Below are 69,169 nucleotides of genomic sequence, written 5' to 3' on the forward strand. Positions count from 1 at the left end.
AATGGCAGGTCTCCTATCACGTTGTGATCTCCTGATCGGTTCATTAGGCACTGCAAGACCAGTACTGGGTGCTGCAGGGGACTACTGAGGCTCATTGTTAGGTACATCATTAGGAATTTCAGAGACCTCAACAGGGGGTGCACTGGTGTTAGTTTCTCATGAAGGTGCAATCACCTAGGGCACAGGGATGTAGGGCTCTTGGATCAGCGGTATAGGAACATAAACCTACTTTTCCTCAAGATCAACTTCTCTGGGCTCTAGATCCCCGTTCTTAAGAAATACAGCGTGTCTTATTTCAACAAACTTAGTGATCCTATCTGGACAGTAAAAACGATACCCCTTCGATCTCTCGTGATACCCGATAAAGTGACAACTAACTATCTTAAGATCTAATTTTCTAATATGTTGATTAAAAACTTTAACTTCAGCTACACAACCCCACACACGCAGATACTTCAAAGAGGGCTTTCTCCCAATCCATAATTTGTAAGTTGTTTTTAAAACTGATTTACTGGGAACCTGATTAAGAACGTGTGAGGCTGTCTTAAGTGCCTCCATCCATAGTCTAACTAGTAAACTATAATAGCTTAGCATACTTCGCATCATGTCCATAAGTGTGCGGTTGCGTCGCTCGGCTACCCCGTTTGCTAAGGTTCAACAGGTGTAGAATATTGAGCTACTATGTCATTTTCCTGAAGAAATCTGGCAAAGGGAACATGGATTTGCCCATATAGGGCATTTCTCTCATAATACTCTCCCCCACAATCCGATCTCACTACTTTAATCTTTAGGTTGTGCTGATTTTCTACTTCAACCTTAAATATCTTGAATTTGTCGAGAGACTCAGATTGATCTTTAATGGGGTACATATAACCGTAATGACATAAATCATCAGTGAATGAAATGAATGAATCAAAATCATCCTCCGATTTCACAGGAAAAGGACCGCAGATGTCCATGTAAATTAATTCTAATAATCCTGTGCTCCGAGTGACCCTCTACTTTATTTGCTTAATGTATTTTCCTTTAATGCAATTTATGTAGTGGTTAGAGTCGAAGAAGTCTAAGGGTTGAAGAATCTCTTCCCATCAGTGAAGGTAATGAATAAATCAAAATCATCCACCGATGTCACAGGAAAAGGATCGCAGATGTTTGTGTGAATTAATTCTAATAATCCTATGCTCCGAGTGACCACCTTCTTTATTTGCTTAACGTATTTGCCTTTAATGCAATCTATGCATTAGTGAGAGTCGGAGAATCCTAAGGGTTGGAGAATCATTTTCTTAATGAGACGCTTCATTCGCCCCCTCAAAATATGGCCTAAACGACAATGCCACAGTTTTGAACAAGTCTCATTAATTGTACTTCTCTTTCTCTTATAGCTTACATCACAGACATTGATAGACACAAATGATTCATTAAGAGGAAACATGTAAAGTTTGTCTTGTCGGATGGCAAGACCAATAATATCTAAATTAAACTTAAGAATGCACTTATTGTCTCCAAAATTATAATAAAAATAATCATCATCTAACATCGAAATGAAATGAGATTCCTCCTCATGAAAAGGACATAAACTATATTATTCAGTCTAAGAGTGAAGCCATTATCAAGAACTAATGGAAGGGATCCGACAGCCTTGACTTCAGCCCTGTTGGCCACTCTAAGACTTTGCTCCTCTTTCCTAAAGTTCTCGTGGTAAGGAATCCTGTAAGGAGTTGTTAACATGCATAGTGACACCTAAGTCAATCCACCATGAATTAAGGGAGAAATCAGCATAAAGAGATTCATCAATGAATGTTATTAAATCATTACCCTTCTTTGTGAGCCACTTCAGGAAATCAACACAGTCTTTCTGGTGGTGGTCCTTCTTGTGGCACAAGTGGCATATGTCATCCTTAGATTTTTTGAGAGACGGGAGCAGAAAAAGCAAGTGCCTTGGGTGCCCTCTGTGCTGTCTTGTTATGCTTAGTGATGAAATACAACTTTTTCTTAGAGTTGTAATCTCCTTGAAATTTTCTTTTGTTTCTGGGGCTGCTAACTTGATTAACAAAATCTTTCTTTTTAGCCCTCAGTCTCTCTTCCTCTTGGACACACATCACGATCAAGTCGCTCACAGTCCATTTCGCCTTCTAAGTATTATAGTTAATCTTAAATGGAGAAAATTCAGGAGGGAGAGAGGTCATAATGAAATGGATAAGAAAACCAATAGAGATTTCCATTTCCATGCCCTTGAGTTTGGCAGTCATATCTGTCATCATCACGATGTGTTCTCTTATGCCGTCAGACCCAAAGTTGTACTTAATGTTGAGCAGCTTCTGAATCAATGTACTGGCATAAACCTTGGAGGTGTCTTTGAATTGCTCATCCACAGATGCCAAGTACGTTTTAGCCTTTTTTGAGGTTGGGATTGCTCCCCTTATAGCTTCTGAGATCGAATTCCTCATAATCATTAGTGACATGCGGTTGGACCGCTCCATAAAGTGCATCATATGTTTTCTTTAGATCATCATAATTCTCTACATCAATGGCGGGAGCAGTGGGAGCGTCAACCCTGAGTGCATAGTCAAGGTCCAAAACTCCAAGAACAACGGTCACCTTAGCTTTCCAAGCGGGAAAATTATTCCTCGTAAGTTGCTCTATACCGTCAATTGTGGTGGTAACAGAGGAAGCATTAAGAGCTGAAGAGAAAAATAGGGCCGAATTAGAAATTTATCATAAAGAAATAATTACACGAAAATAACCCTACGTTGGTATGATTAAAATCATGCTAAAAATAAAACTCCAATCCACATCATCGTTGGGCAGAAAACGAAATAGAATTTGAATTAACACATAAAATAGCATATAATCACAGTCAACTTTGGTCAGAAAGTAATTATAAACCCACATAAAATTCAGCGTAATATTCTCTGGAAAAAAATCTTCCCATTGATTCCAATTCATCGAGAGAATTAATCCTAATTTTGTGCATTATCCTTATTAATTTTGGGCCCTAATCTAGTGCATAAATGAATTAAAGCATTATATAACCATTGGAAATTCTAAAAAATGAAAAATCCCAAAGACTTAAAAGAAAATGATCCAACCGGCCTATTCAGCCGCTCGGCGATCCAACCGGCCTATTCAGCCGCTCGGCCCACGCGACACACGCGCGCACACTGGCCCATAGCACGGCGCAGGCCTGGCCACCCGAGCCCGCATGATCCTGGCCGCTCATCTCAATCCAATGGCTGTCCGGCGGTTTCGCCCGGGATAAAACGCCGCCGGTCGAAATCCCTAACCCTAATCCCCATCCCTTTCAATCTCCTCTAAGAAAAACGCGCGGCTGAGAGAGGAGCAATAGCAGCGGCCATGCGAGTGAGAGCTCCGGCGAGGCAATCCCATCGGAGATAGAGACAGAGAGGAGAGTGCAAGAGATGAGTAGAGCATGAGGCGGCGCCGCCATGGGCCGACTTGCCAGAGCACGCGTGCGACAATGGTTGTGTGCGGCTTCGTCGAGCTGGTCTTTGGTGGTCTCGTGAAAACACCGTGCGCACGCGGCGGAGGGGTAACATGCACCGCCGAAACTGCGATGCACGCATGGAGACGGCCGGGCCGAAGGATCCACGCGCGATCCACACCGAGAAGACGAATCCGCTGGTGGGAAGGATTCCGACGGGTCTCCATCGCAACATAAGGTACTCCCTTCTACTTTTGTTCTATGGTTCATGGGTTGGGGATTGAGGGATTTGAGGATTTTCTTTAGGATTTGCATTAGACTTTTCCCAATTCCCCTCCTTCTTAATGCTACCCGAGCTCAATTCGGCACGAAACATGTCGATTTGCCCCCAAACCGACCCTAAAAACACACAAGAACACACATATATGCATAAAATACATCTAATCCAAGCCTTAAAACCCCTAATTCATGAACATATGATCTAATCCGACACTAATTGGGGCTAAGTGAGATCAAAATTAGTCAAACCGAGACATAAACACTCTAATTCATGATCATGAGCATTAATCCGAGTCTAATTTTCATCAATTAAACCTAAACTTGAACATTAGTGGGTTGGAACAATCGGGTCCAAAAGAAAAACACTTAAATTAGGTACAATTATAGCTAATTGATCGCCAATTAACATAATTAAGCCTAATTATTTATGAATCGGGGTCATCCGAACATGATTAAGCCTAATTGGGATCTGATTATAGCTAATTAGGCTGCGATACCAATGTTGAACTTAATTATACCTTAATTAACATGATCATTAGCTCTAATATCAAGTACCACCTTAAGCAGAAGCATATACACATACCAGGGTTCGGATATGCCATCTAAAGTTGATCGGTGAGGAGGTGTAGTCGTAGCTGGCGTGGTAAAGCACCTCGGTAAAGTCACGGCAGCAGCGGCGGCCTTCACTCCAGTGATATATTAGGTGTGCGTTAACTACGTGATTGATCAATTTTTCACGAGCCCCGATGTTCTCTTTATATTATGGTGTTGTGTGAAACGAAACCACAACCAAAATTAATTACGTCTCCGATCAGACGTTAAGATAGAGACGCCTACCTTATCTCCCGGTCCCGTTCTATCAGACAAGGTTACCACTAGCCGAGACCGACGCGGGAGTGGACAGCGCCGAGTAGGGCCGGTCCTGGCCCCTGGGGCGCAGCTGCAGCTGCTGCAAGCAGCAGGCGAAGCAGGAAAAGGAGACGTCCCAACACCCACAACTCTGCCACTCCTGTCGCCTCTCGGCGACCTCCCTGGGTGCGGCGAGGCACCATCCGTCGCTACGGCCACCACACGACCGCGTGCATGTCCTTAACCGACGAGGAGCGCTCCCTGCTTTCGCCGTTTCGCGCGTGCGATAGCTTGGTGCGAGGATTCTCTGGAAACTCGACTTGCTTTCCTGCGACCGCTTTTGGGTTTGGGCCGTCCAGTTCGTCGGGCCCACGCTCGCACGCGCGCTGGATCCCACCACTGCAAAGCAAGTTCCCTGATCGCTACGAGCAAGGTCACACACCTGGGCAGCGCAATACACTGTGACATGTGGGCGCAGCGCTTCCGGAATCCCACGCTGCCGGTGAGTCAGGGTACCGCCGAACCGGTGAAGCCTCGCCACGTTTCGTGGACGGTGCCCGCCACTGGCGGAGATTTCTTTCCTTCTCTTTCGGAAGCCAACTACCGGAGATGGGCAGAGGCCAGCACTTGGCACGGTTGCAGTCGCGCGACCGATTTGGTGTGCCGGCCCGCACAAGTGGGTCAAATCGATGTGGCCAGCGGTGATAGGTCGAATCGTGTGCAGATATGGCCGGTCAGTGAAATCAAAAGTATCCTGCCTCTTCTCCATCTTTTTTAGGCTTAATACTAAAGCTGGGCTACAGGCTACAGCCCATGAAGTTTTAAGTAATCTCAACTGGACGGCCCGTTAATGAGCGGCCCAAGCTTATCAGGTATTCCTGTATACGGTCCATACATTGATTCAGTTTTTTTTTTTTTTTTTTTTTTTTGCATTCAGGGTTTCCGGAATGGAATTAAAGGAGTTAGTAACTGAGCAACTAGACCATGCACATAGGAATCAAGTGGCAAGAACAAGGCACGCTTTCTATTGTAGTATGTTTTGGTTAGCATGCGCAGCCATACACATAGGAAGTTTATGGTGTTTTTAGTTGGAGGATAAAGTTCGATAGGATATGATCATCTATGTTTTGTTAGATGGAACAATTTAATTTATTGTTTGGTTGAACACATTGGATAGGGCTGGCTAAACTTTTGTTGAACTCGCTTGTCATATATTTAGTTTTTATCAAAATATAATTATGTGAGATCTTATTTTGTTGATTTAATTGCAATGAATATAATGTTACAGTCGGATCGTAAATCAGATAAATAGTTTATGAGATAATATTATTTAAAATGTGCTAACAAAAAATATATTTACTCTAACCAGGCAGAATATACTATATCAGTAAAGTTAAAGCTCGTCCAGAACGTGGATGGCTACGTCCAGTAGTTTTTAACTGATAGACTCATACAACATCTGATAATAATATTCCTTCTTAGATGATCATCCCATACAACTTGTCCTCCAACCAAACGTTTCAAAAAACTTGATGATCATCTTTCATCTAGGAATATACCTTCAACCAAACACACACTTAGCTAGTATTTCTGATCCCAATTTGCTGATAAAAAATGTATACCATAGGACTCAAGCATAAGAAACAAAGTACTAGTGGTTGTATATAACGATCCCTCTCGCTGACTCACTCGCAGTCTCAAATACGCTTGTTGTTGATGCACAAAGATACATGGATTTGAGTGACACATACCATAAACATTGATTGGCAACCAGTAGATTTGAGTGACACATACCATAAACATTGATTGGCAACCAGTAGCAGTAGCATTGGTACTTCAAACTATCATGCATGAATGCATGCAGACAGGAATAACAGATCAGTAGCTACAGAGAGTGAGAGCCATCACATCAAACGGAATAGCCAAGACACACACACTCTGACGATCACAACTATACAATGTCTCTGCTACTCCTTTTGCATCAGCTCAGAATCCCAAGCGTTTGTCGGCACCCTTTTGGACTCCTCATGTCTGGGGCATATCCGCAGGTAGGAAAGCGCCTCTCCAACGCCCTCGAGCACATGGCAACACCCTTCTCGCTTTCGTGGCGCCCGCACATTTTGTTCCCTGCGGCGTCATCTTGGAAAGATCCATGGGGATTCAGTAGCAAAAAGAGAATTTCCCACGAAAGGTTCAAATGCCCTAGCCAAGTTGCTTGTCCACATGCGTTTTTATCCTCTGGTTCCACTAAAACAATGCACTGATCCATCCTTGCTGTTGCTGCCAAATACTATAAAAGACCGTGCATGATATAGCCTTCAGCTTCAGTCCTCTCTGCATGAAACAGGATGACAAAGAGAACTGCACCTTGAGAAAAAGCTGAAACGGCTTAGCCAAGCTGCTTGTCACCTTGTCCTTGTATCTTCAATAATGAACCCGTTTTAGTTAGTGCCTGATCATCATGGGGACTAAAATAATGACGCGAGGTTAGCCCTATCTCCTTCGCCACACGTACTATCCATGAGATTCTTCGACCGACAAAGTTGGTCGCCTTTCCATGTAAGCAAAATCAATTGCCTTTTCTTGGAGTAGTAGCTCATGCAGAGCATATATGCAGGCAGTGCTCAAGTCCAAGGAGGAACCGGCAGGGCCCAACTTTTGCCGCGTTCGACAGGCCGGGACATTTGAGGTGCTCTACATGCATCGCACAAGCTCTTGTTGTCGAGTGATTTTTGTGTTCTTTAATTGCAACCTAATCTGTGGTCGATCTGCCTTTTTGGTCGCCGGATTTGACCACTGATTTGAAGATAGATACATACATGCACAGCTCGCTCTGGAGTCTGGACCATACGTAATTGTTACGTGTGGTAGCCCCAGAAGCATACACTACTGGCTACTTCAGCTCAGGATCGACACGTGTGAAGTTGCTAGTAATTGATAGGAAAGCTTCGACAAGTAACCAACAACATCATCTTTTTCAGATGATCGCGACGTAACTAATATTCATTCTCTGGGCTCAACGACGTCTAGTGGGCGCATTGCTGAAATTTCATGTGTCGTTTGCTGACAAAAGTTGTTGCCTGATCTAAGTGAGTATTGCAGAATAATCAGTGGATAACGGTCTGTTTGTTTTAGCTGTAAATTTTGATAAATACTCCCTCCGATTGTAAATGTAGGTCGTTTTAGATTTGTGTATAAGGATTAAGAAAGTAGATTAAATGACCTTGTTGTCCTTCATTTATTCTGCATTAGAAAAGATAACTCATTAATTTATGAGAATAGTAGTATTTATTAAATAAGGACAAGACGTTATCAAAAGAGAAAAAAATACATAGAAGTTCGAGAATAACTTATATTTAGATAATAGTTGATGAGGCTAAAACGACCTATATTTGCAACCAGAGTGAGTAGTTTTTAGATTTCGAATAGTGAAAAGCTAAGGATTATTTAGCAATCTGGATTCTAGTGGATTGGATTGCTATCTGTGTATGTCAAAAGTTTGAAATGTCCTCAAAAACTAGATTGCCACATCATCTCCGGACCCAATGGTCAGTGACCCGGAGCAGGGAGAGCTCGGTCGTGTCTCGTACAACCTCGCTAGCAGCGAGCGACGCTCTAGCTTACTCGAGCGATGGCCTAGGTAGCTGCAGAGGACCCTAGTGGTCCTCCCGGGTGCTTGCGCTGGGGCACGGGGTGTGTGGTGCGACTCGGTGACATGTGGGCGGCGGCAGTGGCCACGGAGCCTGATGCAGTGGCCGGCCGGCAACAGAAAAGGAAAAAGGGGTGCGACTCGAGAATCTGTGGGGTAAAAGGGTGCTCACCGAGCTTCCGGTTGAGGCAGAGTGGGTTTGAGGAGTCCCAATGATGGTGAGGTGCTTTGATGGAAATGGCGTGACGACGATGACGGTTCTCCGGTGATGGATTCCTACGATTGACCAAGGGGATAGGTTTTGAGGGCAAGGGAGATGGTGTAGGTGCGAGGGATTGGCTGGAGCCGATGAAGATTATACGCCATTCTTCGTCGAGGCAGTGGTGGCTACTCGTTCTTGCTTGGCTCGATCTGGTCAGCAATGGGTCGGAGCGTGATGGCGCCGGTGAAGAACAAAGCGCAGAGCTTGACGGGTTCGTGGCGGAAGGACTTTGCCAGTGGCTATTCCGGTAGCAACTTGGCCAACGATTCCAGAGGCACATCGGCGTGTATGTGTCTCCGACGGGGAGAGAGACAGGGAAAAAACGGTTCGCTATTGACATTATAGTGGCATTGGTGTGTAAATACATAAAAAATCATGCCCACGTCTATTTGCCTAGATTCCACAATATGTAAAAGCTGCTCTCCAACTATTATGAGATTGTGACAATCTAGCAAGCGGATTGTGGAATTTGAACCTCAAAAATTACTTATTTGTTTCAACTATAGATTGTGGAAAGCAGCTTTTATAGGTGTAAGTGGAAACAAACAAGCACCTTTTGAGGTCTGGATTCCACGATCTGCTTGCTAGATTGTCACAATCCCACAATCCGGTGGAAAGTGGCTTTTATAGATTGTGGAATCTGAGAAAACCAACTTGGGAATGAATTTTTGATGTATTTACCCACTAGTATCATTACAACCTCAACAGCGAACTATTTTTTTCTCGTTGCTCTCCCCGGCTCATCTCCCTCTCTCTCTCTCTCTCTCTCTCTCTCTCTCTCTCTTGCCCCACCGAAGACGCATTCGCGCCGACATGCCTCCATGCCTGTCATCCCTCCCCTTTGCCTGAGGAGGAAGACAGGCTCGCTGTGTCTCTCTCCTCGTCCTGCACATTGCAGCCATGTGCACCGCCGCCGTACGCACCACCGCCATGCGCGTAATTGAACCCCTTCCTCTTTGACGCCACTTCCCCTCTTTGCTCTCCCTTTCCCCCTCCTGATGCGCCAAAGCCAACGGAGCCCGCTCTCTAGCTTCTAGGGATCACGGTGGAGCTCTTCGTGGTCTTGGATCAGGCATATAGCTTTGCCGGACTTGAAGATCCCGCCGCCACCGAGCTTTGCTGATCTCTACCAAGGGCCTCACCGTCGACACACTGCACCAGCCCTTCTCCACATCAAGATCTACTTTCGGTGAGCTTCACATCAGTATGTAGATGCTCATGCGCGCGCACGGTTGGCTCTATCCCGTCGCTGGCGCGGGTTTCACCGCGAGGCCCAAGCGCCGCCGTGCGGCTTCGCCACCGTCTGTCGTGCTCCAATCGGGCCGTGTGGTCGAGAATCCCCTGGTTGGACTCGCTGTTGAGCGCTGATGCTATGGGTGCCACTGGTTGGCCGAGCCGCCGCTGGAGAGGTCCTTCTGCCACGGCCGGGCTCTCCCCTGCTCTATGTCACCGACTGGTGGGCCTGAAGGTGACGTGACAATCTAGCTTTTAAAGGCATTTCAGACTTGTAACGTGCACAAACAGCAATTCAACACACCTAGAATCCAGGTTGTCAAACAAACCTCAACTTTTGGATTCTTAGCTTTCTACAATCCAGAATCCAAAAATTACTTTTCAGAATACACAGCTGAAACAAATAGGTCCTATAATAGAGGTAAGTAAGTTATGCAAGGCATAAGCCAAAACCCCCTAATTAATGGATAACTAAAGGTTCGACTATTATTAGTGAAAATGTGTCTGATGAGCATGTCAAAGTTAAGAAAAACGAGAGAAACAGAGTATGAACAACTTACAAGTTACAACAGTCTTTGCCCGAGGCAAGCAGTTACGACCCTTTAAGTTTCAACATGTAGGTTCAGCATGACATTGACATCATACGACCACGAGTGCAAATTAAGCCACATTAATCTAAGAATTATAGCCGCCCTAGCTACCATAATTTAGAATAAATTTAGTTGCATGGTTTTCCTAATCTAGCAAGTTATTTCTTAGAAGCACCAGTACAACTCATAGATACATGTATATACTTATATCACTGCATGCACATATTCACATAGTATTTACTGAAAATAGAAGATGTGGAGCTTGAAAATTGATAATGTCATGTTAAACACCTTGCTTATACTAACTGCTGCATTTGTATCCCAGCACTAGATTGGCTATTGAAGCATTTAACTCCAGGTCCACTACTTGATATAATATATCTGCCAAAGTAACGTGATCCATCCTGCCAATTAGCTGTAGGGGCTGACAAAAATCGGTTTGCGTTTTTTTCTGAAAATGACAACTACACATAAAGAAAACTCGTCAATGCTAATAGTAGGATGATGCCTTAGGACGAGAAATTTCTGAGATTACACATGGTGGGCTGAGGGGCAAAAGGACATCATCAAACACCCGATGTTGGGTTCAATAGATAGGTTATCTCCTAAACCAGGCTCGAGCCCGGAGTTAGGGGCTATTTAAGTAGGACTTCAGCTTTAGATTTGCACTAGAGATTTATAGTGGAGTAGATCCATCAGTGGAATCATGGCAAAAATAGGTAATATATTACATACATTAAAGGGCAAAGATTTGGAGCAATTCCAGAGTTAAGTTATCGTAGCTACTGTTCATGCGGGGTCTCACATATGTACCCATATATATATATATATATATATATATATATATATACATATATATGTATGTATGTGTGCGCATACATTTTTTTTTTTTTGCGATATTCCAGAAGATAGCGAAAGTAATAATAGTTATATTGATAAATTGGTTGAAATAATCTAAAATACATAGGAAAATATGTAAAACTAAAAAAATGAAACAAATTTAGTTAAGTTCGTATTACTGTTGTCGACATGTTAAAATTATGTACATGCATGAAAGTACCACTGTTTTTCTTATAATTAAATGAATATCTTAAATATTGATAAATTCATAAATAAATATTGAGATATTCAAAATCAGTGAATCCAATTTTTTAGTCTCCTTTTGTCATGCTCTATCCAATAAAAATGGGTGCGGCATAGACGGGCCAATATGTATGGTATTCCCTAAAGTAGGTGGATTGGTTGGTTTCTACGCCTGGTGTGAACACTGAAGAGGGTACTACACCACGGGGAGAGATCCACATTTGGAGCATGTTTTGACTGCTCCACAGAATTGCACAGGAAGTGGGGAGATTCATGGATTGAGCTGCTCTAAAAAGATCATGGAGTCACCCCATTTAGTAGGGTTCCATCCAGATCCATCGTGGATCCTGAATATTTAGCCTTGCCAATCGTCTATATTCTCCTCTTTTACGGTCAAAATAGGGATATTATGCTCTTTTTACAGTCGATGGATGTGAGTTGTTGGATGCGCATTGAACAGCTCACAACCATCTTCTACCTCTAGTTGCCTTCTCCTTCTCTTTCTTTATCTCTTGACAATGTTTCTCTCTCCCGCGCTCGTCCCCACCCCACGTGCCTCCTCCCTGTCTCCGACGCTGAACCCACACTAGCTGTCGTGCTAACCAGGCTCTTCGCTTGCCCCCTTGACCTGGCCCATCGGCTATCTTCCGCCACCCACGACAAGCATCATCCCTGCCACCCCGCCTAGTGCCCACCTCCTCCGCCTAGCTGACTTGCCTCCCAGGACGCCTGTCGGAGGGTGAACTCCTAAAGCAGAGATCCGGAGGGACCCCCTTTGAGATTCGGCTGGGGGGATAATTCTGAATCTGTTTTGCGGGTGAAATAAATGGGCGTAAATGCGATGGCAGGGGGAATGGAATGATCGGATGCAGAATGCAGTAAATACACTGGAGGTTTTTAGACAGGTTCGGGCCGCACTAAGCGTAATACCCTACTCCTGTGTGGATGCTATAAATGCACTGATAATGTCTCTCAGGGGTGTTGCTGGTTACAAGAATGTTTGTCTATCCTAGAGGTTCCGGCTCCTTATTCTTTGGTGGTCTCAGCTTCTGTACTTGTACTGGACCTCTGTCTTGGATCTTCCTCCGAGATCCAGAGAGCCAGTTTCCGTGTCCACCGGCATCTCTTAAATACTCACCGGCGGTAGAGTGCCCCGAAAGGGAGGGCACGAGTTCCAAGACGCCATAAATAGAAAAGCAGCCATCATGGGTTGCTGCGCGAAGTGACGGGAGGTTGAAAACGCGCCCTCGCCCGGTCTCGGTCGTCATGATAGCGTTCTGCAACGGGCGTCGCGGAGAGGGCCCACCGGGCAGCCACCGAGCAGCCCGGCGTGCTCGTTCGGTCTTGTACGCCTAACACAGCAGGGTGGCAGGCAGGGTGCCTTGGGCCTCGCGATGCTATCTCGAGGCGCGCCGGATGACGCGGGATGGGACCCGTGCATTAAACGTCCCCACGCCCTCATACCAGAATGTGGCAGGGACTAACACCGAGCGTGGCCAGAGCAGTTGGAAGTGACAGGCCACGTGCCCTCTTAAATGCGACATCAGGCCTTTCACTGGCTGACACCTCACCGCTGGACCTCTGTGGGGGCCACCGGTGAAGGACTTCTTAGGCCGTCGGAGAACCGAGTCCTCGGAGGTCACTGTTCACAGCCCCGAGCACTCTCTCCCGGATATGGCTTTTCTTGGTCCTCGGGGAACCGAGTGCTCGGGGCCCATTGTTCATGGTCTCGAGCACTCTCTCCCGGAATTCACTGTTCAGGTTCTCGGGGAACCGAGTGCTCGGGGGCCGCTATTCTCGGCCCTGAGCGCTCGCTCCTGAAACTATCTTCCTTGGGTCCTCGGGGGACTTGGGTGCTCAGGGGCCACTGTTCATGGCCCCGAGCACTTTCTTCCCGACACTTGGTCTTCGCGGATCATCGGGGGACTCGAGTACTCGGGGACCACTGTTCATGGCCCCGAGCACCCTCTCCTGGGACTTAGTCTTCTCGTACTTCGCGGAGATGATCCCCGCGGGAGGGCGCCACGTGGCAAACTGCTGGCCTGGCCTTGGGACTCGGGGACCCTTGGTTCCTGATTCACCGACAACGCCCCTCCCTCTATGCCCGGCAATGGTGAAATTGCACAAACCCCAGCCATAACCTTACTGGCGAGTGAAATGCGTCGTTGACTATAAGCATTGTAGTTTTTGGTCAATTGTGTGATAGGAAATGCATTAAGAAATTACTCCTTCCATCAAAAATACAAGACATATTTTATTTTAAAGAGTCAAACTTTATATAGACAAACAATTATCTAATTATAAATATGTTTACTATATAAAAATTATACATTTAGATTCATATTTTAAAATTATTTCACATTATATTAGTTTGTAGCTATAAATGATGTATATTGCGAGAAAACAATAGTCAAAATTTTATTTTAAAGACTTTGCCATAATAAAATACGACTTCTACTCTTGGACGGAGGGATTATATTGCACTAGGATAGATGGTGTATGAACACTGAAGAGGGTACTACACCACGGGATGCCTCCTAGGCTGCTATCAACAGAGATAAACGTTATTTCGTGGTCACGCCGCATACATGCGGTATCATGCATGTGTGGTCCAATTAGTCATATATGTCTGATTAATCCGCAGATCAAATCAAGTGTGCGTTGCCGCATCCGCATAAACAACGCCCAGATGCAACGATTTCATCAAACAGGGGAATAAAACGCTTGCGCGGCAGCTTTTGGTTGTTACGACGCATCACGCACGTACGTACCCTAGCGAGAGGAGATAACCTAAAATAAGAAACTGACATGTGGTCCCTGAACCGTCCGTAGACGAAGGGCAAACGCACCCTATTGGCAATAATAGTCTCATGACTCATCCCATGCACATGCACATGCACACATACAGAGGTCACGAGAAACCGCATGCATGGGTAGCAGTTACCACACACACGCAGGCACCATGCTTGACGCAGGCATGCGGCCATGCAGGGTACTCTTCTGTTTGGAGCATTTAACACGTCCGTGCCAGCGTGCGTGTGCCGGTCGAGACGCGCGGGGATCAGGGGGATTCATCGATCGCACGTATGGCGCTAGCCGCAAGGGACCTGTGCATGCGCGCGTCGGCGTCGGGCACAGTTGGAGACCATCAGACCAATAACCGCGCGCGCGCGCGTACGATCGAACCGAACCATCCTTTACTGCGACAACTTAAGTGCAGACCCGAACGCGCGCACGTAAGCCAGGGCCCGCCGGACCGGGGCCGGGGTACTCTGCAACCGAGCGTCTCGGTCACGAGATCGTAAGTACGTGGCGCCGGCCGGCGGGCCGGTCACGTAAGCTCCGTGCATGGGATCATCGTGTTTCTACGTTTTTGCCCCCCGCGCGCGCGCATCGATCGCTGTTCGTGGCAGACTCCTAGCTATTCCAATCGGCCTGTCCTACACACACGGGCTACGCTTTGAACGGGTGATTGATAGTCACCAGGGAATGGCCGTACGTACGCGCGAGGCAGTTAACGTGCGCACCGGCCTTCTCATCATCTCGTGGGCCGGAAACCAAAGTGTGTATGTCCTGTAGAAAATACTACTGGCACTTTCGGGTGCGGTGCAGGTCGGTATGGGCGTACAGAGGAGAATCATCTGCTGCATGACGCGGTTGGCAGTCCGTACCATTGCAAACGTTGGGAACTGTACATTCGATCCGCGGTTGGACACGGCTCCGATCAAGTTTCCGAATTATATTACGTGTTGATTGTTTTATTCAGACAATTGCGCATAGATATATGCACTTTCTATGGGTCAGCGAGTTCATCCAAAAGTTTAAGCTAGAGGAGGGCATCGATTGTACTTGTATACATGTGTCAACTGTATAGCATATGGTAGTTGTGTCGCTACAAATAAACATTAGATTAGCAAATGTATCTCGAAAATTTCTCTAAGGTGTGAGCAGAAGGCCACAATTAGTCTAACCCTGCCGAATTACAGAGATTTTGAACCATCAAACGTATCCTTCTTTTGTCATTGTCAAATGGAAAAGGTGAGAGGAGTATTTGTTGACAATATATAATAAGTTGTCCTTTTCTTGCCTTTTCAATAAAATGTGTGTACAATTTCCTAACATTTATGCTCTGGTATTTTGTTTGAATTGGTTTTTGCTTGCTAATAACAAGAGTATTCTAGTTTGAGTAGAAATGTACTTTTTTAGAGGGAAATAAGAAAATGAATTATCCGGAGCGAAATTAGCTACTAGTATTAGTATATTGTTATTCAATATGAACACAACTGCATCTATCAATGCGGTTGAGTCCACATATGGAGTATCTAACCTGACCTGCAAAATTATTTGGTTCAAGTAGTTTTCAGTGTTTGGGCGTGTAAGTGTCAATCCAAACAAAGAGTCATTTTCCACTCCAACACTGAAGATATTAGATAGAATGCCCCCCTAGTTACTATACTTGCTCTTGTCTCATGTAGGACCCAACCCAAACTGACCTAATCATTTCAGCATGATATGGCCCGTGATCTCTCTCTCTCTCTCTCTCTCTCTCTCTCTCTCTCTCTCTCACTCATGAACTCATTAGCTTGAATTTCAATAATACATATTCAAATTTTCGTAAGTTAACAATTTCATCTAAATTTCAGTTCCCAATTACTCAATGATTTTAGTGAAGAAATTTAGAGAGAGAAAAAAATGCTCCAATAGTTCAACAATTTACTGGCATCAGATTTAAAATGCAAGAATTTTACAACAAGTTACCAGCCTTTGGAAATTCCTTTGGAGATCATCCAATCATCTACGGGTTTTCTAGTTGGTAATTGCCATTAACATGATAGTTATTTAACAGGTGAAGTTAAATTATTGTTCATACTGTGGCGTGTTGTAGTAGTTAATTTAGACAAAGTATATAGCTGGCCGTCCAGAACAATCCAACAGACCACCACAAATTTCCGTCTATAATTAGTGACCTTGTGCCTATAACCTTCTTCCTCCCCCTCCCCCAGCTTCTCCTTCCCCTTCTCGCTTTCCCGATTACTCTAGTTCATCTTCTCTGAAGCTCTTCCTATACAGAAGCTAGCACAAAGCTCTGCCTGATGCAGGTTCATCACTCATGAATTCAAGCTAGCTTAGCTGGTAATTACTAGTTTGTTCATCGTCTTAGTTATTAATTTCTTCCCGTTACACGTAATAGTACCCTTAGATCTCGATTCATGGTACACAAATAGAAGAAGACTTGATTTCTTGCCGTTTCTTGAAACTCCAGATCATTTCTAGCTAAATACAAATCATCTACAGTTCCATAGATCTCTGCTCCTCCACTGAAATAATCCTTGTACTTGATGGTCTTCTCCATTCTCCCTTGGTTCTTCTCTCCCTTTGATTCCCAAAGTTCTTATGTCATAGGGAACCACGTGTAGGTGTAGCTCCAAGCAAGTGCACAACCCTCTATATATGCTTAGTACAAGCACCAAATCCGCACCTCAAACTGCTCAACGTGTACTACCTCTGCATCCTTGCTCTTTTCTAATCGTCGCAGCTGCCTCGCCGATTTGTTTCCTTCTACCTCGCCACCTGCCTCGGCCCCCTACATGATGCAGTTCACGCATACTGCGCCACCTCCACCGCCTCTCCACCCTAATAATGGCCATGGACTAGGGTTAGGACTGTTCCTTGACGTCGGCGCGCTGAGGGCACGGCCGTGGCCGGGGAGCTTCTCGACGCCGTCGTCCAAGATCTCCCTCGGCAACCTCAACAGCACCAGCTGCATGGAGCAGCTGCTGGTGCACTGCGCCAACGCCATCGAGGCCAACGACGCCACGCTGACGCAGCAGATCCTGTGGGTGCTCAACAACATCGCGCCACCGGATGGGGACTCCAACCAGCGGCTCACGGCGGCGTTCCTCTGCGCGCTCGTCGCGCGCGCGTCCAGGACCGGGGCGTGCAAGGCGGTCACCGCGGCTGTCGCGGCCGCGGTTGAGTCGGCCGCGCTCCACGTGCACTGCTTCACGGCCGTCGAGCTCGCCAGCTTCATCGACCTCACGCCGTGGCACCGGTTCGGGTACACGGCCGCCAACGCCGCCATCCTGGACGCCGTGGAGGGCTTCCCCGTCGTGCACGTCGTCGACCTCGGCACGACCCACTGCATGCAGATCCCAACGCTCATCGATATGCTCGCGGGCCGCGCTGAGGGCCCCCCGATCCTCCGGCTTACCGTCGCCGACGTCGCGTCCAACGCGCCGCCGCCCGCCCTCGACATGTCCTACGAGGAGCTCGGCGAGAAGCTCGTCAATTTTGCGCGATCCCGCAACATGTCCATGGACTTCCGGGTGGTGCCCACCTCGCCTGCTGACGCGTTCACGTCCCTGATCGACCAGCTCAGGGTGCAGCAGCTAGTCTCGGATGGGAGCGAGGCGCTCGTCGTGAACTGCCACATGCTACTGCATACCGTCCCGGACGAGACGGCGGGGTCGGTCAGCCTGGCGCAGCCGGTTTCGCTCCGGACCATGCTCCTCAAGTCCCTCCGGATGCTCGACCCGAGCCTGGTCGTGGTGGTGGAGGAGGACGCCGACTTCACGGCGGGCGACGTGGTGGGTAGGCTGCGCGCGGCGTTCAACTTCCTGTGGATCCCGTACGACGCAGTGGACACGTTCCTGCCCAAGGGGAGCGAGCAGCGGCGGTGGTACGAGGCGGAGGTGGGGTGGAAGGTGGAAAACGTGCTGGCGCAGGAGGGCGTGGAGAGGGTGGAGCGGCAGGAGGACAGGGGGAGGTGGGGTCAAAGGATGCGCAGCGCGGGGTTCCGTGCGGTGGCGTTCGGCGAGGAGGCGGCAGGGGAGGTGAAGGCGATGCTGAACGAGCACGCGGCGGGGTGGGGGATGAAGCGGGAGGAGGACGACCTCGTGCTCACCTGGAAAGGACACAACGTCGTATTCGCGTCGGCGTGGTCGCCATCGTGAATGTATTGATCAGGTGGTCATCGGGTGTGGCATATGCAGTTCAGAAAATCAGAAGGTGAGTAGGTGCAGGTCTATGTGTGCTTGCATGAATATGGGATTTAGAGTTTGTGTTTGTGCATGATATGAAAGATGATCTTGTTAAACTGGGTTGACTAGCTAGCCGATTCATTACTTAGTTGATTGATCATTGCAATGACAATCTCTCTCTCTCTCTCTCTCTCTCTCTCTCTCTCTCTCTCTCTCTCTCTCTCTCTCTCTCTCTCTCTCTCTCTCTCTCTCTCTCTCTCTCTCTCTCTCTCTCTCACACACACACACACACACACACACACACATGTTAACCGGCGTTATTTTACTTACTACAAAAACTGTGAAATTCATCTTTAAGGTGCAAATGTACAAGCTTTATATGAAAAACTCCGTGTGTTTGATAGAGAAACAACGCATCAAGGAAAAAACATATGACGGCAACTTGATAAGAGGAAATTGTTTATATTTCCATAGAAGAAAAATAAAAATGTTTAGGATTGTTTAGTGGGAACACACATAAGGGTTAATTGGTACCACGTTTATACTGGAATCATTTTCAAATATTTAAAGTCCGATATAATTTCTACATTTAGCAGGAATTAAACATATGGAGCTAGATTTTTTTTAAATAATCAATGCAGCAACATATATTAAATTTTTTCTGACACCCTTCAGGATTTCCAACCACAATAAAATATAAATGCACATAATTGTTTAGTTAACATAAGATCGGGTAATGCTTTAATCATCCATAAATTTGGCATAATATCAACCAAATTAAGCAAACAACTTCGTATCGGTTGCACAACAAATCAGTTTTCTTCTATCTCTGCGCTTCTTTTGATTCTTTTGAGGTCCCAAGCTAATTCATTGCTTCGTGGGGCCTTTGTTTCGTACGTTTCAACGTAGCATGGCCCATAACCAACCTGGAACGGGGAGGGATGGGGTGCATTGTATGTGAGCCGGCCGTCTGATTAAAATCGTAGGTTAAGGGAATTAACTCCCTCATTTTGTCTGTGTGTGTCATGTGGTAGCTAGTGTGAACACTTCGAAGAATTTTTTTGGGGGGGAAGGAAATACTAGGAGTGTGCATAAGTAAGAAGTGTTTCATTTCTAATTTTGAATTGCTCTTCCAAATACTGCTTCTTTTGCTATATGTGTGAATATATTCGAGGGAATTTTGCGTGTGGCTTTGTATCAGTGTATGAGACTACAGATTGAGGTGGTGAACTAGTGATAGATAGCTTGCAACTTGTCAAGGGTGTGGCAAATTGCTGGAGGAAATTATCATCGTTAAACTCATATCACCCGTTCAAATGATGCTACGTCTACTATAAGTGCGAATAAACTTAATGAAAAATTCGTGTATGCCTTTGTGTATGCCACCGGGGATCGAGCTAGTGACTGACAGCAACTGATATGTGGATGGTGTGGCAAACCGCTGGAAGAGATTTTCATTATGAATACTAAATTGCTTGTTCAAATACTGCTACTTTTGCTATATGCACAAAAGTTTCATGGAAATTATCTCTATGCCTTTGTGTATGCCACTAGGGATCGAGCTGGTGACAAGCAGCCAAGAATTTGTGGATGTCAGCAAACCGCTGGATATTATCATTACGAATTTTGAATTGCTCGTTCAAATATTGCTATTTTGTGTATATTGTCTCGCGTCAATTTTATATTGATCATGTGATTGAAGGCCGGTGTAGGCATGAGGCCGACTTGGGAGGAAGACGAAGCAGAGGTGGCGGTAGAAGAAGTTTGGACTGTGGCAGAGATGGTGTTTATCATGATTGAATGGATCTAGGCTCTTATTATCATGAAAATTTTGTTACTGACAAATACATTGATCCATTCTGGATCATGTTCTATTTATAATCGAGCATCGGTACAAACAATAGAATCCAAAATAATTGAACGTAACAACTCACGCACGCTACTAACGCCGGAGATGCGATCACTATGCACGCGCCACGATCACGCACGCCACAAGCGGTAATGTGCAACTAACTGAACCTGCTAATTCTAACAATTGACACGCACTAGAGAATCTCCAGCGACGGAACTGAAGGAGCCAGTGACGGCCGTTACCTGGCTAGAACGCGTCGAGTCCTCAACTGCGCGAGCGAGTTGGAGATCTGACGATGGAAACCGGTGGCTGGCAGGTTCCGATGCCTTACGTGGCTGCGTGAACCGAAGCTGACGGCACCCCGTCCCTCGCGTGCCCAAGTTTGCCGCTGGCGCAGTGGCGCTCACGGGACGGTAGTTGCGGGCCGCCCGCACGTAGTGACATTGCCAGCTTGCGGGCTGTTGGACTTGGGCCGTTGGGAGGCTGAGACGGTGGATTGGAAACGAAAGGCCGACTGAGGTCCGAGGGCTCCACCATGTTAACAGTGCCAAACTGAGGCGCGGTGAGGGCTGAGCCGCAAGAGAGTAAGGGGCCAGGCCGCTGAGTTTTCTTATTTTTATATTTTCTAACATAAATATTTATTTAAATATACTACAAATAAAAAAATAAAAATAAACGTTTACCTTCCTCTCACAGAGCGGTTAGTCGGTTAGCCCATGTGCATAAACAGTAACCCATAGGAACAGTACTATGTGACTTCAGTTTTCACCCTATTTTCCCTATATAAAATCATATTCTTCTGTTACTCCAAAAATCCTAAAAACTTTTGTACGTATTTAATAATCTATATGGAACTCATTTTAATTGAATTCACCAAAAAGATTGTGTAGAATTTAAATTAAAATTTCCCAAAAAGCTAATTTTATAACATATAAGAAATGTTAGGGCCTCAAGTAAATTTCTAATAAACTAGAAAATTCACTAATATTTTTCTTATATGATGTGATATTTTCTAAAATTATTTTCAATCCAAAGTTATATAGTGAAAAAGTATGTTTCTTTATAATACTATATTTTTTCACCATAAATAAAAATACATATAAATATAGCATTATAAAGGAACAGACTTTTTAACCATATAACTTAGGGCTAGAAATAGTTTTAGAAATTATCATATCATATAAGAAGAATATTAGTGAATTTTTTTAGCTTTTTATAAATTTATTTGAGGCCCTAACAATTGTTAGAAGTTATAAAAATAATCTTTTTAGAAAATTTTAATTTAAATTTTACACAGTCTTTTTAGATGAATTCAATTAAAATGGTTACACATGGATTATAAAATATGTGTAAAACGTTATAGGATTTTTTTTAGTAACAAAAGATCACTGTTTTAAACAGAGAAGACGAGAGAGAAAATTAAAGCCACGAGTACTATTCCCACGGGTTATTGTGCATACACAGCATTCGAAAAGGAGGTGCCTGCCCCGTGCCATGGGAAGACGGTAAGGGCCTATGGTATAAGTGGAGCTATTTACCATCTTTTTAGAGGTGGTAAGAGTCTAACCACCTTATAAAAAGACGGTATTTATTTTTGTAAATTTTTTCATTTAGGATATAATTAAATAAATATTTATTTTAGAAAATATTAAAAAAAAACTCCGAGCCGCAAGCGCGCGGGAGGCGGGACTCCTTTAGGCTGTGGCATCTGCTAGCCCACCGATGCTGATGCCTGAGACTGCAGCCTAGTGGGCTGCGACAGACGATTGGCATCCTAAGACAGGCCCACGGGCGCATGTTGTTCTCAAAGTTGGGCCGGACGCCGACAATTGACAAAAGGAAGTCTTTGCGGTACTGTGTTACAGCGTCGTGAAGTTATTGGTCGAATTTTTTTCAAACCTATCGTTTATTGGAAAGGTGATAAGTGCCTGTAGTCTATTCTGTAATTTTTAAAAATAGACACCTATTTTTACATTTTTTTTATTTTCGAAATCTAAAAATAAAAAGCTCGTCATTGGTCTCTTGCCCATGGACCCGGGCCCCACACAAGAACAACGTGCAGGTTAATTAGTCACGGTAGACATGCTTGCAAGCTCGGTCCTGAAAGTCCAAACAACCTGTGTACTTTTACTGCCACACTCGCATGTCGCGCACAAGCAGGCTCATCGTGCTGTAAGCTAAAGGACAGGCACGTTGTACACTTGTACTGCTGCACATCCGCAGCGGATCACAGAACTTCCTTTTGCTCCTTGGAAGCGTGCCGGTGTCCTGATGTGAATCAATCCCGTGGCAGGAAATGGATGCTGTATTCGAAATCTTGCTGGCAGCTTTGTTCCGGTGGTTCACTGTTTCACACTACTGCTGCGAGGGAGCCAGTACCAGGCTACTAGCTGACCAGGGGCCATTTCCTTGCAAGAACGTTTCAGCTTTCAAGGGTGAAAATACTAGCAGCCCCAATCACGCGTGGCTTGTGACTTTTTGAGACTGTATAATTCACAGAGGCAGAGTACTGACAGTACTTTAAAGACTAGGTTGCCTTTGGGGATGACGAGATCCAAACATTTCGTGAGAGTATTAGCACTGTTTAAATAGATTAGTCTGCCTAGTCCTCGGGACTAGGTTCGTTTCATAACTAGATCATGACTAAGTTCTTTTTTTTTTTTGCGAAATCTCATATTAAGAGAGGAGCAGAAAAGTTTTTTAAGTTTATAACGTGGCTGTTGGCTCAGATAGGTAGCATTAACTCCTAAACATCACCTAAAAGTGGGAAAAAACACGTAAAGACTATGGAAGGAAGAGGATATTTCTCCTTTTATTTACGTCTTTCAAAATAATATCAGTCAGCTCATCCTGTTGCCTTTTCAAATTTTGAAATACACGGCGATTGTGTTCTTTATAAATATGTTTCATATAGTATAGATCCATAGACCGTTTCTTTTGGCATCGTTAATGTCTTTTTTTTACCATATTCCGCTAGGTTGATGAGATCTTGAGGTGTGATACACTATTGTGGATCGATATGGAAAGTGGATAGCACTTTTTCTCTCATGGTGGAGGCGAAAGTACAGATTGGACGTAGATGTAGTGCAATCTGTGGATGATTTGGCAAAGGGAGCATTAGGGCTAGTGCGGCCGGCCACTTTTGACAAGATTGTTTGTTGTGAAGACTTTGTTCAAGAGAAGAGTCTAGGCAAAAAAAAAAAAAAAAAAAAAAAAAAAACTTGCACTTATTCTCTACTTATGGATTCCAAATAAAATTTGGATCGAATGACGCAAAAGAGCCCCTAAATTGGGTCAAATAAGATGACTGGACAAGTATACATTCTTTGTAGTCCATCTTCAAGTGATGTCATCTAGAATATCTGGAGATAAGTAAATCTTGTTAGGATTTTAGTGAAAGCATCACTAGGATTATCAAACTAAGCATAAGATCAACATATAAGACACGATATTTTTAACAAGGTTTGATCAAGTTATCTATATCCTCAGAACATGACTATTGACGTTTCTTCCCAACTATTTTAATCTTTTTCTCTTGTTTACAACGGTGGTGCCTTCCATTTAAAAACTCGGAATTATGAGTTCGACTACAACTCTAATCCTATTTCACTCGATTACAACTCAAATCTATCTATAACGTATTATGTGCACGTATTTCAACAAATCTGGTGTAGCTGCTATCGAAGATGTACCAACTCATTAATGTGAGAAGATGTTGTAATCCGATGTTTAAGAATTCACATCCAACTCTCGTCAATAAGTTGTTTTTTCATCTAACAAGGTTAAACAAAGAAGGGGCAATAGTCTTAGTCGCCGCATCATTTAACCACCTGTCATACCATTGGTGGAGGCTTCAAATAGGCTTCGATATGTGACGTCGCAAAGTTAATGCAGTCCCAACTAGTCTTGGATGCGATCATGGAGACATGCCGTACCTACAATTCATACCAGGACTAGGTTCATTTCATAGAGACATGCCGTACCTACCATCGCGTATGGAGTACTAGCACTGTATAACTAGATTAGGCTGGGTTTGTTTAGGTTTAAACTACTACTGGTACTCCATAAGCATTTTAGGCGCCTCGGGAATGGGAACCAGCGGCCGCAAACAACCCAGCGCAGCCTTTCTATGTAGCTGCGGGAGATGCCATGATTAAGTTCTTTGTTTATGCAAACATTCTGCAGCGCACATCATGGGTTCCCATCGACACGCACGCCAGTTTTTTAGCTTTGCCCTGAAAAACTGTCTTTTACGAGCTAGTGTCACTTTGCCAGTCGCTACTTTGCTCTCCTTTCACCACTACACTGGTACTGCCCTCACGCTCTCCAGATCTCCGCGCGTTTCACTCGATTGTCACGCTGCGCCTTTTGCACTAGGCCTACGTGAGAAACGACGTGCACGTTTGATTTGGGCATCTCTTTTGCTAAAGTATGAGCGAGCAAGCTGCAGCGTCGACTTCGTCAGTTTCCGCACTGAACGAAAGAAGTGCAGCGGCCGTCGGGTTCGTCTATTGTGCTGTAAAATAACCCGATTAGGTGCGATTAGATGAGCTAATTAAAAAAAAACTTCCAAACCACTCCAGGAATTAGGAGTGTAGGACTCACCTACTCTCTCTCTCTCTCTCTCTCTCTCTCTCTCTCTCTCTCTCGTCAGAAAGGGAAAAAACACAAGGATTTAGCCTATCCGACGGCGCAATTTGAAGTGAACCGGCAGACATGTCGTGCGCATGAGCTGAGAGCGCCGGGCTTCGAGCTCTCTGACACACGGGCATCGGTGCAAGCCAGCCCTCGCCTGCTCCGACCACGCGTCTTTTTGGCTTCGGCCTTCGGGTTGGCGGCGAGAGAGAAGCGGATGGACGCCGCCGTCAGGAACGGATTATGAGGCCTGCGCGGCTAACTAGGCTAACTAATTTCTCTATCGGCCAACCCATTTCTTCTAATGGCGGTTGTAATCTTTCCGATAAATTTGTATGAATTTGTTTTTTTCTCTTCTTAATGCAATGATATGTATTTCTCTTACGTATTCGAGAGAAAAAAAAAAACCTGCGCGGCGCCCGTCGCGGTAGCCACAGCCCGCACGCGAGTTCGGGTAGTAGAAATCACGCTGCCGCGATCGAGTAACAGCAACCACGACGACTCTGCACCACGTCGCTGTCTCGGTATCCATTCGGGAAACGAGAGCGGAGGCAGCCGGCGCCGAGCAGCCGGAGCAGGCACTCCTGTTTGAAGGTATCCTACGACGCTGCCGCGCCCATACGACGGACAAAAAGATTCAGACAATGTTTTGCAAATCACCACACCAGTGCACCACCGCGACGGGCACGGCACATGGCGCATTGGAGCGTTCTGCCCCATGTAAGCCGATCGTTTCGTGCTCCATGGGCGCCTGCTCCCGCCTTTCGCGTTGGAAAGGCCTCTGGCTTCTTGGCCACCAGCACCACACCTAGCTTTCCCCAAACCCCGTGTCAGAATCATGGCACCGCAGAGGTGTTACTCTGGTATGATCATACAAATATACGATAAATCATGGCATCCAAGGGGCCTGAAATTTGTTAGTGCAGGCGTGAGAGAGTCACTAACTATGGAATGAGAATTGGTATGTTTAAATTATGGACAAGTCATTTTTATTACCAGCATTGATCGATAGCACGACAGGTGAGCATGGGTACGAGTTGAATTTAAAAATGATAAGTGTAATGATTCCAGCAAGAAATCTGATAAGGACAAAACTATACCAGCAAGGCAGCAAGTGTTGATTGCGAGACTCGCAAAATTTACGAGCAAAGGAAAGATAAGCGATGATGAAGTTCATACTCTATAATCTGTGCAAACGAAAGTCATGAGCAATTGAGCATTGCTCGTCAACTCTTTTGCATAGCATTGACGCATTGATTGCTAGTCAGATGAGGAAAATGTAAAAAGAAAAAAATGTTCCCTTGATCATACACAACTCATAGGATCGGAGAAAGACGCGATCACGCAGCATTACTTCTTCTCCTTGGCAATGGACAGCTCTTGAAGCCAGTCCAGGATCCTACTACGACGAACGCTCTGACCGCTCTTCGCGGCGTCCTTCTTCCTGCTCTCCTTCGCCGCCTCCGGCAACCGCACGGGCTCGATGGCGTCGGGCGAGCACTTGCACCCGAGGCTGTCCCCGAACAGCCCCCTTAACCCGAGCTTCTTGTCCATAGCGACGCTCACCCGCTCGAATCTCGCGCTCCGGCTACCACCCCCGCCTCTCGCCACGGAGGCATTCTTGGTCTCCGCAGGGCGCGGCGGCGGGTACATGTCCGGTGCGCCGACGACGCCGAGGCAGAGGATGCTCCACGCGGCGGGCGGCGGCGCGGACCCGGTGCTGCGGCGCGGCCGAGCCGAGCGCAGCTGCGGCGACGGGCTCGGGTGCGCGTAGAAAAGGCTGCTCGACAGCGACCGCCGCGGCGGCGCGGGGGCGCCGTGGTCGGAGGAGGCGCTCTTGGATGACTGGCTGCGGCTGACGCACCCGCTGCTGCTTCCGCTGGAGCTCGCGCTGCGGCTGTCGGACAGCGATACGAGGCCTACGGTGGACGCCGCCGACTCCGACCGCGGCAGAAGGACAGGGCCAGGTGCATCGGCGGCCTTGGCCGCGGACGAGGAGGGGTGGAGCGGGAGCAGCTTTCCCTGGGAGAAGAGCTCGTCGGCCACGCACATGTCCGTCTCCGCGCCCGCACCCGCCGGGACGAGGCCACCGGACGACAGGATGCAGAACTCGAAGTCGCCCGCCGCGTCCGAGGTGGAGTCGTCGGTGTGAGACTCTGGCGCTGTGTCTGCCATGGTCGGATTCTGTCCTTGGTCCAAGGATAATGGGGGAAGAAATGGTCAGACTTCGTTGTGTTGTCTCCTTCTTTTTGGCTTGTTCGGTTTTATCTTGGAATGGAAGAGGGCTGTGGTGGTATCTTTCATCACTGTTGTTGGGACCTCGAGCTGTCACTATATACATTATGCAATTGGTCGTCATCGCCTCATCGGTCAAACCTCAAAACTTCATTAGTTGATTTTGGCTCGCTTTAAAATTGAAGTATTTTATCAAGAGCCCGTTTCGAATGCAAGAGACAGAGAACACGAGAATAGGAAAAACGTCGGAATTAGGTGTCTTACCAATTATTTCATACGGAAATTTATACCGTAAGAAATATCCGAAAGGTAAGTTTCTGTAGACTGTCAAAAAACCATTCACTGATCTTGACTTGGAATCAGTGAATTCTATCGAAAACGTGTTTTTCAATGCAATAAACAGAGGATGCACAAATAGAAATAGAGGCGGAATTAAGCTTCTTGACCAATTAATTCCTACAAAAGTTGATACCGCCATAAGTATCCACGAGATATGTTTTAGTTGACCGTCAAAAGATCGTTCACTAATCATGCCTTGGATTGAATGAAAGAATTCTATTTCAAGCACATTTTGAATACGAGGAACAGAAAATAGGCGCATATGAAAAATGTCAGAGTTAGGCATCCTGACCAACTAATTCCTGCAAAAATCAATACCAGCAAAAAATATCCAAAATCTATGTTTTAGTCGACTGTAAAATAATAGTTATCTGATTTTGGCTTGAATTAAATGAAAGAATTCTACTAAAGGCACGTTATGAATGCAAGAGACAGAAAATGCGCGCATTGGAAAAACAACAGAATTAATTGCGTTTACTGAATATATAACGCAAGAAATATTCAAAAGATAAGTTTGGACGAATGTAGGTAGAAAACAAGGAAAATTCTAAAATATCTAAGATTAGAACATGGATGGAGTAAGAAAGTGATGTTGAGTTTCATTTGAAAAATCACCGAGGTTTGAGCTCACACTAGAATTCCAAAAGGTGTAGCTAAGGAAGATTATTTTCTACACAAAATTTCTATGCTACTGGATTCCTCCGTAAATCCAGTAAATGACCTAACGTCCGAAAGGATTTATACTGATTCATATAATTATTCCTCCGAGACGTAATACTGAAATTCATTATTCCAATAATGTTATTACAAAGCAAGTATCATAGTTTGAGCTCTGTTTGGAGAAAAGGGTATTCTAGTTTTCCATGGAAAATGAATTTTCTTGTAAAATTCCTGTGAATTTTGCGTGTTTTAAGTGTGCATTTAACTTTCCGATAAAATAGTCTAAAAATAGTTTTATATGAACCGCTCCTAGACTGCGTAACCCATCATCTCGAATTTGGATTTGCTCGACCACTGGTTTTATTAAACAGATCCAATCCAGACAAGGAGCGCAGGTTTCCTTAGAAGAAAATGGAAGAGATACCCTCGTCCGGCATAAATCAGTTGTCCTGCTTGTTTTGGTCACTCCAACTGGCTACCACAAGATAACACTGCATTCCATCTTTGTTTCCTCGAAATCAGATAGCCAATCATACGCCCAAGGACCTGAATCCATCGTGACTGATCAATCATAGTCAGTCATCACTTCGTGTAATTTTTTTCACATATAGGATTGGAATTAATTAAACTTGGAAAAAAATACATCCCCATACTACATAGCCCTCCCTGAGAAATAAAGAATTACAAAAGATAACACAATCATGTCATCTTCTCCAACTCCAGTAACCTCTAACATTCTTCACTTGATAATCGATAATGATTAGATTTGGACATACAAATTGGTTGAATTAGACGTGCCGAATCTCACAAATCAACGTCACAGAATGCAATATACGCACGATAAGTTAGGTCGTCCTTTCTACCATCGTTCGAACGGCACCGGCGCTCATGCTTACATTTGCAATTGGCAGGGGTAAGGGTTAGCTGATCAAGCAAGGTAACAACATTCACGTCGCTCATTTTTTTTTAAAAAAAACAGTGTGATCCCATTTGTACTATAGATCCAGGGTAAAAGTGAAACGGGAGATGGAACCCCTGCTGTGCTTGGCTCCATTGAGTGCGGCCCCCACGATACATGCGTAGCCGCATAGGAGCCTAGAAATTCGTCCGTCCAAGGTTCAAATCCGGAGCTCTGAGTACCAGCTGACCACTCAGGCAGCTGTTCGTTCGCACGTCGCTCAATTAGCCAATTCTGCCGCGAAGAAACCTCGCAGAAAGGGGATTAGCCAATTCTTTGTAGCTGATGGCGAAGTGGCACGACGAGATGGCGCTAGCCGGTCAACCGGCGCGTGGATTTGTTGGCACTCGCAGATCGAGCAGCTAGCAGCTGTGTGCCCGTGGCCGTGTCGTGCTCGTGCCTATGCTGCCATGCGCCATCAGGCCGAAAAGGTTCACGGTTCCGTCTGCCGATCGTGCCGATCGAGTGCGGCACTTCAGTCGACCGGTGTCGCGTGATGAGACCTTTTGTGCGCGCCTAGTTAATGTCCAGCCGGGGGTCACGCGGCGGCAGCGGTGGGATTGGCCGCTTTCGGCTCGTTAATGGTGGGGGCGAGACGAGCTCTGCGATGCATCCAGCATCCATCGGTCGCGTCCGGCACGGTGGTACACCGGTGGTGGAAGCAGTTGCCACTTGTGCAGTGAAAGGTCGTTGACCTGGTCGGTGGCGAGAACGATCGCAACGGCCTGGTCTCCTGGAAGGCGTCGATCTGATTGTAGAACCGAACCCTGCTTGGTCATCTGGTCCCATCACGCTGGACCGAGCCTGGAGGCCTGGTCCCATCATCCCATGCATGACCTTAGTATAGGACTACAGGTGCAGCTATTCACGTCATCCCTGCCGGCTTTGACCGTAATTTTCTGCGAGAGCAGGTGAGCGGCAGCATGGACTCATTGGACTGATTACTTTTGTGCAACTGCGACGCCGGCATTAACGAAGGCTTCTGTTTGCTGGACGAGATGGCCCAGTAGTTTTGATGGGCTGGGCTGACAACCGGCCGAGTGGCGCCAGGGGCATGACGACGCACGACGGCCCTATTAGGGGCGCCTCCAGTCTCCGATTTGGCCCAAGAGTATAGTAGCCCAACAGTTCCAGTTGCACGGTCTTCGAACGTGTATGTCCAGGCCGGACACAGGACTCGACATGACTTCTTCAAAAACCATGGTCAGGTGACTCAGGTGCGATTCCGCGACAGGGATCAATCATCGTTCTAGAATGCTTAGCTGACAGTAATCGATTTTCTGGAGCACAAGAGCTCATCAAATCTCTTTCGAAAACTTGCAAGCTGAGATCCGAGTTCGGAGCAATAAGACATCCCACAGGTCCACATGCGTGCGCGCACGTGTGCTCCGTGGATAAACGTGCCATCAAAGTTCAACTCCAGTTTCGAAAGCTTGTAGCGTTGGTTCGCCGCGGCTCCGCCCTCGTGCTCCTTTGACGCGATCGCGCACTCGAGGGCAGAGCCCGTCTTTTCGCACGTATAAATAAGCATACCGACGTGATGGAACTGCATGCGATTACCGTCTTCTCAATTGGTCGCACGACGTAGTTACAAATTACAAGAGTCGCTATCAGCGTGATGGACCAAGCGGAGTACCTGTCCATGTGCCTGATGGCGCTCGCCGGCGCGACGACGCACCGGCGGCACGGCGTGCCAACGCTATCCGCATCGGCACCACCCGAGCCCCTGCTCCACTTCCGGTGCCCTCTCTGCAGCAAGGCGTTCGCGTCGTACCAAGCGCTCGGCGGCCACAAGGCGAGCCACCGCAAGCCGAAGCTGGCGCACGAAGGCGCGGGCCCAGTTACTCAAAAGGGATACTCGAAGCCATCGGCGTCATCCAGCGGGGGCACCGGGCGACACGTCTGCACGGTGTGCCGCCGGGCCTTCGCCACCGGGCAGGCGCTCGGCGGGCACAAGAGGTTCCACTATTTGCACGATCCGTCGCTGTCGGCGTCGCTGCCCAGTGCGGGGTCAAGCGCGGGTGGGTTTGACCTGAACTTGGCGCCCAGGGCGCCGGAGATTGCGTTTGCCGGTGTGAGACGGCGGGGCGAGGATGAGGAGGTGCAGAGTCCCTTGCCGGCTAAGAAGCAACGCCGGCCGTCAAATTCTACGTGACCCATTTATTTGAGCGATGGCTACGGAATCAAGATGCGCGGCTGCCCTTGATTCAGACGTGAACGCAAATAACGTGTAACATATGTTCCTTTCGGTCGTCATGTACGTACCCGTTTTTGCAGATAACGATTATGGATATTTTTATCAAATATAGATGTATGTTTAATAATAAAATATGTTTTTAATAAACAATATATATAGAGGGACAATATAATTTGTAGCCAACTATAAAATAGGCTATACTATAGCCAAGTTTATTATCGTGGCTCTCCTGGTTCTGGAAACCGATTCTGCGTCGAGTTGATTCTGGTTGCGTCGTAGTCGAGCTGAGCTGATTATGATTTGCCAAGACTGGTCATTGTAACTGATCTTCCTATCCTCCCTCTCTGGGATAGGTGTTCTGCAAATGGTGGGCTAACGTCGATAGGGGCGCGTCGGCTCTTTTTTATACTCAGAAGATCTCTCTCATTGAACAGACGAGACCTTCTGGGTAAGTCTACTCGACGTTACATCCACGAAGATTTCGCCTGTTTAGTGGGTGACATAAAGTTTTCGTCCACTGAACGAGCAAGACCTTCTCTGAGCGTTAGGGGCCACAAGGTCTCGACGTTCATCGGGCGACATCTTATTATGGACATGTAGTTTTGAAAAAATATATATAAAAAAATTCCCGCAATTGAGCCTCCAAGTGTATGGGAGCCAGGCCCAAGATATCACTAGCCCACCGGCCCACCGCTCCCCCATGCAGGCTGCATCCAATCCTCGTCTCCACGAGCGGCCATGCTGGCCCGACCAGCCACAGATAACCCCTTAACCCTAGCGATTCCCATCCTGGATAAATTTTGGGCTGGACCAGGGTAGTCCTGGGCCTACCAGGACCACCCTGTGGGTCCGCCCTTGCCCACCCGCCATGCCATTGCTGAAACGCTCACCCTCGCGTGTCCCCTCCGAGTGCTGGCGCCAGCATCACCGTCATGTCCTACTATTCCCACCAGCCCCATCATCATCCATCGCCAACCTCCCATGCCCTCCTCGCCTCTTCTCCCCGACCCCCCTTGTCTCCAACTCCCACCCCACCCACACCTCCTCCCGCAAGCCACGCCTTGGTCGCTCACTCGACCCCTCCTGAGGTGACAGTGGTGCCAGCCAGCCATGGCACCTGTCGCCGTCCCTCTCCCTCCTCGCCCACCGCATGCTCCTCACCCTCCTCTCGCCGACCCGGACCATGCCTCCCCGTGTGACATCCTCCCTGCGGCCCCTGTAACACCCTGAATTTTAGCATATAAAAATATAGCAAAATTCGCTCCAAATTAAAACTTTTTCTAATTATTAAACTAGTATAAAATCAAGGAAGTATATATTTGATGTATATATACTTGTATGTATATATTCAAATATATTATTTTGGATTAAGTATTCCAGAAAGCACCAAGTTAAATTCTAAATTAATAGTTGCATTGAATTGATCATATGCATTTTGGTTTATTGGTTCTTATGGTTCTTTGCGTAGCAATTCGAATTGAATGCTTCTTAGTTCGAATCCCAATCTTGATTCAATTCTTTCGAAATCCATTGAATTCAATTCTCCTGAATTCAAACATTTCTCAAATCCCCAAGCTTCAAGTATGAATCTTTCTCCTAATTCAAATACCCTTATTTGAATTAATGCCAAACTCAGATTCGAATACTCCTATTTGAGTTTAATCCTATCTATCTCAAATCCATTTTCAATTCGAACTCATTTTGAATTATCACCAATCCATTTCGATTCGATTGCATTCAAATTGAATCACTCAATCTCAATTTGAATATTTCCAAATCCTATTACCAATTCAAATTATTCAATTTGAATCCTTGCAAATACAAATACAATTCAAATACATCTATTTGAATTATCACACATTTCATTTACAAATTCAAATACATCTTTTGCAATTCAATATATTTATTTGAATCAATATTCATACAAATATCTCTCACCCTCTCTCCCTCTCTCAGATCTTTCCCTCTCTCTCTGTTCTTCTCATGCCCATCCCCTCCCTCTGTGCTCTCTCACCCTCTGATCTTTCCACTGCGCCGGCCACCAGCAGCCCATGCTCTGCATCGGTCATCTCTCCCTGATCTCCACCGAGCAAGCCAAAACCGAATTCCCCTCCTCCTCTCCTTGCTTCACCTGCAAGCCATCCGGCCATATACACCACACATGCATACACACAAGCACCAACAAGCATACAGCAGCACAGGCACCCTCCTCAGCAGCACCATCTTCCTCGACGCCCCTCTGCATCGTCCCGCGCACAGCCACCGCTGAGCGTGCGGCCGTGCAGCAGCACCCGCGCTGCTCCCATGCGCCCTTCGACCGTGCCTGTCGCCGGAAAGCTCCGCACGAGCCCTCCGGGCTCGGTTGTACCTCAAGCCGCGCCACCGCCGTGCGTGCTGTCACTCGTGTCGCGCGCCATGCACACGGTGAGTCTCCCTCCGGCACCACAGTCTCCTTCCACGCACGTCGCGCCGCTGGCCGCCACGCCGGTCCGCGTCGTACTGCGCCACCAACCTGAGCCTCACTCGGCTTGAGGCTGTCGCCGCAGGTGAGCTCCTCGCCCCGGTCGGCGAGCCTTCTCCGATCCCGGTGCTACTCCTTCTCCCTCGGCTGCGCCGCCCGCGCTGATGGCCGCCGCACCGTCGTCGCCGTGCTCTGTGCTGACGCGCCGTCCCGCGCCGCTTCTTCCGCGCGCCGCCCCTCACTCCGGTGCCTCTCCTCCCCTCCCGCTCTCTCCCCGAGCTCCATCACCGGCAACCACCATCCCGCCGCCGAGCCCCTTCGCCCCGGCTCCCTCTCTCCCGGCCGGGTCTCCCTTCTCTCCACCGGCCTCACATCTCCGGCCTTCTCTCTCTGTTGCGTCCGGCCGAGAACTCCAGCCGCCCTGGGCCCCCGGCCTGTGATGCCGCATGTGTGCCATCGGGAAGCTCCGCCCCTCCTCCGCCGGCGAGCTCCGCCTTCAACTCCCTCCGGCTCCCTCCCTCTCCGGTCGCCCCTCCCCGAGCTCCGGCCTCCTTCGCTCCCTCCGCCGCCGCCGCCGCCGCCTCTCTCTGCTCCCCGGCGCCACCGCCCCTCCCTCCGGTCTCTCTCTCTTCTCTGTGCCGCTTGGGAAAAGCCAAAGGCCCAGCCGGTCTTATCCACAGCTCAGGCCAGCGTGTCCACACGTCCGGTCCACGGTGGACCTTCCAGCCGAGCCGCCTTGGTTCACCGGCCCGTGGACCGAGCCCACTGCACCGAACCCCCCTCCGGTCCACGGTGCACCACCCTCATATGCCCCACCGGCCCACCAAATCTCGTGGATCGAGTTCACGAAACAATAGAATTTTCTAAGTTACAGGATTTTCTATTCTGGCATTCTTCCGTCCGCTATAACTCCTCCAATTCAACTCCGATTTCGGTGATTCTTTCGCCAATATTCCTCTAAAATTATAATCTATCTTCATGCCAAATCTTGTAATTTTTAGAGTTTGTTTAACATTCTCTCTCGGTATTTAATTCTTGTCGTAGTATTTAATTTAGATTTAGATCTCGTCTTTTAATAGATAAAGTTGAAGTTAAATAATTCGATAATGATGTTTAGTTTGTAATCGTAATATTGTCGCATGTGATAACCTAGCTTAAGTAGGTTAATTCCTTTTCTTAATAAGAATAACTAAATGTTGTTTCAATTAAGTGTTTAAGAATAAATTGATATTTCATGTGATATTCTATGTGATAGTTTATAGATTTAATCTTAGTTCAATTAAGGTAATGAATTAACCCGTGTAGCTGTTAAATAAATAAATAGCAATCATTAGAATATGATAGAATAATTTACACGTTAATAGTTAATTAATTGAATAACCTTTTGATAATTAACTAATTAGATTCAAAGGATAGATTAACCTAATTAATTAATTATCTGTATGCTTTTATGATAGCAATAAAATATGACTTAGGTAGTGTGGCAATTAAGCAATACTAGGTAATTAAGGTTAGTTGCTAAACGACCATGTTTTAGTGCTATAGATTAGAATATTTAATCTCCACACTTAAGCATATATAATCGTCTAGAATTATACTTACGTATATATGTATACATGCTCACATACATATAGACATGAGTATTACACATATATTCATGCATGTACACGTGCACTCACCTACGCGTAGACCCTCTAGCTGTCGTCTTTCGGCAATTGCTCTAATAAACATTCACCTAGTTAATCGTGATTTGTTCAGGTTTTCTCTTAAGTTGATAAAACAACTAGGTTAATAGCTTAGCCTAACTTCGCTAGATTATCCCATTATTCTCTGTGTACTAGCTTTGTGTTGATTAGAGTTGCCGATCGTTTTCCGCTGGGTTTAGCTTTCGTCGTTTTCTCTGTTGTTTTTCTTCCGTTTTGTCATTTCTTGGTTTTGTTCCGGTGTTCTATTGCTTAGTCATTGTGCGCTTTTTGTCGTTAATATGCGTAGAGTCGAAGTCAAGGTTCAAAGCAAGAACGCGAGGAAGGAACTGAAGGCAAGGTCCAACGATGAAGAAGAACCCCAGGAAACTCAAGAGACAAGACCAATCGTGAATTAACCCTTCAAGAAGGCAAGTCCTATTTCCTTGATCATATTGAACCTATGTTTTCAAATAATATATATGATCAATCAAAATTGGACTTATTATCGCATGTGCTATATATTGCATTTTCTTTCAAACTACTTGTAGTAGTTAACCCTATCAATACTGCCATGCCATACATGTCATCATCCAGAATACATATCACCCTAGGAATACCTGTTGTTAAATATATTAACGATGGACGACGCCTTGATATATAGCATGCTTAGGATTGAATACATCTCCTCGGAGATGTCGCTTTTAAAATACGTCTCCTCGGAAATATTGCTTTTAAAACACTTCTCTTCGGAGACAAGATTTACTGTTATCAAAGATAACTCATATACCATGATTCCTTGATGGTTGTGAATTCCGTGATTGTGGTGAAATACTTGATGTCGTGTGGGACATGGAAGGTGATGTGTAAAAATAGGTGAAAACTGTTTTGGCGGGGGCAGGTAGAGTAGTCCTCTGTGGGAAGGGATGCTCTTGGGGGCATGTGGTATTGTGGTAATACTCGTGCTGGGAGATGCCCACCCCGGCCGCTTAAGGACCGAGTTATTGCGGCCCGTCTAGCCTAGCCACTAAGTACAAACATGCGTCCTGTATGGGTAGGACTTGACTTTCCTTCACTGGACTGGGTCGGACATCATACCAGGAGGCTGAGAGCAACGAGCAGGCAAGTACTATCCTGTCCCGCATGCTTGGAGGTTTCTAGTACCGGCCAAGGCTTAAAAAGGGATGCTGGCCTTCGGAAGCATGCAGCTCTGGTACTTGGGCGTGTCTCGTGGAAAAGCCCGACAGGAAAGGTATTATGGAGGGTCTCGCTATGATTCGCTCCCCCTGCATGCAACAGTGGGAGGCTGAGCATATCGCGTGGGTAAAGTTGTACAACCTCTGCAGAGTGTAAAACTATTCGAATAGCCGTGTCCACGGTCATGGACATGCGAAAGCAGCAATCGCGTTGACTAGACTCAGGGTGCGTGTGTCTTGATGAGTGAGTGTGTGGACTAGATGTCCGTGTGATGTGGTTCCTGACTCGATCCGCCAGAAGCTGTGTAGTACTAGAGGTACACCAGATGTGATAAAAGGGACTGCGGAGTGAGGTATAGCCCCTCCCAGGACTGAAAACCCCCAGATACAACTTGTTACCTTGGTTTTGGTTTTAAAACTATTTCGACAGCTTTACTACCAGGTCACCTTCTAATACGTTGGGAACTTGAGGTGATACTCAGTACCAATAGAAGATGTCTGCTATTGTTTTCAAAAGCTTTGATACATTTATTTCAAAAGGTTAACAATAGAGAATATAACTGGATGCTTGCATAAAATCTGCTTTACGCTTAAAACTATGCCGTAAAACCTTATCCTTGAAATATCCATTATGCATCTATCCACCCATTGAAATAGTATAGGACTTGTTGAGTACCTTCCGTACTCAGTCTTGTTGCTTTCAGATTATTGAGTTGGAGATCAACCTCAACCCAGATGAAGTCGAAGAGAAGAAGTCTAAGGTCGCGTCCGCACCCGAGTTGCCTGTGGCATTGGGTTGCATAGTCGTTTCGCTCCGCTGCGCTGCGCTGTAGGCTCTTCTGCCTAGCTAGTCTGCTGTGGATTCTTGTCCACCAGACCATCTTTTCTCTTTTCAGGTATTTATTTTACTTAATTGTATTCGAAGTATGTATTTAATATCATTCTGTTGAATTCTGTGCGTATCAGCTACTTGATCCAGGGACTGATACAGGAGGCACAGGGGAACCCGGGTCCGGGGTCCTGACAGCCCCCGTGCCCGACATCAGCGTCGTCGTGAACGATCTCGCCTCCCGCAGGCATCCTGGTGCCGTGCTCGCCGCTCTCCGCACCGCTCGAGACCTCCACGGTGAGGGCGCCCACCACCACCCGCGAATGCTTCCCTCAGCGTGCTTCCCTCAACCATCACTGAAGCCACCGCGCTCCTCGATGCCTCGCCGGCACTCAGCGCCAGCTCCTTTACCACACTCATATCCACGTTCTCCCACGCCGACCGATTTAGGGACGCGATCGCCATGTTCTGCCGCATGGTGGATGGCGGCATGCAGCTGGCCCTCGTCACCTACAATGTCATGCCAAACGCTTAGACCGTTGCAAATGACCTAGTCTTCTCCTCAAGCTTGACATCTCAAAAGCTTTAACTCAGTTAGGTGGGATTACCTACTCAAGCTTATGGAAAAAAGAGGCTTCCCAACTCATTGGCGTGACTAGATCGCAGCACTACTATCAACATCCTCCTCCAAAGTACTCCTGAATGGTGTTCCATCAATCTCCATATAGCATGGACACGGGCTACGGCAGGCGGATCCCCTCTCCCCCCGTCTCTTCAAGCTCGCAATTGATCCCCTACAAGCTCTGCTCTCTAAGGCGACTGAGATGGGAATTCTGTCCAAGCTAGGCGGCAGGCTGCCTAGGCTTAGGGCGTCCATGTACGCTAATGATGCGGTTCTTCATTAGAGTGACAAGGGATGACGTAAAGGGCCTCGCGTGACTCCTAAAGGGATTTAGGCAGATCATGGGCCTCAGCACGAACCTACAGAAGACACAGGTGGCGCCCATCGTATGCAAGCAGGAAGACCTGACGGATACCCTCGCTGACCTCCCAATCACCATAACTAACTTCCCTATGAAATATCTAGGCCTACCGCTCTCCTTAAGCCACTTGTGTAAAATTGATTTCCAACCCTTGGTTGACAAGGCGCCCGATAGGCTAATCGGATGGAACGAAAAGAACCTGAACCAGGCTAGACGCACAACGCTAGTCAATGCGGTCCTATCGTCACGACCGATCTACTTCCTCACTGCCCTACGCGTGCCAGATGAGGTCCTCGACAACCTTGACAAGATCAGGAAATGTTTCTTATGGGCAGGGGACAAAGAACTCACCGGGGGCAAATACAAGGTTAACTGGCTGAGATGTTGTAGACCAATGACCACAGGAAGGGAATCCTCTGCCTAGGAAAGTTTGCGAGGGTACTGCACCTCAAATGGCTCTGGCTTGCATGGAAATGCCCGGACATGTCTTGGGTAGGGACATAGTCACCATGCAACGAGACTGATACGCTCCTCTTTTGAGGCATGCACGAAGATAACAATAAGAGACGGGAACACGACGACCTTCTGGACCAATGCAGAACACGACGACCTTCTGGACCAACGCAGAACACGACAACCTTCTGGACCAATGCTTGGCTGAATGGAGATTGCCCCAAAGACATAGCGCCATCCTTATTCCTCATTTCAAAGAACAAAAAGGCAACCGTCCGAAATGCACTCAGTAATGGCAACTGGATCCGCGACCTAAACCTACATGCAAACCTCTCTATAGATTGCCTGGGCGGGTTTGTAAAACTGTGGGAGGCGGTTCAAGGCATCCATCTGTAGGAACACACCCCAGATGATACAACATGGAGGCTCACACCACACGGGGAGTACACGACGGCATCTGCATACAAGGTTCAATTCCTAGGATCCACAAGCGTCGTTTACCATGCTCTCTTTTGGAAAACATGGGCACCACCGAAATGCAAATTCTTCGTATGGCTAATAATTCAGAATAGAGTGTGGGACGACCGATAGAATCGCGGCCAGAAACTAGGCACACAACCCGGTCTATGCGTTGTGCGGCCACTCAGCGGAAATGGCTCACCACCTGCTCGTGGAATGTAGATTCACAAAACGCATCTGGGATGTAATCACGACATGGGTTGGGTACCTGCAGCTTAGGCAGGTATATTGGCTGCCAAGTGACTCAGTCTAGGACTGGTGGATGTCAATCGCCACAGCTCCTAGAGTGCCAAAAAAAAGCCATGGGAGATCTGGAAGGAGAGAAATGCACGCGTCTTCCAACAGCAATACCTATCGGCAATAGCCCTCGAGAACAAGATCAGATAGGAGTAGCGTGCCTAAGTGCTTTTCTTAATCACACTATATAGCCTTTTTTTTCTTTTTCTTTAGGCGTCTCCTAAGACATCTTGGATGTAAACTTTCTGCTTTATCAATGAAATAAGCATAATCTCATGCTTATTCGTTCAAAAAAAAAAACAATGTCGTACTCCATGTCTACTCCAAGATGGCTGTCCCGGAAGGAGGGTGGTGGCGCTTGTCGATTCCATAAAGAAGGACGGCGTTGCGCTTGACAGGTATACATACAACACGCTCATTGGTTGTTGCCGTCGTAGGGCGCTTTATAGGGAGGCAGCTCAGGTGTTCGATGATATGAAGGCTTGTGGGTTCGAATCTGATAAGGTCACGTTCAATTCCCTGCTCGATGTATATGGTAAGGCGCGGAGGCATGATCAGGAAGCAATTGGGGTGCTCAAGGAGATGGAGAATGCGGGCTGTCCACCCAGTGTGGTGACCTACAACTCCAATTTCTGCGTATGTGAAGGATGGGTCGTTGGAAGAGGCTGTGGAGCTCAAACAGGAGATGGAGTTTAAGGGGATCAGGCCGGATGTGGTTACATACACGACACTGATCTTTGGCCTTAACAGGGCTGATAAAATTGATGCGGCAATCGGTACATACAGTGAAATGGTGAGAAATGGATGTAAATCGAACTTGTGCACGTACAGTGCATTGATCAAGATGCATGGGGTGAGGGGTAAGTTCACAGAGATGATGGCGGTCTTTTACGAGCTCAGGGCTGCTGGGTATGTGCCAGATGCTGTCACGTGGAACACGCTCTTGGATGTGTTTGGGCAGAATGGTTTGGACTCTGAGGTTTCTGGGGTGTTCAAGGAGATGAAGAAATAAGCTGGTTATATCCCTGAGAGGGACACATATGTTTCACTAATTAGTTCGCATAGCCGATGTGGTTTGTCTGACCAAGCAATGGAGATATACAAGAGGATGATGGAAGCTGGTATATATCTATATATCCTGACACTTCGACCTATAACGCTGTTCTATCTGCACTGGCTCGGGGTGGGCGTTGGGAACAGGCAGAAAAGTTGTTTGCTGAGATGGAGGATCGGGATTGTAAGCCAGATGGCTCAGTTATTCCTCATTGCTTCATTCATATGCTAATGCAAAGAAGTTGGACAAAATGAAAGCCTTGTCAGAAAACATATATGCAGAAAGGATTGAACCACACAACTGTTTAGTAAAAACGTTGGTCTTGGTCAACAGCAAAGTTAAAAAATTTATCTGAGACAGAAAAGGCATTCCTGGAGCTCAGGAGGAGGCGTTGCTCCCTGGACATCAATGTTCTTAACGCCATGGTATCCATATATGGGAAAAATAGGATGGTCAAGAAGGTCGAGGAGGGTCTTTCACTCATGAAGGAGAATTCTATCAACCGCAGTGCTGCGAACTATAATAGCTTGATGCATATGTATTCCCGTTTAGGTGATTGTGAAAAGTGTGAAAATATCCTCGCTTAGATCAAGTCTAATGGTGTGCGTCCTGATTGATACTCTTATAACACTGTGATATATGCATATGGAAGAAAAGGACAGATGAAAGAAGCCTCAAGGTTGTTCTCTGAGATGAGCTGTTCAGTCGTGAAACCAGATATTGGAACATACAATGTTTTCATCAAGAGTTATGCCGCCAACTCAATGTTTGAAGAAGCTATTGATTTAGTATGCTATATGGTTGCCCAAGGTTGCAAGCCCAATGAGAGAACTTTCAATTCAGTATTGCAGGGCTACTGTAGACATGGAAGGATGCTAGAGGCCAAGTTATTCCTTAGAAACCTTCCTCAGCTTTATCCCAGAATATCTAAAAAAGAACGATATAGGCAATTAGAATTGTTGGCAAAGCACACTTCGTAGGATAGTTGTTGAGTCTCAAACCTTGTTTGTGCTCTTGAGCATGGCAAGTATATAGAACTGTTTTCTTAATTGTCCTTAGAAGCCTTTACTTTGGAGTACATGGCATGTACAGAATTACAGATTACATGTATTCTGAAGAAGAGTCAAAATAAGCTAGTAAAATACATGTAGGTTCTCTGCTAAATTTGCGGAGGAACTCATGTTAGAGAACCTCCCAACCGGATGAGCCACCACCTTTTGTAATGGCATCTGGCATATTGGACCTGATCTGTTGGAAGTTTTGCCTGTGAACAATGTGTTACATATGCACATTTGTGTCTTATTTTTGTACATGGTACATATTATGAAATGTGCAATTGAAGTTTGGGCTATTTGCTTCTACTTTTTTTGGATACCTTTTCCTTAATTATTTTGTGACTTTCTCTCTCTGATTCTCTTTGCCAAAATTTTAAAGTGTTCGTATAATCACAGAAAAGTGAAAACGGGTATATGGAGCTGCATCTAGTTTTTAATTCCAGGAGTTATTTAAAGTTTCACACGTTTTGAATCGAAGGTATGCTTGTGTGGAAATGTGCCACTTGCAATCCTCAAGTTGACCAATAGCTGTACTTTGTTACGTTTCGATAGTGATAAAAAGATTTGGCATTCTCATTTCATCATTTGTGCGATTGAATGCACTATTAGTAGATCCACTTGATTCTTTTATTAGCACCTTGTGGTTTTCTGTATATATTTCAATGCAGGGGGATGTTGATGCTTTTCCATGGGAGTTTCATGTTGATCTCAACTGATTGTAGTTTTGGTGGAGGCTCCATATAAACCTAGCCTGAAGATGCTGCTTTCGAAGACGTATAGCAAATGCACAACTTTATTTGTGAGTCTAAGAAGTCATGACCTGCACTAATTCAGGGTAAGAACCTCAACATGTTTGTATGTTTGACTTACTACAGTATTCTCCTTGGAAGTTCACTATTTCATTTTTATTGTGTTATCCTTATATTTTAATTCAGAAAAGTTGTCTCGAAGATTATGCTGGTTACTGAGGAACCTTAGTTTCATGATGATAGTTGACATCCTCACTGCCAGCAGATGCCAATCTGCCTACAATGAAATCTGAGTGAGACCACGACATTAGTAATCATGGGATCTTGCATTAGCTGCCATTCGTAAGAAAATATATTTCTCTTGGATATTGCATGTATACGCAGGTGGCTAGTCATTCATTTACCATATTGTCCTAAATTGTGAATATATTGCGGTGCCTCTATGTTTTATCTAACATGTTTCTTTCCATGCCTGTTTGAGTATACTAGGCGGATTGGCGCGCTTAAGCCGCGCCTTTTTCTTCTTCTTCACAGAACATGCTAAAAAAAGACTAAAAAATTAAGTTAATCAATTTTAGCATCTCAATATTTATTTATGAATTTATTAATATTTAACACATTCATTTAATTATGGAAAAACAGTATTATTTTTATGCATGCACATAATTTTAATATTTAGACGACAGTCATACGAACATAACAAAAAAAAATCATATTTTTTGAGTTTTAGATATTTTTTTTTCATTTTAGATTATTTCAGCTGATTTATCAATATAACTATTATACCTTTCGCTATTTTTTGAAATTTTTCAAAAAATTATATTATACATGTAAATATACATATATACGTATATATATACATATATATACACACACGTAAGATCCACATAAACAACCAATTCTGGGAGCTTTAATATATAAGTATTGATAGTTCCTTTTTTTTTTTACGGGACCTTCGTTACATAAATTTTTATCTTACTTACAAATTATAGAGTTAATCTAGTACCATATCCTAAATCATAGTCTGGAGCTATTCCTTTTTTGAATATTGAATAACGTAGGCCTCATCTGCTCCGTGATTAGACAATTCTACTAGGAGGTACATTTTGAACTTCGTGGTAGAGTCTACCTGCTTAGTCATCTAACTTGAGATGACTATAACATGCGGAAGAAAAGGTTGCCTTAGTTATCATTTGTCAACATGTGTTCGAACAGTCGAACTTACAGTTACATTCATGTAGTTTGCGGACTCTAGATTCATCTAGGACGTCTACTATTGCGGCAGGTAGTTTATAATACAAATAACAGTGGCTCACTTACATTTAACATCCAAATCATATTTCCTTTATTTCGTTCACTTCTCGATTCCCTTTCTCGTTATCGTTCCCTTTATTTTATCTCATCTACAACAACTTCATTTAAAGAGAATCGCGAAGGGAAAGGAGAGAGAATCCCGTCCTGAAGAGAATGTCTCTGAGAATTATATCATAAAGAGAACCGTGAAGAGAAACCGTTAGAACGCTAAAGAAAACGAAAATCCTTTCACGACGAAATTTTAATCCTCGGAAGAAATCCGTTCGGACTGACCGGTAATCCTGATGTACTGGATCCAGAGTCCCTAACCCTGCGATAGTGTGCAATTAATAGCAATCAACTTTGCATGCATCTTAAATGGAAAATAACAGATTTCTTTTTGTAAAGCCTAAACAGTGGAGAATAACTGATTTCTTCAGCTTTGGATTGCTAGCTTCTTCTACAGATATGTCGTCCCAGCAGATTGATGCTTCAATTTGCCTTCTGAGGTGTGCAAATGCAACTGACAGTTGCACTCGTCTTCAGATCCTCATGCAGAGTTACTGCTACTGCCACCACCTGGCCTTGCGTGTTGGCTTGGCCTGTCCCTGCTAGTGAGTGCCTAAGTAATAATTGGTTGTCAAGAGGCATCTTTGCCCTTTTGGATGATGAGGGGTTGCCATCAGGCGTGGTGTGGATGTGCTCAACTCCATGACGATGTTGAGCATCTACTGTGATGAGATCTGCTGTGCGATCCAACTTTCGGGAACTTTTCACTCAGAGAATTTTCAGAAAATCAACTTTTGCTCACTCTTTTAGGAAAAAAAAATGACAGTAAGTAGATGGGTTGATTTACAGTTACTTACATATTCCATTACTGAAACTTCTGGAGAAAACTGACATCAACTTGTAACGCATAAGCTGTTGCCTTCACACGAGTAGATGTGGATGTGGATCTACATCTTGGTCCGACAAAATATTCTCGTCCCGGTACCGGAACGTGAGCTCCAAACACCTAAGGACAACTTCAACAGACTCCAAATAACCACTCCTAGAAACCTCGTATAGGGAGTCTTTTGCAATAAGTTTTCTTTCAATATCAATATACTCTCAACATCTAACTCGCTATATTTTAACGGCTATGTTTTTAAATGACTACAATCAAACCATAATATTTTTAATAACTATTTTTAAATATATAAATTATCAACGGTTATTTTTAAATAGAAATATTTTCAACGGTCATTTATCCAACGGCTATATTTCTTTGAGCCCATATATCTACTCTCCTTGAGCCCATATTCTTCTCTTACACACTATTGCTCTATTTAGCTTTCCACCTCACAATGAGTCGTCGTAATCTTCTCCTGAAACAAGTCATGATTCGTCGTCATCTAACGATGATGACAAATTCATTGTTGTTGTAGCCGACCTAGCACGCAAGCAATATCAACTTGTCAATGCATCATGATATGGTGGTTCGGTCCTTGGCCATCAAATCGTCAATTGTGACAGATAAGAAGGGCATTAGTGGCTATATCAAAACTATTTCTCAGATGATTCTACCTACGGCTCGATGTTCTTTAGGCGCAGGTTTGTAAATGAAGACATATCTTTAGAGTTTTCTGTTGATATTGATCGTCGTAGCTACGTCTTATTCTTCGTCTCCAAACAGGTTTAGAATGAGGTGCTCTCTCTTTTTGCGCATAATGCATGTTGTAGAGCAACATGATGAATGTTTTGTCCAAAGGAGAAATACAGCTAGACAACTTGGGTTAATTGCTTTATAGAAGATAACTGCAGCATTCATAATGTTATCTTATGGAGTTTCGCGGATGCTATTGATGCCCAGGTTCATATTGCAGAAAGTACCATTATAGAGAGTAAATGTTTGCAAAATCTGTCCAAAGAAATATGTCACATTAAACTGACATAAAGTAATTGAGACATCTCCTAAATTAAAAACAGATATTCTAACCTTATCTTCAATTGTAACCCCGCTTTTCCTTCGCCCCTCAATCCGGGAAAGATAACTAGTGAACTTGTTTACAATTTCTTGAATATAAGATCAACAATTCATTAGGGAACTTTGAGTGCAATCTGAATTAAAGTCTTTGTTTGAATGGAAGTAATCATAAATTCGCTTCAAATATATAGACCGCGATTGGTCATTGCCTTGAATCGCATCCATACTAATATTCAGCCATACCGACATCAATAATTCATCTTCCTTTTTGCCAAAATCTTCAATATTTTCTGGTTTGGTCTCACAATAGGAGTCATTTCTTCAAATGGTAATTGCTGCTTCTCAGGTGGGCTAACCATTTCATTATCTTCATCCCAATATAGTGAATGGTTGTCACTAGACAACAAATTAACATAGAACAATGTTCCTATCAAATTCGTAACAAATACAATACGTTGAGCAAATTGCAGCATATACATCGGTTCATTAAATATGAGAATCTGCATCCTGTGTATGAATGTCTCTGCTATAAACTTCACCATAACAAATTCCATGTTCGAATATGAATATCTCCGCTATAAGCTTCACTATAACAAATGAGCAGCCAAAAGAAAAGCTTGAAGCAAGCAACCAGTCCCCAATCAAATACATAAGAGCTAAAACACAACCGGAATACATACTGCATCCATGACAGCTAATTTTCAAAAGCGCCAATGACCTGCACTGGTATTGCAATGTGCCCAACACAAATTATCATCTAGTAACTACTTCAATATCTAATCACTAGTTTTCCAACGAATTGTCTCAAACATTGATGAATATCTCAAAAGAAAACTCCAAAAGAGTAAAGCAGTTGATACTCATGCATAAAATGCACCAATTTGGTAAAAAAAAAAGACCCTAAAATTCACTTTGCAATAACCATCATCATCACAGTCCATTTTTAACAATAAAAACAGAAAAAAGAAGAAGAAAAAGCTTCCACCGTAAACTTCTTCCTCCACAGAGCTCCCAGCTCCCACCACGCGACAGAGCCGTCACTAGCCGCTGGATTTACCGTGCTACCCTCGTTTGCCCATCGTAGGGTCTCTGTCGACCAGTCGATTGCCACCCTCCTCCGACCAGCTGCCGCCGTCCTCGCCCGACAAGCGCGGTAGTCGTCTACCACCAGCTACCGAACAACTCCCTCGTGATGCACTGTCGCTCGTTGGGCTGCAGGGGCGCACGAAGCAGCCGCCCCACCGGCGAGCGCTTCGCTGCGGGCGCCGCGTAAAGCGCGGGATTGAGGATTTCATCGACTGAGAGTCCGATTGGGATTCGCTGGATCTTACAAGCTGGGATATGTTTTTTAGACGTCGCTGTTTTTAGAACGGTTTTGAGTTTTTATTAGAGAAGATTTTTGGCTCATGTATCCAAAATTTAGTTATTGGAACTGATTTTGAGCATCAATTGAAGTTGCCTTAAGCTCCCTATTCGGTTGCGACAAGGAGATTCTGCAGCTGCTGGTGGCCTGATAGTACAAATCCCCTTTCTCTCGCGGCGAACGATAATAATTGTTCGGCGATTTGTTAAAGTGGTACCGACATGGGGCAGGCTTATCTATGATTTGTGTATTCCATCCGTGAAAAGGCAGGAATCGCCCAGCGGGAAACAGCAGCATCGCCGTGACGCTGTGCACGCATGAAGTGATGGAAGAAACCAGCCTGGAACCATCAATTTCGCGTCAATTCTGTGCTGGGCTGGACCGCCGGACAGCAACTGCGTCCGGCGGGTACGGTATGACACGTTCGATCGTGTCAGGGTCACAAGTGGGATCGACTTGGATCTGCTACGCCAGAGGAGTAATTCCTTCATCTTTTAGCGCGGTAAGATCTAGCAGTGATGTGTTTGGTCAGCTCTTGAAACGGTCGGTGTAGCAAAAGAGTGGATCTGAGCTAGTGAGGTGTTTGCTTGGCCTTTTGTTTTTTATTTTTTTTTAAAAAATTGTGTTTTGGGTTTATTAAAAAACTGTTTTGAAAATAGATTATTGGTTTTTATAATAAATTTTTGGCCGCTCACTAATAGTTTCTCGAAAAAATATCTCTCAGCAAGCTTCTCAGATTTAGTTTATTTTCCCTCAGAAATAGACTTCTGACAGCAACAGAAGCAGAACAAGAAATATGAATCAAACAGGACCTAAGCCAATAGCCCGATAATAGAGAGGTTGTTTAACTTCCATGTCCACATGGCTCGAGCTTAAGTTAAGCTTAGATGCATTTGTCTTAAGTGAATGTTGGAGCTTCAGTTTAGGTTAATAATCCACATAATTCTTAGCATTATACATTGCTTGCAGTTGCGATCAGGGGCGGACTCTCCCTATAGACGTGGTGGGGTGGCCACCTCAGCTACTGGCTAGCAGCAGTACCCCTCAACCTCTCCTCCTCCGAGCCTTGCCCCTACTTGTCCACCACATCTAGGCGACCAAAAGTGGAAAAGAAGCAACAATGGGTGCTATCTGGCTGAGAATAATATAAATTGGCAAGCAGAACGAAAGGTGAAGATGGTATGAGCTTAGTGGGTCGGAATAAACAACTAGTAAATGGAGCAATGGACTTAGAGCCTAGAACTGAGTGCACGTGAGCCCAAAATTAATCCCCTTCCTGGCTTCCTTTCACTCTCTTGCTTTTGACTGTCTCATTCTCCAGGAGCTTGGCTGCTTGATAAAAAGGGTGGGCAAGAAGAAAAACAAATAGTATATTTTTGTCACTGTTTGATTAAAATTTTTAGCTTAATTACTTGGTGTTATGCTACATTGAGAAATGAACTTTTAAAGGACACTTGATTATGATAAAATTAAGAAAATATTTCAACTCATGAAAGACCGAAAAATGAACTTACCAATAAAACTTAGGTGTTTAGTGTTTTACTAGTGGTATGTATTTTGAATTATATGGTGTAAAAAATATTACTTATTCTTTATGTTAAAGGTACTATCTTAAATATTCTTCTATATCATTCATTCATCGTTTACACTCTAATTTGTACAATTGCAATGTGTTTGTGCTTTTGGTTTAGTTTGACGTTCGAGTTTGCTCCACCTGAAAATTTTAGCTGGGTCTGCCACTAGTTACGATCACAACTGATTCATCCGGTGGTGAAATATGGATGCATTAGCTATGCCCTAGAGTTCTAGAGGTGGGGTAGAAAAACCGTAAACTGATGGTTAGATTTTTAGAGCTAATTGGTTGGCGCATGCGACAAGTAACGGATCCAGAGCTAAAGATAAGAGAGTTTACTTCTTCTTCCTCCTCATTTCTCTCTTTTTTTCCTTTTCTTCTCCATCCTTTTCTCCTCTTCTTTTCTTCTATGTTCAAAAATTACAAGGGCTATCAAGTGTTCCGGGGTAGAGAGCGCCCCGGTGGATCCGCTGCTGTATGCAATTCAATGTCATGTCCACTCCAAATTAATGTTGTGGCACGCGTAATTGGGTGTCAACTATGCTTACCAGCTGCTTTCCACGGACGGGCGACGGTGCAAATGCGGTACACCTTCACTCTCACCGTATAAGGTAGAACCGTAGCGTTCGGTTGGTTGCGCGTAGTAGGTGAAACGAAAAGCTACTGTTCCATAACACAACTAGAGTAGTGGAGCAGCAAAGTTAACGCGCGTCCTAGCTGAGCACCCGGGGCGCTCATCTGCGAGTAGCTGTATGATTGGTGCCACGTACCAAAACTTGGAATCTAAGCCTTTTGCCACCTCTCGCGCCAACCATTCGAGTTTTGTTTTTTTCATGCCATTCCACTGTCCAAATCCCAAACAGTACACAGTTGCGACCTAAGCGAGCACAGTAAGCACCCTTTCCAATGTCGTAAATTCGTAATACTACTAGCATGAGGAACTTCAACTACGAGTACAATGCTGCATTCGGCCGCCGGAACAGCTTGCTGGTCATACACCATCGAGAGGGTTTTTCTTCTACAAAATGCCAATCCAGTTCGCTGAGCGTGACCGGGTATCGCGACATTTCGTCCAGAGAGGAAAAGGCCAAGCACACCCTACCAAACAGATCCTGCCAGCAGGGCGCCAGGCCACCATGGACAAGCGAATGAAAAGACAGATCTATGATTAGACAAGGATGGAATAATATACATTAGTATTGTACATTTTTTATCTTGTGTTTTTTCTACGAAAAATTTATAGATACATAAATTTTTTATAAAATTTATTTCATTAGTATTATATATATATTTAAATATTTATAATTTAAAAAACACACGGTTAAAATTGTTACAATCAATTATTAGTGGTAAGTAAATGAAGAGGAAGATAGTAGTAAAGATATAAATAAATCTCAATGGGGCCAGTGGTACAGAAGAAGAAAGAATCCGAGGTGGTGAACTACTACACAGTACACACGCCCAGCTAGATGGTTAAAAATGGACAAGAATACAGCGCAAAAACGGGTGGCATCCAACAGCCGTCCGAAAGGCAGGGTACACCGGCTGCATAATTGTATCGTGGCACGACTCGGCGGACGGACCGGCTGGGCAGGCGCCCCCGCTCGCGCGCGCGTCGGCGTCCGTCGTCTAGGCGAGCAGCACGACGAGGCCCAGCGCGGCCGCCATGATGCCGCCTGCCACCGTCTGCACGGTCCTGCCTGCCGCCTGCAGTCACCACGAACGAGGCATGATCAGTCAGCGACGTAGTAGCAAGTAAAAAAAAAAGTTACTCATGTCACATGATCTGCAGCGATGTGCAGCAGTAGCACTGTACAGCAGCCCTGTGCACACGAGCCTAGTGATTGCTAATCACCTACACTTAGTGACTAGAGTATTATTAGTGTGAGTGGAGGCTTCGAGATTGCACAATAGTTTAGTCCGGTACTGCAAAAGCACTGTGTAAATTGCATTTTAATACAACGTGCAGTCCTCGAAGAAAATACTGGCGTAAATGGTGACAGGCTGACAGCTAATCTTCATTTCAAATCTCGCATTAACAATGCCCGTGACACGGCAGGAAGCACATGTATGATGTATCCTTGGCCGACATGTCCGTGCAAATGGATCTACTCAATTCTCACTCATTAAAGTCACAGGTTTGGTGCTGCTGTTACTCCTACTAAACAATCAATTGTCAAATTAATGAGCCTGACCTTTATCTCCAAAGGAAATGAGCATGGCCATAGATTAGCTACACTGTCAAAGTAGTGTCTACTTGATTCTAAGCGCACTATGTAAATTCTGTACTCTGATGCAGTAGGGCAGTGTTACAGCAGCAAACAATGGCAAATCTTAACGGTAAATTAGCAGTTGTCCAGGCGGTTTGATGAGACGGCATTGCGGTTGTCAAATTTTGGACGGGCATTGTTAGTTTCGGACGACAAGCAGAGCAGAGAGCGACGTACCGCGTTGTCCGCGGCGGTGGAGTCGCCGGAGGGGCCTGGGGCGTCAGCTTCGGACGCCGCGGGGGCCTTAGCCTTGGAGTGCTTGGTGGGTGCCTCGGCGACCGGAGCCGGGGCCGGGGCCTTGGACTTCTTCTTCTTCTTGGAGGACGTGGTGGGCTTCTTCTTCTTGGACGGCGCGGGCGCGGGGACCTCGGCGGGCTTGGTGGGGGGCTCCGCGACGGGGGTGGGGGGCGAGGCTAACGGTGGTAGAGTTGCGGGAGGGGTGGCCTTGGCCTTGGGAGCGGGGGCGGGGGCAGCGGCCTTTGTGGACTTGGGTGGCGCCGCGGCGGGAGCTGGGGTGGCGGTGGGCGGCGCGGCTGCAGGGGCTGGGGTGGCGGGGGTGGTGGGCGGCGTGGCGGCCGGGGCCAGGGTAGCGGGAGTGGTGGGTGGCGCGGCAGCTGGCGCGGGCGTCTTCTTGGAGGGTGAGGCCGGCGGGGTGGTGGTGGCCGCCGGTGCGGTGGCCGGGGCGGGGGTGGTGGACTTCTGCGCGACGGCGGAGTGCGCCGCGAGGAGGCAGAGCAGCGCGAGGCAGAGAGCGCCGGCGCGCGCCATTGCGGTGGTTGTGTGGCGGTGTGCGCGGCTTTGCTCTGCGCTGCGCTGCGCTGGGTGCCTCGGGCAGCGGAGATGGGAGTGGCAGAGACGGGCCGCGGAGAGGGATAAATAGTTGCAGGACTGCAGGAGGAAAGGGAAGGAAAGCGAAGGGGAGAAGCGAGCGAGCGAGCGGCGGGAGATCCCGCGGCGGCATTGCACAACTGGCTGTGCGCCAGCGTGGCCATGTGGGGGGTGGGGCGCCCGCGCGGGTCGGTGGGACGCGTTCATGTGCGCCGATGGGCCGATGAGTTGTGTGCGTGTTATGCAGGGCGGGGCGAGAGCTTTTTTATCTTTTTATATTTCGAAAATAAAAAAATTGCAAAGTTTGACGTACGTTTGAAAAATGATAAAAATAGGATATTATAGCCCATACAGACTATAGGTTTTAAAAAACATATCACACTTACAATAGACGATATGTTAAAAATTAAAAAAGTATTATATTTCATTGCTCTCAAAATTTAAAATAATATTGAAATAGTTATACAATTTTTGAACAAAATTGGTGGTGTATAGAATATTATAATCTAGCTGTCAAAAAATTATCAGCCAAAAATACGATGATAGATTATATATAATAAAATTTTCTTTTTTTTTGGTATAGATCATATTGTTGTGTTAATTTTTATGAGAGCTAGATTATAGTATTTTCTACAACATATTTTTTTTTAAAAAAATTATGACTTTAAATTTTAAGAGCAATGAAACACAGTGTTTTAATAGACATATTTAATTTTTAAAACTATCACCCGCTGAAAAGATGACATGCACATGTTTTCAATTTTTTCAAACGGACACCTCGTTTTGTATTTTTTTTATTTTCGAAATAAAAAAATCAAGAATTGTGGGGGAGCCGTTGGTTGGGGTGGTCGGTGCAGTGGACGCGGCGGCGGCCCAGAGAGAGAAGAAGCAGAAGGCTGGGCCCGTTGGCCTTTGTGCCCGGTGGCCGTTGGGACGTCCCGTAAATAAGAAATGGGAGAGATTTTACCGTCTTACTGGTGGACTTGCCGCAGCAATGCTGCGCTCTGGTGGACAAGACGACCCAACCATTTTGGGCTGGGCCTTGATAGACTGACAGGGCCGGTTATTTTTAAATAGTTTTCGTCTAAAACATCATTTTTTTTCTGGACATGTTTCTTTATGAGATGGGCTGGCCCGAGACGGTGAGCCATGAACTTCCCGGCAACATTCTTCTGTATTTCTTCGTTTCTTCGTTTCCTCATTTGCACTGACACAAATCGTCAGCAGTTAACGGTCTACGAGGAAACCAATGGTCCAAACAACGTTTGATCCAGAATCTAGAGGAACATGTTAGTTCCTGCTTCCTAGCAAGTAAATCTTCTGATGTTATGTTATGCTTTTCTTAATCATTGATCCTCGTTGCTTGTCGTAACTCCTAACTGCCTGGAGGTCTGGAGCTCGTCAGCACATTCCTGGGTGCCTTGAGCTGGTCTCTACGGGCCCAGTTGAAAAAATTTCTCCAGAAACCAGCTTATGGATTTGGGCCGCTTGGATGAAGTGCACATTAATCCAAACGGAGATTGCTCATCACAAGTAGTAATAATGTGTAACCTTCCTCTCAAAAGAATAGTAAAAATATGTAACCCATCAGGCAGAAGCACGTAAACTCCAGGAGTTCAGTTGAGATCTGTTGGTTGCTCAAATAAGAGCATGAAAAAATTGCACACTGAAAGTAAAACACTGGCACAAGGCCGAACCATAAAATTTTGCTAGCACCACTACGGAGAAATGGTAAAGAAGATCGATGGGACAACAAATGTGACAGATAATTTGAGCACTCGCAGCTGCACGAAAGACAGCTTCACAGAACCCGCTAAAGCAAAATGCAGTGCCGTCATTTCTCAGTTCTAATGTGGTTCAGGCTATGCCAGAGTCTGGAGAAAAAATGGTTTCAAAGAGAGAGCCTGGAGAACATCGGAAAATGTGGCATGGCTTCTATGAGCTTGACATCAAAAGCTGACTGACCCAAGGTTGGAACAGACAGGCAGGCAGTCTCTGAAAAATAAAAAAGGTTTGCCAAACTTTGTTAGCATCTGAACGTGAACTGTGAACATGTCCTCAAATGGTAGCATCGAACATGGTACCCGTGTTTGTTGCTTTTGCTAAGCAGACATCTTACCTGTAGAAGTTTTATCAGAAAGGCTAAAGCTCAGCACTAATACTTGTGTGCATTGTATTAAAGCAGCTTTAGATCAAGATGCGTCCGTCCTGAAACCCGTCTTTGTTCTAATCAGATCAAAGATGAATGGCTTGTTCCTGATCCAGTGAAGCTTCTGATGCTTTTTTTGGTCTCCAAGCTGGCCTGCTTCCAAGTTCCAACCGAACAGACATTGGCCTACTTGTCAAGCAACGTCCTCAGATCTACAAGGCTAAAGGTGCATGATCAGCATGGCCGGTTAGTTAACCAACCGTGATTACACATAACACAAGACATGAGAAAACATTCAGATTGCGCATACTATTTGTTCTGCTGACAGTAAAATAGTTGAGTTTCTGTCGATGGATCTAGTGGCAGAAGCAAATGAACATACAGCTAATATGTCCAGAAGCAGTAGGGCCAAAATCATTTGGAACATAGCTCCTCTGGCTTATTTGACACAAAACATTTAGATTCCATCCACCAGGGTGCCTCGGTGCAAGCGAAGCAGATTGATGCAAATGTTACTTTCGTAGATAAATCTGTGATCTCACTCCTTGTCAAGATTATGTCGGATACACTGATGGATCCAAACAATGTGCATCAGAGTTTACGAGACATCAGGTGATGGATGTCACAGGCAGCAACCTTGCAAATTGGTCAGATTTATGGCTTATCATGTATATATTCTGCAGGTATCTTCCTGCATTTCCAGGCCCTGCACTGCTGATCTGATGAACACCTGCACAAGGCACGGTCGCAGTGAACAAAATAAGGCGCCTGCAGATGGAAGAAAATAATCACGAGAAACAATAGTTTTAGGGACTGCAATAGTAGCTCAAATGAGGAACTTAGCCATGGTGATCAAATAGGCTAGGTGCAACAACACGACCGTATGATGGCGGTAAACAGGATTAGCATGCGTTGGAGCGTCATTGAAACAAGCAGTTGTGCATCTTTTCACCATGGGGCATCTGTCTACGGCTCTACGCTCCAAGATTGAGCGTGGCCATCGATTGGAGGCAACACACGAGGGGGGCTGAAACGAGGGTGCAATTTAATACAAGAGACAAAAACTACGTTTGCCCTGGAAATAGGGACCGATGATTAATTCTGAGCAAGAAAAGGCACACCAAGTAATGCTAGCGTCTTTTTGTGATTACAAATTTTCATTTATGAAAAGAAAGTACAAATTGGAGTAGAAGATGTATTCATAAAATAAAATGCTCATACCAAATACTCCACTGACTACAAGTGGACGGCAACTTGGACAGTTGTTTAGGCTTGCTAGTAGTAATAAGATAGCAAAACAGAAATAATAAGCTAGCGAAGTGACCTTGTCAAACACTCAAACCATAGTTTCTCATTTAGCAAGTCAACTTTCGCATAAAACATGATATATAGACTCAGACCATAGTTTGATATAGGCTTCCACTTGACCCATGAGATGGACATTTTGGTTGAGCACAGCATGTGAGGTCCTCAGCGACCAACCTAGGAGCTCAAAAGAACTGATGTATTGAAGCTGAGAGCAAGAGAGTATCTCGAAGTATTTAACTTAGTATTTACCTTCTTGACTAAGCATCATTGAGAAATACTTAAAATAGACGGAAGTATGACAGCGGCCAATGTGACCGACTATTTTCACGTCCCAACAATTCTCATGTGCTGCTCCAGTCAGCTGTCGTGAACCTTGACAGTCGACAAGTTGTTGACGAAATGTAGAGAAAACAGTTTGTAATTTGCTATAGTAGCTACCACTATGCAAGTTGAGATACCACCATGTAAGTATTTAAGACGTATGGATCCCAAATAACTCTGCAGTATTTTGCAGAGCAGAACCAGTGTTTCTCTGTAGCCACACTACCGGATTTGTTTGTTCCAAGAACATGAAAATATTTCCACATCCTGCGGTTTGCACTGTCCGAATCAGTGACCCCGTCGCAAGCAGTGCTTACTCATTGCCTAGGAGACTAGAGACGTAGCACGCCAAAAGCGAGGTGAAACCTGGCGAGAAAATTCACCGATCCAGGCAACGCTCGCGAAACAGGGGCATCATCATCATGCGAGTCACCAATTGGGCAGCGCGCTCGGCTCCCGAGGCCGCAATAATTTGCCTGCACCGAGCGGTCAGCAGCATGCCAGCATCCCAGTAGCTGACTTCTTGTAGGAGTGGCATCGGCGGCTGCTTCCCGGCGTCTTCGCTTCTCGGTTCTCGCTGTGTCTCCGACGCCGGAAAAGATGCTCCGTTTCACCATTTTTCTCACGCCACGCAGCCCCAGAATGTGGAGAACTGAGAACTGGAGTTCTCTATGACTACGAGTGAGCTGCATCTGCAACACTTTACTTCGACAGATACAGTAGTGTTTAATCTTTTCATTTTCGCAGACACTCATGAAATGCCTGGGGTCCTCGGTCAACAAAGGTGAAAATAAAGGCCGGCACGGTAGATGCCATTGCCACCTGCAAACTAGTTTCATTACGTCGTGGCCTTCAGGTGGGCCCTCCCGATTCCTTGTAACTGTGTTGACTGGTTGGAATCTGATGGGAGGGGAGAGCAGGAGTGTTGGAGCAAGCAGAAAAATGGAGGAAGAGCCCAGCTGCAGAGTGGTGGACTGGCGGTGATCCATTCCCGGCATCCAATGCTAGGTGCTCACCGTACACTCCTAGACCGAACGCGCCGAGACCCCAAGCTACATGGTTAACTTGTCCTTTGCAGTACCAATATGGGAACGCTACAGGATGAAGACAAACAGTGTAGCTTTCAGCTCGTTCTCCGCTCATGCCGGAGTGGGGAAGCAGATGCACCAAACACAAATTAAGCATTAGTACTAGGTATCAGGTACCAGCTGTCAAGTACCACTACCAAGAAATGGCAGTAACATGAAAGGTCAAGAGAACTTGATACAGCTCTCAGGAGAATTGGCACGAAAACTTCTGCATTCAGAGGATAAAGATTCATCCAGGGCCTGATGAGTGAGTACACATGAGTGACCTGGGAACATTTATGCTCCTATTTACAGAAATCTAAACCAGCACTAGATGAAAAAAGTTAGTATTGGATTGATCATTGGGCTGAGGAAAATTAAGCTCTAGTATGAACAGATTGGTCTTGGTTTAATGCTCTCTAGAACTGCAGCTAACTGATGATGCACTTCCTCACACTTCGACTCTCCACACGATCTTCTCGCTGCGGCCGCCGACGCCGACGCCGGCATTGGCATTGGCATTGGCATTAGCATTGTGGGCGTGGGCGCGCTCCATGGCGGCGACGCGCGCGGGGTGCATTGTGCCAGTCTTGGCGCGCTCGCCGTGCGACGGGAGCTCGCAGGCCTCGCCCAAGGAGCCGGACCGGATGTCGGCGGGCGGGATGAAGCAATCCACGGACAGGCCAGGGACGTTGAACGCCACCTCCTCGATGCTCCAGGCCTCCTCCATCCGCGTCTTGGTGTGGCTCATGGCGGTCTCGCCGAACCGGAACAACGTCACGGCGGAGCGACCCGCGTGCGCGATCATGATGCCCTCCACGGGGCGGTAGTCCTCCAGGGCGGAGCTAATGGTGGTCTCCCAGTAGACGGCGTCCCCACCGGCGTGCGGTTGGATGCGCGTGAGGTGCGAGTCCTCGATGTGCACGATCAGGCCGGTGCGCTGGCTAAAGTAGCCGAACAGCACGTGCCGGATGATCTCCGCCGGCCCCTCGCTGCGCAGCTTCAGCGTCTGCGGATCGGCGGTCAGCTTCAGGATGAAGCAATCCTCGCCGTTCACCTTCTTCTCGCCGACACACCGGGCCTCCGCGAACAGCCCCGCCGTGGTGAGCGGATCAAGGCCCTGGCATTGCAAGTTGGCAAGAACATGGTAAGGTGATTTGCTCCTTGCAAGGGTAAGAGGAGGCAGTGAGGTACGGAAATGTTGGGACCTGGAGGACGCGACGGAGGGGGCGGACAGGGCCCTTGGCGGCGTGGGCGCCGAGCCAGGGGGTGTGGCGCCAGACGAGGCGGCCGTTGGAGCCGGCGTGGACCTTGCTGCCGCCGACGGCGAGCTCGACGTACCACATGTCGGGGGCCATCTGCCAGAGCACGAAACCGCCCTGCTCGACTGCGGCGGCGCCGCGGCCGCTGGGCCCGCGGTTCTTGACGACGCGCGTCGCGGTCTCGAACTCGGACGCCACCATCCGCACCTTGCCCATCGCGTACGCGTTCCGCACCGATTGCAGCAGCTTGTAGCCGCCCGACGCCGCCATGTACTGCTGCAGGATGTACTGCGCGGACGACGACTCCTGCATTTCTCAGAGTGGTCAGTGGCAATACCAGATGCACGGACAACAAACCGCATCTCGTAGAAGCGAAGCATCAGCCAAAGGAGGAGGAGGTGAATGATCAAGAAGTGGACGTACAATGGGAGTCCCCTTGAGGGAGAGAAGAGGCAGCGGCTCGGCGGGCTTGGAAAGGATGGGAGCGAGCGGTGCGCCCATGACGCCGAGGAGGAGGCGGAGGTCGGACCGCCGGAACGAGCCACTAGAACCGCCAGGGCCAGCGGCGGCGGAGGAGGCCATGGACGGCGTGCGCGTCAGGTGGCCCCGGACCCAGTGCCCGAACCCCTCCCGCCGGCCGGACTCCTCGCCGGTAGGGTCGCCGGCGGCGAGGCGCTCGGCGTCGGGCCCCTCAATGAGCGGCGTGAGGGCCTCCCCGCCGGGGCGCAGGCTGCCGGAGCGCGCGATAAGCTGCTCCCCCAAGTACTGCTGCAGCACCTTCTCCGGCGGCGGCGGCGGGGGGGTCTTGCGCCGGCGCGGGATCAGCATCCTGGCCGGCGACGCGCTCCTCGCCGGGGATTTCCCTCGTGACCTAGCCGGGGACAACCCCCGCACCACCTCCTCCTTCAGCGCGGCGAAGAACCCCTGCTTCCTCTCCTTCTCCATTCCGCAATGCCGCCGCCGCGAGCAAGAAGAGGAGGAGGACGAGTGATATAGCGAAAAAAGATCGAGCCTTGCTTCACGAGGAGGGCATGGAGAGTGCGGTGAGGAGCGGAGTACAAGAGGAGTGGGAAGTCAGGTCCGGCGCTTGTATTGGAGTGAAAGGGAGGAAGTGAGAGAGGTCGAAGGCGATGGGCGGAAATGTAAAAGATAAAGCGGAGAGGGGGGAAACCGTTTGACGTGAGAGCGCAGGTAGGGAAAGGAAAAGATCAAAAGAGGCGAGGTGGGATGTCGGAAGGAGAGAGAAGAAGAAAACATATGTTTTCGTGCTTTTTTTCTTGTCTGCTCGATACTCTGTTTATGGTTCATGAATTCTGAATAATAAAAGTAGATGATGTTTGCAAAAGAAGAAAAAAGCTTCGCGTTTCGATCGGAAGATGCTCTAACTTTAATTTTACCGAAAGGATGGGCGCGGTTGAAGAAAAAAAGAGATAAAGATGTGGGATTTCTATCTTCTATTGTTGAAAATTTTGACCAGGCAAATCGTGCACATGAAAGTTTCATGTAATACATGCGAGTACTGCCAAAATGTGAGGGAGTAGGTGAATGTGATGTACTTCCTTTTGTTGTTCGAATTTTAGTAGCTGATGGTAGTATCCCAAGCCCAAGGAACTTCTAGGATTTGTGTGAAGCTTTTGCCATCTCCATGATCAGGGGCTAAATACTCTGTTTATGAGAGCTAAATTAGAACCGTGTTTGAAATGTAGACAAATTTGGTCAGCATTTCTCCATTGGATCTGAGTCTTGTAACCGTCGCCCCAACATATTTAAATACTACTTACAAGCACACGTAATTCTGATACAGCAATATATAAAACGAATGGTCTACTGCTTGCTGAGCTTTTATAAGGCACTAGCAATTATCCAATATTCCTGAAATATCACATTTCAAACGGCTTTCCTAAGAATTTTTTTACCCAATATTATTTTATTATAAAAATATAAAAATATAATTTAAAATTTCAAAATTGTAGATATAGGTGGGAGTCGGCACTCTAATTGCTGACTAGCCACCTATCGACAATTAAAGTGCCGACATCTCATTTAGCACACACGTAGATATGGAGCGAGAGCCTATCGGCACACCAAGAGATGACATGTCCTAGTCCCACTGTTCGATCCATATCCCCTCTTCGTAGTCCACTGTAGAGAGTAAGATGTGTCGATACTCTATGTGTCAATAGTTCCTATCGATAGGACCGTGGGATATGTTGGCACACTGAGTAACAAGTTCTGTGAATGAAACTATGGGCTCACACGGAGTGCCAGCAGATTATGTTAGCTTTCGGTGTTCCGACACGTCCACAATACTAAATGGCACCTATATCTGTATTTTTTATTTTAAATTATTATTTTGCAATTTTTTAATAAATAGTACTATTTAAAAACTCCTTTCCCAATGCCTTTCGCTCTCAAGTCATGGTGTGATCGCCAACTCCCCCATCAGAAATGGAGCCGCGGCCCCGCCGGGCTGATCCAACGTGCGACTATCGCTTTCCGGCGCCAGCGACAGTGCCACCACCCGTTCGCTCCAACCCAACAATGCGCCGAACCCAGTAACGCAGACGGGCGACGATCCAAAGATCGGCGGCAACCCGCGCCGCGGCACAGGCGCCAACCAACGGGCCAGGGACCGCCCCGCATCGGCAAAGATGCCAAAAGCGCCGCGCGGGCCACGTGCTGCGCGCCCGAGACTGACGGTCCGAGACGGCCGTTCCCGGGGCGCGCGGCAGGCGGCAGCAGCAGCGCTGGACCCGCCGCTCGCTCGCTGGCCGCGGCCACGTCCACGTGCTCGGCCCGAGCGGGCACCCGGCAGCGTCGCGTCGGGGAGGTAGATGGCCGGTTCGGCGCGGCAGCTGTGTGGTGTGGTGTGATACTGTGATGTGGGTGCCTGGCTTTGACCAGACGTTAGGCTGTCGGCTGTCGCAAGCCGTTTGTCCTGCGCTGCCGCTGCGCCTTGAGCCCTCGACCGAGTCGGCGTGAGCGCGGCGCGGGGGCACGGCACGTGAGCGGCATCAAGAATTCAAGGTCTCTTGCCCTGCGATCACGGGAGGTGATCGCAGTTTATTAATTTCTGGTGCTACGGCGATCACGGATTAGCAGCTCGTAATGAGAGCTTGTTTTGGCAGTCACTTGGCAATTGGACGGCTTTAAGTGCTTAACTCCTTTGCTATTGGCTTGCTCCGGTTAGCATGAAACCGAGAGAAGCCCACGTAAGCCTCATGGCGTTGGTTGCTGACTGTTTGCCGCGGAGATTTCTGAGAACGTTTTCATCGGTTGTTGACCCACTGTGCATCGTAGATGGAGTAGACGTGATGAATACGGTACCTTTGCTACTTGCACATCAAAATATGAAAATATTAGTCCAACACAAATATTAGTCCAACACAAATAAAGTAGGAATATTGGTCAAGAGGCTCAAGGGGGAGTCAGATCTCACAGGATGGAGGAGCTCCTGAGGCAAGAGGTCACAGATCTGTGTCGAGATCTATCCGGAGGTAAAACTTCTAAGACCAAATCTTCTGATCCTATTGTTTGTTTTCGATGCCAACAAGAGGGTCATCATCAAATTGACTGCCAAAATGATCCGGTTTGTTATAAGTGTAAGAAACCTGAACATATGGCGGCGGAATGTAGAGCTCTTGATGATAAGGAAAAAAAACTTAAGATGTTTGGTTTTAATATTCCAGAACAGGATTTTTATTGTCTCAATGTACCTGAATCCAAAACTAAGTCGTTTGTGACCACGGGAATGATCTCTATGATTAAAGGTGAAGCTAATGAAGAAAAGTTAGAAGCTGAATTAAAAAATCTCATTAGCTCTGATTGGAATTGGAATGTTAGGAAGATGGATAGTAGGGAGTTTCTTGCAGTCTTTCCTACAAAAGAGTCTCTGGAGACCATTTCTAGATTGACTATGGTTGAACTTGCTCTTCGTTCTTTGGTTGTCAAGATTTCTAAGAGAAATGTTGACCCCAGTGTGACCAATATTCTGCAAACAGTCTGGATTAATATTTTTGGAATTCCTGATTATGCTAAAGAGGAGGATTTGGTCAAGGAGATCACTTCCTTGGTTGCTGAGCCGGTGGTTGTGGATGAACTTAGTCTCCTGAGGGATGGCCCGGTTAGGGTTAAAGTTAACTGTAGGAACCCTCTGAAGATTAGGACCATCATTGAAATCTTCTTTAACAAAATGGGTAAAGATATCACTTTTGTTGTGGAGCCCTTTGGTGGTAAAAGGCAGGAGGATGGGCCCTCCAGACCTGACCCCAAAGATCCTGATGATGAAGATAATGAGGATAAGGACTTGGATGACTCTTCATCCAAAGATGATAACAATCCAAAAAGAAGTCATAAAGGAGGGGGGATATCATGGCAGGAGAAGGAGTCCAAAAGTGGAAATTTATCCAACATCAGGAAACATCATGATGCTCTAAATGCTGGTAGCCAAGTCATTGCTGAAGAGGCGACCCCAATTGCTGCCTTTGATCCCAGAAAGGGGAATGTGTTGGCTTTCTCAAAGTTCGAAAAGCTGATTGAGAAAGGTGATATTGAGATACCCATGGTGGGTGTTCTGAAAGGTGTTAACTCAGAAATTAAATGTGTGCCGGAGCTTGAAGATGAGGGATGCGTTTTGTCTAATCTCACAACAACTAAACAATTGGTTATGGCTGGTGATATTGACCATTCAAGTTTGGATATCCCTACTAACCAAGAAGTGTCTAAGGGGGATGTTGCTTCCCAGCCTACAATGCCTAGGGATCAATTTGTGGTACACAGCTTGGAGGGTCCATATCTAATGGAGGCTACGAAATGGCCAAAGCTGAACCTCCAATCTAATAAGCTTCGGGTGTTGGAAGTCAGGCAAGTAGTTAGTGACCTTGGTGATTAGTCACAAGGAATCCAACTTTGCACCTCCCAGAGTGTAATCAAAGGCAATGCAGATGATGATGAGGATCTGTTGGATCTAAAGGATGATACTCAGCCCGAAGACGTTTTCTCTGGAGAAGAGGAAGGCATGGTTGAGGTTCGAGACCAAGGTTGGTCTATCCCCCTGCTGCCAAGAAAACCAGGAAGAAAAGTAAGAAGGGTATGTTGGCAACTAGGTTCAGTAGCAGAGCTCCTAGGGATGGGATCCCAATTCAAGAAAAGGCCATGCTTAGAATGAGGATTAAAAACCTAGAAGACAAAGGTAAAACTTCTTCTTCAAATCCTTTTACTATTTTAAATAATGCTTCTGATGACCATATTAGCTCTGTTATAAATCAATTGGATATTGTAGTAGATGATATGAAAGATACTATATCTGCTTTTAAAGTAGAGGAATGTGCTAGAGGGGCTATTGCTGAAGCTAACTACAGAGCTTATCTTCAATCCTTAGCTGACAGGAATGCTGGAGCTGAAGGAACCTCTTTTGCTGACATGACCATGGAGGTCATTGACAATAGCAAGAGGGGTTTAGGTGACGAAGATAGAGATGGTTTTGCAGGTACTGCCCAGGGTAGAGCCAAAAAGAAAGGCTCTGTAAATAAAGAGGTTAAAAGATGAGATTTCTTTTCTGGAATGTTAGAGGTCTGGCTAGTAAGGCCAGAAAAGGCCAGGTTAAGGATTTTTCAAGAAAGAAAATCTTGATGGGATTGGTCTTCAAGAAACCATGAAAGCTGACTTTGATAGCAAGGAGTTGTCTCTGTTGGTTGGTGATGTGGACTTTTCTTGGAGCTGGTTACCCTCTAGGGCATATCTGGGGGAATCCTTTTGGGTGTAAGAAGGGGCATTCTGGAAGTTGAAGGCTACTAGATTGGGGATTTTTGTATTCAAATCTCTTTGAGGAATAAGAGATCTAATGTAAATTGGAATTTGGTGAATGTATATGGCCCTGCTAACCTTGTCTCATCTGGTGACTTTTTAATGGAGTTACAGGGAATTTGTGACAGGGTGTGCACTCCTTTAGCTTTTGGAGGTGATTTTAACTTGATCAGATCCAATGAGGACATTAATACTGGGCATATCAATTCCAGGTTGGTTGATATGTTCAATTCTTTTATTGATCGAAATCATCTTATTGAGTTGAGAAGGAAAGGTGGGAGATTTACCTGGACAAACAAATAGGAAAATCTGGTGATGGTCAACTTGGATAGGGTTCTGGTTTCCTGTGATTAGGATTCCTTTTATCCTCTGAGCTCTGTCTATAGCTTAACCAGAATTGGCTCTGATCATACCTCCATGGTTTTGGACTTGGGTCTTAAGCAATTGCCTAGACAGAAATACTTCTTTTTTGAGAAACAGTGGGTAATGACAGAAGGTTTTAGAGAAATGATGTCCCTTAAGTGGACTGAATGGAAAGGAAGGATGCCTGACCAAATCTACTCCTTGGACAAGTGGCATGGATGCCTATCCAGGACCAGACAGTTCATGAGAGGATAGGAGCGGGCTCAGATTGGCGTCAATAAAAAGAGGAGGAATGAGATCAACAATGTTTTAAACAACATGGATCAAAGGGCAGACCTTACTGACATTAGTTTTGAGGAGTGAGAATTTAGGTATAAGCTAGAAGAGGAAATGGAACATTTATATCTAATGGATGAAATTTATTGGCAACAAAGAGGTGGTCAGAATTGGATCCTGTAGGGGGACAGTAACACAAGGTTCTTCCATAACTATGCAAATGGACGTAGGAGGAAATGTCAGATTTTTTCTCTGGAGACTGAGCATGGTAAGATCTTTGAACAACATGACTTGGAGAATCATGTGGTGAATTTCTATAAGTCCCTATTTGGCTCCACTACAGACAATAACATTCATATCAGGGGAGATTTTTGGGATAAGAACCAACAAATTAATGAGCAAGACAGGGCATTTTTAATCAAAGATTGTACAGAAGAAGAGATGAGAGGGGTGGTGTTTAACATGAAGCTGGACACAGCACCTAGGCCAAATGGTTTTGGAGTGGCTTTCTTTAGGAACTTCTGGGATGTTATTAAAGGAGAAATCATGGACATGGTGAAGGACTTCCAGAAGGGGAATCTGGACCTCAAGAGATTGAACTATAGAGTCATCACCTTACTCCCTAAATTGGCTGGTGCTACCAATATTAAGCAATTCAGGCCTATCTGCTTGTTAAATGTATATTACAAGCTTTTCACTAAGATGATGACTGATAGAATCAGCTCCTTGGCAGACCAACTAATCAAACATCAGCAATCAGCCTTTGTGAAAGGGAGGAATATCTTAGATGGAGTCCTTATTTTTCATGAAGTGGTCCATGAACTAAAACAGAAAAGAAGACATGGGGTCATTCTTAAAATTGACTTTGAAAAGGTCTATGATAAAGTGAAATGGAGTTTTCTTCAAGAGGTGCTGGAAAGAAAAGGCTTCCCAAACCTTTGGATCAAATGGGTCATGCAATCTGTCCAAGGAGGTCAGGTTTGCATAAATGTCAATGGGCACAGGAGCTCATACTTTAAGACTTATCAAGGTTTAAGACAGGGAGACCCTTTATCCCCTCTCCTTTTCAACCTGGTGGCCGATGTTTTGGGTGAATTGGTTGATAAGACAGTTGATAAGGGTCTTTGTCGGTGAATCAGGAACCAGGGGTCCTCGAACCCCGAGGCCAGGCCAGCAATCCACCACGTGGCGCCATCCCGCTGAGTTTCCTCCGCGAGGTAAAAAAGATTAAGTCCCGGGAGAGGGCGCTTGGGGCCACAGTCAGTGGTCCCCGAGTATCCAAGTTCCCCGATGATCTGCGAAGTCTAAGTGCCGGGAAGAAAGTGCTCGGGGAGGTATACGGTGACCCCCGAGCACCCGAGTCCCCTGACGATCAGGAAAGCTAAGTACCGGGAGAAGTGTGCCCGGGGCCGCGAGCGGTGGCCCCCTGGGCACCCAAGTACCCTGAGGACCCACTGAAGGAAGTTCCAGGAGAGAGTGCTCGGGGCTGCGAGCAGCAGCCCCTGAGCACTCGGTCCCCCGAAGGTCCGTGCAAGTGTGCCCGGGAGAGAGTGCTCGGGGAGGTGAACAGTACCCCCGAGCACTCGGTTCCCCGAGGATCAAGAAAGGGCATTCTCGGGAGAGAGTGCTCGGGGAGGTGAACAGTGACCCCCGAGCACTCGGTTCCCCGATGACTCAGAAAGCCCCCTGACAGTGGCCCCCCGCAGGCGCCCACTGATGAAGTGTCAGCCAGTCAAAGGCCCAAAGCCGCATTTAAGAGCGCGCGTGACCTGTCACCTCCAACTGCTCCCGCCACGCTCGGTGTCAGTTCCTGCCACATTCTGGCAGAAGGGCGTGGGATCATTAAATGCATGGGTCCCATCCCGTGCCATCCGGCCCGTCTCGGGATAACGTCATCAGGGCCGAGGCGTTCCGTCTGCCGCGCTGCTGTGGCAGGAGAACAAGACAGGGCGGGCACGCCGGGCCGCTCTGCGGCTGCCCGATGGGCCCTCTCCACGGCGCCCGTTGCCAGTGCATTTATGGTGAAGGATGATCGGGCGTGGGGCGCATTTTTCACCCCTGGTCACTTCGCACAGAGGCTATGATGCCCTTTCCATTTATGATACCTTGGAACTCGTGCCCTCCCGTTCGGGGCACACTGCTGCCGATGGGTATTTAAAGCAGCCGGCAGCACGGATAAAGACAAGGTGAAAAAGGTTGGAAAATCCCAGAGGAAGTAAGTAGCAAAGAGAAGAGAAGGTCGAGAGCACCCAAAGCCAACAGATACATGCAGACCGAAGAACAAGGAGCCTCAGGCTCTAGGATAGACAAACATTCTTGTAACCAGCAACATCCTTGAGGAACATTCTCAGGGCATTTATAGTATCCATACAGGAGTAGGGTGTTACGCCGCCGTGCGGCCCAAACCTGTCTAAACACCAGCACATTTACTCCGTTCCGCACTAGATCGTTCCACCCCGCCGGCCATCGCATTTATACCCATTTATTTCTCCGATGAATATATTCAGGATCATCCCCCTGGCCGAATCTCTAAAAAGGGGTCCCTCAGGATCCCTGCGACAGGAGTTAACCCTCCGACAGTCTTATTACTGGAGTTGTGAATCACCTTTTACCTAAGGGAGTGCCCCACATCCAGTATACTGATGATACTGTGGTGATGGTTGATGGTAGTGATCAATCAATTTTTAACTTGAAGGTGATCCTCTACTGCTTTGAATGGTTGTCTGGTCTTAAGATCAATTTCCATAAAAGTGAAGTTTTTGTATTTGGCTTTGACCAAGAGGATAAGGAAAGTATTGCAAATATGTTGAATTGTAAATTGGGTGTATTTCCTGTCTGTTATCTTGGTATTCCCATATCTGATCAGAATCTGGGAGTGAAGGCTTTTGAGACTATTAATGCTAAGTTGTCTAAAAGACTTGCTTCCTGGAAGGGAAAGACCATGTTAGCTGGGGGCAGGCTGACTCTAACCAATTCCTGCTTGAGCAGCATTCCTATATATAACATGTGATTCTATCTCTTACCTGTAGGGGTGCATGGTAAACTGGACTCTATTAGAGCCAAGTTTTTCTGGCAGGGGGTAGAGGACAAGTTCAAGTACCATATGATGAAATGGGAAGCTGTGTGCAGACCTAAGGAGTTTGGTGGTCTGGGAATTACAAATACCAGGATTCTAAATGAGTGCCTTTTGGTGAAATGGGTCTGGAAAATTATTAGGAGTAGTTCTGAGACTTGGTATCAAATTCTGCGAGCCAAATATATGCCTGATGGCCTTTTCTTTAATTCCAAGAAAAGAGGTTCCTCCCAGTTTTGACAGGGGTTGCACAGAGTTAAGCATTTATTGAAATGGGGTGTGCATTACAAAGTTCATAGTGGGACCAAGGTCACCTTCTGGAAAGATACTTGGCTTGGGGAGTCCCCGATTCATGTTCAGTTCCCTAATCTGTTTAGGCTTTGTGAGGATCCTGACATTTTGATTGCAGATTGTGTTAGCTCTGGCAATTGGAATCTTAGGTTTAGAAGGTCTCTAAACCTGAGTGAGCAGAAAAACTTAGGAATCCTCTACGAAAATTTGAATAGGGTGGTTCTAAATGGTGAGGAAGATGAGGTGTTATGGGCTTTGGATAATTCTAGGTAGTTTTCCACTAGGTCCCTTTACAGGCACTTAACCTTTGGTGGTGTTATTAGCAGGGGTGCTGATCTGATCTGGCCCAGCAAGCTGCTTGTAAAAATCAAAAAAAATCTTTGGCAAATTCTTCACAACAGGCTTCAAATTGCTGAGGTTCTGAAGAAAAGGGGTTGGAAAGGAAGTGTTTGCTGCTGCCTGTGTGGGAAAGTTGAATCTATTGAACATATTTTTTTCTCCTGCCATTTAGCCCGCTTTGTTTGGTGCTGTATCAAGGAATGCTTTGATTTGAACCCTCAACCTAGTTCTTTGGAAGGGTCTCTATCCTTGTTAATCGGTTTGTTTCGTAATGGCTCGTCAAAACTAGGTGTTTTCCTTTTTGCAAGTTTAGCTTGGGCGGTTTGGGGGGCTCGTAATAGGATGGCGATTGAAAAGATATTTCCTTCGTTGCCCATTGATGTGCTTTTTTCTGGGATTTCCTATTTGCAGAAATAGAAGATCCTGCACAATAAGGAGGATAGAAAATCCCTGGAGGCTTCTATTTCTCGCATCAATCAGTGGATTTCGGTGTTCAAACAGAGTCAGGTCTTGGCTTCGGATATTGTGGAGCTATAATATGAAATGCCTGTTGGACTCTAGGGCTTGTTAGGTAGTTTGCTCAGGGGTGAGCCTGGTGCTGGTACCGGACAATTTTCACCAGAGAATATTTTTTTGGCTAAAAACCTTCTTCTCCTCACCGGATAGTCCGGTGATACCCCGGAATCTCCACCGGACCATTTCTTCCAGAGAGCAAGTTTTCGACGTAAATTGACCTTCTACATACCGGATAGTCCGACGTTTTCACTGGATCATTCATCGGACTATTTTATACAGAGAGCATGATTTGCTGCACTAAATTCTCATCACACTCTCCGGATAATCTTGCGTTCATTGAGCCCCTCAACGGACTATTTTTTTCAGAAAGTACATCTTCTGGCCGAAACAAACTATAAGCAACGAATAGTCCGACGATGACACGGCATTGATCACCGGACTATCTGGTGCATACAAAAAAATCTAGCCATACCATTTTTTGCCATCAACACCAGGTTCAAGCCCGCATCATGGATGCCTATGGCGTCAGTCGGTGGAGCTTCGCTCTCGACAAAGGCCTGGTCCACCTTAGGACTCGGAGTGTAAACATGTGTCTTGCTATCATGTGGGTGTCTTCATAGGTGTCCATCTCGGTTGTATATGTGT

General features: G+C 46.2%; 5 protein-coding genes and 1 pseudogene across 5 annotated transcripts; 3 read left to right on the top strand and 3 right to left on the bottom strand.

Moving 5' to 3' along the window:
- Nucleotides 1-16,341: 16,341 nt before the first annotated feature.
- Nucleotides 16,342-20,099, top strand: LOC133892062 (scarecrow-like protein 32). The gene is made up of 2 exons (XM_062332809.1): nt 16,342-18,395; nt 20,080-20,099. The coding sequence occupies exon 1, from the start codon at nt 16,976-16,978 to the stop codon at nt 18,338-18,340; it is 1,365 nt and encodes a 454-aa protein (XP_062188793.1). The 5' UTR covers nt 16,342-16,975; the 3' UTR covers nt 18,341-18,395; nt 20,080-20,099.
- Nucleotides 20,100-26,005: 5,906 nt separating this feature from the next.
- Nucleotides 26,006-27,142, bottom strand: LOC133892854 (uncharacterized). Its single transcript, XM_062333831.1, has one exon. The coding sequence runs from the start codon at nt 27,027-27,029 to the stop codon at nt 26,205-26,207; it is 825 nt and encodes a 274-aa protein (XP_062189815.1). The 5' UTR covers nt 27,030-27,142; the 3' UTR covers nt 26,006-26,204.
- A 3,473-nt stretch (nt 27,143-30,615) lies between these two features.
- LOC133893410 (zinc finger protein 36-like) lies at nt 30,616-31,377 on the top strand. The gene has a single exon (XM_062334422.1). It carries the CDS (start codon nt 30,665-30,667, stop codon nt 31,199-31,201), a length of 537 nt encoding a protein of 178 aa, XP_062190406.1. The 5' UTR covers nt 30,616-30,664; the 3' UTR covers nt 31,202-31,377.
- Nucleotides 31,378-32,111: 734 nt separating this feature from the next.
- LOC133893046 (pentatricopeptide repeat-containing protein At5g02860-like) lies at nt 32,112-41,637 on the top strand (annotated as a pseudogene).
- Nucleotides 41,638-50,026: 8,389 nt separating this feature from the next.
- LOC133893579 (lysine-rich arabinogalactan protein 18-like) lies at nt 50,027-51,829 on the bottom strand. The gene is made up of 2 exons (XM_062334635.1): nt 51,104-51,829; nt 50,027-50,363 (listed from the first exon to the last, which is right to left on the bottom strand). The coding sequence occupies exons 1-2, from the start codon at nt 51,692-51,694 to the stop codon at nt 50,286-50,288; spliced, it is 669 nt and encodes a 222-aa protein (XP_062190619.1). The 5' UTR covers nt 51,695-51,829; the 3' UTR covers nt 50,027-50,285.
- Nucleotides 51,830-56,813: 4,984 nt separating this feature from the next.
- Nucleotides 56,814-59,100, bottom strand: LOC133891968 (uncharacterized). The gene is made up of 3 exons (XM_062332699.1): nt 58,285-59,100; nt 57,808-58,167; nt 56,814-57,719 (listed from the first exon to the last, which is right to left on the bottom strand). Exons 1-3 carry the CDS (start codon nt 58,804-58,806, stop codon nt 57,051-57,053), a joined length of 1,551 nt encoding a protein of 516 aa, XP_062188683.1. The 5' UTR covers nt 58,807-59,100; the 3' UTR covers nt 56,814-57,050.
- Nucleotides 59,101-69,169: the final 10,069 nt, after the last annotated feature.

The sequence above is a fragment of the Phragmites australis genome, chromosome 15 (genome assembly GCF_958298935.1).
Source record: "Phragmites australis chromosome 15, lpPhrAust1.1, whole genome shotgun sequence".
Lineage (NCBI taxonomy): Eukaryota > Viridiplantae > Streptophyta > Magnoliopsida > Poales > Poaceae > Phragmites > Phragmites australis.

Bases quoted from the DNA above. Each gene is read 5' to 3' on its own strand.
- LOC133893579 (XM_062334635.1), bottom strand. From the start codon at position 51,694: ATGGCGCGCGCCGGCGCTCTCTGCCTCGCGCTGCTCTGCCTCCTCGCG. The intron at 50,364-51,103 runs GTACGTCGCTCT...TGGTGACTGCAG, and splicing joins CCACCGCCGCGGACAACGCG to GCGGCAGGCAGGACCGTGCA.
- LOC133893410 (XM_062334422.1), top strand. From the start codon at position 30,665: ATGGACCAAGCGGAGTACCTGTCCATGTGCCTGATGGCGCTCGCCGGC.
- LOC133891968 (XM_062332699.1), bottom strand. From the start codon at position 58,806: ATGGAGAAGGAGAGGAAGCAGGGGTTCTTCGCCGCGCTGAAGGAGGAG. The intron at 58,168-58,284 runs GTACGTCCACTT...TGAGAAATGCAG, and splicing joins CCCTCAAGGGGACTCCCATT to GAGTCGTCGTCCGCGCAGTA. The intron at 57,720-57,807 runs GTCCCAACATTT...TTGCAATGCCAG, and splicing joins CCCTCCGTCGCGTCCTCCAG to GGCCTTGATCCGCTCACCAC.
- LOC133892854 (XM_062333831.1), bottom strand. From the start codon at position 27,029: ATGGCAGACACAGCGCCAGAGTCTCACACCGACGACTCCACCTCGGAC.
- LOC133892062 (XM_062332809.1), top strand. From the start codon at position 16,976: ATGATGCAGTTCACGCATACTGCGCCACCTCCACCGCCTCTCCACCCT.